Source organism: Neofelis nebulosa, chromosome 1 (assembly GCF_028018385.1).
Source record: "Neofelis nebulosa isolate mNeoNeb1 chromosome 1, mNeoNeb1.pri, whole genome shotgun sequence".
Lineage (NCBI taxonomy): Eukaryota > Metazoa > Chordata > Mammalia > Carnivora > Felidae > Neofelis > Neofelis nebulosa.
Window position 1 is genome coordinate 81771207 of NC_080782.1, and position 72089 is coordinate 81843295.

At 37.7% G+C, this 72089-nt stretch overlaps 1 protein-coding gene across 1 annotated transcript; it reads left to right on the forward strand.

Moving 5' to 3' along the window:
• The first annotated feature begins 6055 nt into the window (after positions 1 to 6055).
• Positions 6056 to 50391, forward strand: PCSK1 (proprotein convertase subtilisin/kexin type 1). Its single transcript, XM_058726649.1, has 14 exons — positions 6056 to 6599; positions 9469 to 9573; positions 13165 to 13275; positions 15234 to 15380; positions 16673 to 16749; positions 22040 to 22128; positions 25069 to 25241; positions 26297 to 26509; positions 29017 to 29117; positions 38611 to 38844; positions 41830 to 41987; positions 43311 to 43444; positions 44984 to 45145; positions 47390 to 50391. The coding sequence occupies exons 1-14, from the start codon at positions 6420 to 6422 to the stop codon at positions 47765 to 47767; spliced, it is 2262 nt and encodes a 753-aa protein (XP_058582632.1). The 5' UTR covers positions 6056 to 6419; the 3' UTR covers positions 47768 to 50391.
• Positions 50392 to 72089: the final 21698 nt, after the last annotated feature.

Sequence of the window (72089 nt, forward strand, 5' to 3'; positions counted from 1 at the left end):
GTCCTACAGTCACTAAATATCTGGACTTCAGCATGTCATGTGGCAAGGTCTTTCTGCTATCCTTTTGAACAGTCATCAGTAAGATAAATTATTAACTTTTTCTTTTTTAAAAAAATTTAATGTTTATTTATTTTTGAGAGACAGAATGTGAGCAGGGGAGGGTAAGAGAGAGAGAGGGAGACACATAATCTGAAACAAGCTCCAGGCTCCGAGCTGTCAGCACAGAGCCCGATGAGGGGCTCGAACCCACAAACCGTGAGATCATGACCTGAGCCAAAGTTGGACACTTAACCAATTGAGCCACCTAGCTGCCCCAATTAGTAACTGTTTCTAATGTATAATAATTATTAAGTCAATTAACTTGTAGGGAAGTTTCTGGTGGCTCTATCTTCTGTCCTGTCTTTGCAAATCTTTTTATTAATAGCCTGAATGAAGATACCAGTAGAAAACTGACTACATTTACGTATAGCATAAAGCTAGGAGAGAATAACTGGATAGTAAAGTCAAGATTCACAATATCTTGAGAGGCTGAAATTAGTTTTATACTTAGACCCCTGCCTCCAAACACACAGATAACAAAAACATAAAAACTGTACCAGTCTGGGGGAAAATGTGACTTAGTAGCACATGTGACAACAAATAAAGATTCTAGTGGACTATAAGTTCAATAAGAAAAAAATAAAGCTAACTCAATTTTAGGCTATTGTGGCAGAAGAATAGCTTCCAAAAAGAGGTGAAATTCTTGCCCTAATCAGCACAGGTTTAGCCAAAAACACTACATTTCATTTTACATACCATGTTTTTAAAAAGTATATGTAAAAAGATTCAGATAAGACCAACCAGGGTGCAAAATCATTAAAAAAAAAAAAAGACTGGGGATGTTTAACTGAGAGTAGAAAAATATTAGGCAAGACATAATAATCTGTCTTCAAAGTTTGAAGAGCTGTCACATATGAAAGAGATTGAGACTTATCAGTGTGGTGCTATAGGGCAAAATTAGCATGCTTGACTGGAAGTAGGTAATGCGAGAAGATTTATGTCATTATAAGGAAGGACTCTGTAACCATTTGAGCCAATCCAAACTAAAGAAAGGACTGTTTTGGGAGACCATGAATTACCTAACTCTTGACAGGAATATTCCCAAGGAATATCATGTATTTGGGGTGGGAAGGTGGTTAACTAGATCAATGCTTTTCAAACTTGAATTGCATGTGAATCACCAGGGACTTATTAAAAATTCAGATTCTCATTCAATAGTTCTGGGATGGAGGTTGAGAAACTGAATTTCTCACAAGCTCCAAAGCAATGCCTATCATGCTAATATATGGACCACACTCTGAGAACCAAGGAGCTAGATAACTTTTAAGATCACTTTTCACTACTACCATTCTCATAGAAAATGCACTTCTGGAACCTAGAAAGCAGTTCTATCTTGGGCTTTCCATATGAAAGTTTCAGTGGTTGAGAGTATAAAGGAAGCAAAAGCTTGTTTGGAAATGGAACCAGGGATATTCCAAAACTCACTCAGTAATTGCATATTTTAAAAGAACCTACTCTAAAGAAAGAAAAATTGTTAATAAACACTTATATATGACTGTATTCAATTATCTACTTTTACTATAAATGACCCATCATTTTTAAGAATTGGAATCAATAGCATTTATTTCTTCAATGTTAATAATTCAATTCTGTATTAAAGTCAAGACTTTAAGTGTTTGTCTAGTTTCTTCAACAAAAGTCCTTCATAATTATTCATCCATCTCATAGCCTTCCGGTGTACAGTCTTTGCTCCATTATTTTCTTGCCTCCATTTCTATAGATCAGAACTTTCCAAATGGTGTCATTACAGATGTCCCTCAGGATATTTGGTCTTCTCAACTTTTGGGAAGGCCAGGGAAAAGAGCTCTATCCTGGGCTTCTGAGAACAAGACCCAACTGGATTGGCATTTAGGCAATCATAATTAGCACTCATTGGTCTAGTCTCAAGGCTGTGAGCTCAACCTAGCTATGAGTCTATCACCTTAATATCTATGTTAGCAACTTGCTGCAAGCATGTCCCTTTTCATCATGAAAAAGGGATCTGTGGATTTGCTGAAGGAGTGACTAACTAGCATAGCATACCTACCAAAATTTGGCCACAGGAGGACAGATAATGAGAAAGAAAGTTAAGAGTTCTTGTTAGGTGTATCTTTAGGCATCTTCCCATACATTAAATACTTTTATCAATTTGTGGTAATGTAGGTGCATAGTAACATCTCTAAAGGACATATATTTTCTAATTTAGAACTTCAATATTAATTTTTCAATACTTGACATATAAATTAAGGTAAAATTTCAATCTATAGCACCCTCATGAAATTCCAAGGGTAAATTTGGAAAAGAAATAAATGGAAGAGTTGCTATATTTAAAATAAAGTGTTGAAAAAAATAAATAAAATGTTGAAAAAATTTTAATAGCTATAAAAGTTGCTTCAAAATTTTTATTCTCTACTTGTGCAAGTAAAATTTTTTATAGACAGCAGCTATATATAAACTTGAGAAGATCACTGTTAAAATGTTTTGATTAGAAATGATATATAAGTTTTCAAGCACAAAAACTGAAACAAAAAGTAATATCAATGGAAGTATATTTATATTTCTTTTTTTTTTTTTTCAACGTTTTTTATTTATTTCTGGGACAGAGAGAGACAGAGCATGAACGGGGGAGGGGCAGAGAGAGAGGGAGACACAGAGTCGGAAACAGGCTCCAGGCTCCGAGCCATCAGCCCAGAGCCTGACGCGGGGCTCGAACTCACGGACCGCAAGATCGTGACCTGGGCTGAAGTCGGACGCTTAACCGACTGCGCCACCCAGGCGCCCCAGTATATTTATATTTCTAAATTTAAACTTATCTACATTCAATTTTAATATCCTTCCTCAAATATTCTAATTTATTTTCTCATCAAAATTGCATCATATAAAGACAATGTAATGAATCTCTTTACTGTGTCTCATACATATGCTCCCAAATTTCTTTAGTGTACCCCAGTACTCCATATAAATGTTGCTATTTTCTATGTCGGGAAACACTGCAATAGGTAGATTTACTTCCACAATATGTTCTGTTACCAAATATTTTCTACTTTAATTGCAAACAAATTAATTGCATACTTATCTTAATATACAGTTACTGTTACTCAAAGGAAACAAGTAAGTTTGCATAACAATGGAAAAATGTTAAACCTAAGTTATTTCCTTACTCCTTCTATGCCCCTTGAAAATACTGGGATATTGTTTTGAAGAGCTAGCAATGTTCTTTTTCTTGACCTGAATGGTTACACAGTGTTCACTTTTGATAAATCATAGAGCACATTGTTTTGTGCACTTTAGTGTACATATTTTATTTCACAGTAAAAAAAAAACACATTAAAAATTTGTTCTCTAAGACTGAAGAGATATGGTGACTATGGTTCTGAGTATATTTTTACTTCCTGCTTATACTAGCCTTGCTTTTATTACTGTCCAAGAAAAGTTAATAAATGATTAACCATATCAACAGGCAGTTGGGAGCAGTCATGAAAGGCATAACACTCATTTGATAATTCATAATAGACTCACAGTTTTCTTTAGTTTCTGAATTATCCTGTTTTCTACATAAATTAATAAGATGAATCAAATGCTATTAAAACCAACTTAAGGGAAATAATTTGGTCTTTTAATTCATGGTATAAAATACAACATTGATAGGCCTGGAGGTTATTACCATGATGCACATAGCCGGATTGGGTTAGCACTTGATATGACAAAGATGAATTCTGCATCTATTTGCATGTTTAGCTTTGGCAAACATTCATTTCTTCTGCATCCCACAAATTGTGGCAAATAAGGTCCATGAGATAAAGTGACACAATTTCAAAATAAATTACTGATTTTAGCTCTCTCTCTCTCTCTCTCTCTCTCTCTCTCTCTATATATATATATATATATATATATATACACACACACACACACACAGAGAGAGAGAGAGAGAGAGAGAGAGAGAGAGAGAGAGAGAGAGAGATAGTTTGGATGGGGATATTCTGTTTTTGCTGTGAGAATTTAATTTACCGTATTAAGTATATCATCAAATGTTTACTTCAGATCTGTAGAGTGCTCCATTTAAGACAAATGCCTCATTAATTAGACACTCACTGCCAACACTCTGATTTACTAGATCAATAATAAGAAAGGGGCAAATATGTTCCTGTTCTAACCATACCTACCTTTATTGAATATGTGCCAGGGGTTTCTTTTGCCTTACTAGCACACAGTTAGCATCTGTCTGCTGTGAAAATGAAACACCCTAGAGAGCTTGAGGCCACTCAGGCTGAGATATGAAGGGGGGAAAAAAAGAAAGCTTACCCAGCCATCAACACTCACACATGTGAATTTACAGAACAGGTAGAAGAGCTATTAATCTGAGCCCATTCCACAACATCTTGTGTGAGGGTTACACATTATTATTGTACACTTAACTGGATCACATGGCTTATTAACCTTGGCATTTGGCATTTTTGTTGAGAAGCTTTATGTTTAAAGAAATTATCAACTTAGTCTACATTTTTGCAAACATGAGCAAATGAAGAATTAGCACTACTCAGTCTCATCCTCCACCAAGTCTCATTTGCTTTCTGTATAGAGTATCTCTCACTTCCTTTTTCCTCAATCTCCTATGCCTTCTTTCCAATCTTATCCCTTTTCTTCTTCTCCATAATAAGCTGCGCCCCCCGGTGGTTGGGAGCTAAAAAAAAAAAAAAAAAAAAAAAAACACGAAAGAAAGAACGGAAAAGAAAAAAATAGAAGAAAAGAGAAGAAAAACCTTTCTCAGACAAGACTTTTAATCCTCCACAATTTTACTTTTGGGTTGAGTTCAACAAGCTTCCCGGAGCTCGACACAAGTAGTCACGATCATGAACCTAACCACGCTTCCCCCCTGCAGTCAATTTCCTATTGTTCTATTTAGAAGAGGGGAAAGATACAGATGAAATGAGAAATAGCTTGATCCTGGCTAGTTGCAAAACGACAGCAGTTTTTGAAGCTCTAAAGGAAGGGGAGCACTGACCACAGACGCGTGTGGCGCTGTCCATTCCTTGGTGCTGAATACTACACACCGGGTCATTTCCAGCCAGCTCAAGCCCTCAATATCAAAATAGGCTCAGCTACGGTAGACTGAATTCATTTCCGGGGGATAGGAGGTGGGGTGGGGTGCAAGGGGGTCATTTAGACTTTTGCTTTTTCTCTTTCCAGGAAAAAAACATTCTTCCACAAAGTGACACTGTGCATTTTATGGAAAAATAATGGCACAGCTTCAGTTCAACACCAAAGTGAAGACCTCTACTGAAGGAAGAAAAAAGGAAAGTTCAGAGTTAATAAACCTGCTTTTTCTCTTCCTGAGTTAACACAACAGGTTTTGGGTTCCTAGACCCTCTTGTTGATGGATAAATGAAATAAGTTTCTGTTAAAAAATCATGTCACTAATCATTTTCAGATAAGCACAGTAAAAAAGGGGTGATGCTAGGCTTTGCAATATCTGGAATAGAATTCTAGAATTCTAGATATTGTTTTACTGAGTTGAGAAACAGAGGAGAGGAGGAAGTAAACTTGCTTTTTAAGGTGGTTTCAATGGTTAAAAAATATTTTTAAAAGTATCGCTTTAACAATGTCTTCCAGACATGCTCATTTTCTTAGGCAATTTAAATCAGAATCTGGGCAATAGGAGCTTTTCTCCTTTCTGCTCTACCAGCCTGTCCAATTTCGGATTTAAGACTGCTGTTCTTCCTACCAAGTGCTGATGTCCAGAGGGCTATTATAAGAATCCACCCCTTGCCCTCCTCCCAACCCATGAGATAATTAAGTAAATATAAAGAAAACGGACAGAAGGGAGGGAAAGTGTGCTTAACTCCCAGCCTTTGGTTCTTAGTAGTTACATTTAAATGGGGGCACTTCTTTTTGAGAAGTGAAGGTGTTTCTCATAGCTACAGAATTTACAGTCAGTCAGGGAGCCGACTTAACTGATCCCAGCAAACGGTTCCTTCCTTTTCTTAATCCTTCGCTGCTTATTTTAGCCGCTTCTCCACCCCGCCGGGAATACCATCCAGATCTTAGTCCAGGTAGATCTGACGTCAAGAGATGGCTTTCGTCGATTTGACGTGTAAACACTCATTTCCATTCCGGCTAGGAAGGGCTGGGGCTCCACTCAGCTGGGAGACCAAAGAGCGCTCGCCACCGCCCAGCCTCTACTCGCGCGCCTCCTATCTCCTAGCAGAGCAACCCCGAGCGAGAAGTGGTCTAGAGTCCGAGGGTGAAAAGGGCGAGTCTTTCTGGCTTTTCTTCTTTCTTGCTTCTTGTCTTGCTTCTTTTCCTCGTCTCCTTCGACTTGTGTGAGAGCGAGTGTGTGAACCATGGAGCGAAGAGCCTGGACTCTGCAGTGTACTGCTTTCGCTCTCTTTTGCGCTTGGTATGCATTGAACAGTGTAAAAGCTAAGAGGCAGTTTGTGAATGAATGGGCAGCGGAGATCCCCGGGGGACCGGAGGCAGCTTCAGCCATAGCCGAGGAGCTGGGCTATGACCTTTTGGGTCAGGTAAGAGTTTGCACTTTCCAGAAACTTTCTGGGGCCCAAGGGGACTGGCGGGACTGAAGCGCGATCTCCCAAGTGGGAGCCCCAAGTCGCACTCTCCTGAACCCATTGGCAAAGAGCCGGAGCTTCTGCAGCTCTCGCCCCTGGCGCGCTTGGAGAAAGAAGGCTTGCATTATTTATTGTTTGGGCTGGAAGCAGCCAGGCAGAACGAAGCCGCTGCAGCTGGGTAGAGCCTATTCTTGCTGCCGTCCGCTTTGGCATTTAAATCCATTCCCGCGTGGTTTGGGAGACAAATCCCTCCACACTTGTTCACCGAACTTGAGATGCACGCGGGCTCCTACCGACCAAGCGCCCCCGGGAGAGGCTTACTGCTCTGCCCCCTGGGACTCAGCTGGTCTCTGCGTCAGGATCCGGCTGTTTCCTTTTTTTCAATATGGCAGCATCAGATCCAAGTCCTGATGCATGGGGTCAAGCAAGCTTGGTGATATCCGCCGGCAGCCTTTCAGGCACGCTCAGGGAGTTGAGAGAGCGCCTGCGGCAGAGACTCGAGACCTAGAGGCTGGGGGCCTACGGAATAGCCTGGGGAGCCGGTGGGAGAAGAGGTAGGTGAAAGACAGGGGACCAACTCTCCGCGCCTCTACTGGGAGGTCCGAGTCTTCACTGGGAACTTGTAAAGTCCGACCTTCACAACTTTGCTGGGTCAGTCTCCCTGAAGGGTCAAGCTGCCAAAATGACTGTGGGGAAAGGTTATCTTTTTTTCTTGTTCCTCAGCCAAATGCCTAATAGCTTCCCTGAGGATTTCAGCCTGTGATAAAAACTTGCCTGTCCAAGTGAAAGCTGGTTTAATAGATAGCTGGGGGGAAGGGTAGGGCATAAAGCATTAAGAGAGTGACAGTTTAGGTGTGGGATTTCCGGGGAATCCCAGGGAGCATGATTTCTAATCTAAGCTTTCATTTTCTTTGGCTTAGAATCAAGCCCTCTCCCCTTGCCTTGGAAGTGTGCTTTCAAAGCGGGGGAGGAGGGAGTTGTAAAACATTTTGGCGCGTTTTTTTTTTTTTTTTTTTTTTTTTTTTTCTGGAGGTGGTTTTAGAGAGGCCGCTGAAGTCACGGATGAGTAATCGTAATCGGTGTAGGCGTTGGCGAATCCATAGATCAAATCTCCTGGGGAATACGACTGTCCTTGCCAGAGGCTTCATTCTCCAATTTTATGAGCTAAATTGTCTTTAAAATGCCCAGCAGAAAAGTCAATACGCAGATTGACTTCTCCATGTCCTAGTAGCAGACTAAGACTTTTTGCTTTTGCCCAGACTCTGTTCTAGGCTAGGCTCCATGTTAGGGGCTGAGGAATAATAGGAAAAGAAACTTTCAAAGAATCAAGAATCTAGAGGAGACCGTTTAGGAACAAATAATTGGAACTGCATGTAACTGATGGAGAAGTTACACCTGGATTCTTAACATTTGTTGATGGAGGGATTGAAGATGGAAGGGAATTGGGGAGGAGTGAAAAAATGACTGCCCAGTGGAGGAAACATTTTTGAACAGAGTTTAGGAAGACTCAAAAGTTGCCAGGAGAACATGTTGAGATCCGAGAGGCACTCAAGGCATAGAAACCAGATTGTGGCAAACCAAGAAGATACAAATAAAGCAGCTTAGAAGAAACTGCAGGGAATTGTTGGCATCTAAAACAGAGTGCAAGCAGTAGCTGGAATTGTACTGGTAGCTACTGTGGACATTATGGAAATCTTGTGCATCCTGTGGCGGGTAGCTGGGGACTTAATCCTATATCTTCTGGGCAGTTAAAGAGCACTGGTAACTGTGTGGAAAGAGATTGAGTAAGAGTAAAAAAAACAAAATACCTTTTTTCTTTACTCACTGTTAGCTCCACACATACATCCTAACCTGGACCATTCATTATGGGAATTGCTTTCAAAATTATAAATCCCAAAACCAAACAACAACAAATCAGCATTCTTGGTAGGATCTACAAAGAAAGGATAGAATAGTCACAAGAAGCTTTAAGAAATAGAGGGGGGAAGAAATCTACATTTACATATGATTTGCATATGCTATATTTTCTCTAGCCACTTCCAGATAAAATGGTATTACTAATAAACATTTTTAAAAAATAATTCTTTGAGAAAGACAGTGCTTTCTTGATTCTGTTTATTTCTCCCTTTGTTTACAGTAATTTAGCATCACTATCCTAAGCTCCTGAAGGCCTCAGGGTAAAGCTAAAATTAAAGAGGTGACCAGAAGCAAAACCAGTTGATAGCAGAAAAAGAGCTAAGCATTGGTGATCTTTTTTTATGGCTAATCTTCCCTCTTCCCAACTCCATATATGGAAAGCCTTGAACTAGTGTAAAGTCAAATAGTCTCCACTAGTAGCTTATAACAATTATGGCTATAGATTCAATAGCTATATTTTACAACAACAACAAATCATTTTAGCTGGATGTAACACTGACCATATATAGTACTCAAAGGGTTTACCAGATTTCCACAAATTATTCTTCTCTGACAGGATAAATTTGATAAAATGGGTATTTTTTTAAAAAAGAAATGTCTATCTACACAATATTGTCTCACACCAAAATAAGTGTAGTTCCTCTGGAATCTGTGAAAAAGAAGTATCACCAGTGCCCAAATATACCATGAGCTCAAGCGATAATATTGTGAGCTCCTCTCACTCAACACAATGACAAGAGAGGGAAGGCTTCTATCAGTGTTTTCCTCATAAAGAAAGAAAAAGTTAACTTCAAGCACAATGAATGAGCTTAATAAAAATTGCCTGTCTCTAAGTTACTTGGGTTACAAGCTAACCCATATGTACTTATTTTGGAAAGTGAATTTTTATTTTATTTTTCTTTCATAGATTGGATCACTTGAAAATCACTACTTATTCAAACATAAAAACCATCCCCGAAGGTCTCGAAGGAGTGCTTTTCATATTACTAAGAGATTATCTGATGATGATCGTGTAAGTGTTGTGCATTTGTCTTCAAACTGGTAACCTGACTTACCTGTTTTATGATTTCCGACAAGAACAAAAAGCACTTTGCAAATATGAATATTTTTTATTGTGATCACAAATATTTATCTGTAGTGCTTCTTGTTGTTTCCATAGGGTTATGATTGCACATTATTAAAACTGGATTGGGGGCGCCTGGGTGGCTCAGTCGGTTGAGCGTCCGACTTCGGCTCAGGTCACGATCTCACGGTCTGTGAGTTCGAGCCCCACATCAGGCTCCATGCTGACAGTTCAGAGCCTGGATCCTGTTTCGGATTCTGTGTCTCCCTCTCCCTCTGACCCTCCCCCGTTCATGCTCTGTCTCTCTCTGTCTCAAAAATAAATAAACGTTAAAATAAATAAATAAATAAAAAATAAAACTGGATTGGATAGACTGAGTTAAATAAAATTTATGTACTATATATATTTGATATATTAATATATTAAATTGTATTTAATTTTAATTTATTCAATTTAATTACATTTAATATATATAATATGTTTAAAACACTAACTCACAAATCTAGTCTAAGAGTATGAAAATGAATGGTGAAAATTAGATGGCAGCTCTAATAAAAATGTTTGCCAATACAATCAATTAACAACCTGTTATTATATGCCTATTATGTACCAAGCACTTTGATATCCAATGTGGGGATGCCAAAGAAATGTAATACATGATCGTTGATTTTAATAACATTTCAGAATAACTGAAAACACATTCTGTCATGTCTTTGATTTCATTATATGGAGAACTAGTCTTTATGAGGGCACTTTAAATCCATGCCTTCATGAGCCAAATGTTTCCACAAGTATTGTATTGTTTCACTGAAAGCATTTGATTTCTTTTTATCCTGGTTTGTATATATATTCAATGATTAGGCAAGAGCAAGAAATGTCTAGAATGAGTCTAAGTAAATAGTGTGAGGATGATTTGAATGTACACCTAATGTACCTAATGATTTTTGAAGTCTGTTTTCAAGGTCAGCAAATGTATCAATAGAAATGTTGACTATATCAGGAGCATTGAAATTTGCATACAGTGTTGTATTTTCTCAAGAATGTGCCATACTGGTAGAAATGTAACCTGGCTGGCCTGTTTTCTATGTTTATGATATCTGTTGTCTAGGACACTCTAGAGAATTACGGAAGCTTTGTGAGAGATAGAATACATCCTTTCAACTTGCTGGAAAGAAAATATAAGTACAGAAAGGTGATAGAGCTGTTGAAAGTACATGGAATTTATAAACCCTGTGAAATAATTTGCTATTTTATTTGTTCTGAAACTGATAGAATTTTAAAAGGAAGAATAAAAAGACAAATTATGAGGGTAAGGAATGACTGGGCCTGGGTTACCAGCAACCACACCTGGGCAAAGAATGCTGTATGAGTACATTGTATAGCGACCCACAGCTCCTATGCACCTAAGGCTAGCCTTTACTAAGGTTAATGGCTAGATGTGTGAGACCAATTCAAAGGCCCAACATTACTTGAAAAGGTTCTTGTCCAGTGAAATCTTCCTTTTGCCATCCCAGAGCAGATGACTCATTGTATGGGCTCTGTAAAGTAGGACAACTTCCAAGACTCTGGCTAAGCTTAGTCCTTGGGCATAGCAAGAAAGAGATTTCCCTGTCTGCCTAAATGCATGCCTGACATTAATGCACAAGAAGTCAAACTAACTCCCTTCTCATATTCACAGAAGAAAATTGGACAGAGTGGAGCATACCTGTTATTATTACTGCAAGTGTCTCACTAAAGTGAACAGATAGCCCAGTTCTATTCTTTAGATATTGTTTAATAGTTGATTTGGAGGGGAATATCTCAGGAATAATGAAGAAAAGCTAAGAATTTAGTCTGCAATATAACTTCATAAAAAAGGGAGTGTATATAATATTACGAAAAATTATCCACAGAATAACTTTATTTTAGGAAAAATCCTGGAACCCATAGAAGCCAGTAGTGGAAAGTTGGACTAGATGATCTTTAATGCTCTTCCCATATCAAAAGGATTATTTATAATTAAGTACATGATACCTATTATGTACATAATAGAAAGACACCACCAATTTCTTCTATTCCATTTGTGCTGTTCTTATAGAGATTAATATGGGATTTGGAGTTAATGACATTAATCATAACACTGTTTCCAACAATTGGATGTTTATCTGATCAGATGGCAGAGTACCTCTTCTTATATTCCATTTTTTAAAAATTGCTTTTGATTTTCATTTTATTGCCTTCTTTTTGATGGAGGATAATATTCTTTCAAATTAGCCCTCTGTAATGTAGCAATAGGCTATCGTTACAAGTCTTTTAATGAAATCTCCAACTGTAAGTGACTCTCTTCATCAAAGACTAGTACTTGTTCCCTAGCAGCCAGCTTCCAAAGACCAACTCAGATGACAGGCAGTATATTCCAAGCATTGAAGTATTTTAAACCAAAACAATTAAGCTTGAACATACAGACTCTTTAAAAATAAATCACAGTGACTAATTTCTAGCTTTCAAGCACCTCCCAATATTTATTATAGGTTTGCAGTAGATTTTTCTAATTACAAATTCAGGACAGTCTTAGTGGATAGTTTTATTCTTTAGCTGCAAATTATGGTTTAGTTTTTATTTTTGATTCTGACTCATGTCAGATTGTTCTCACATTAAAAACATCCCACCAGACACTGGACTATCATCACGTGTATGACAGAGAGAATGTTTTGGGTAGGAAACAGTCATGTTGCCCAGCGAAATAAGAGCATGGTATTACTTCAAAATGGATATAACCATAAGGCAGTCCCTCTCCCTCAGGGTCTCAAGTATAGCAGGATTATGCCATAAATGTGGGAAAGGTGATTTTTGTATTGTCAAATCTCTATGCATAATACATGAGACTAAATTAATGGTAAGTGTGCATGGTCAGTAGTACTCATTCATCACCCTGGATCTGTTTCTCGTATTAAATACTCTTAAGCAGGAGGCAGAAGCACAGGGGAGCCAGAGTATCAGATTTGCAAAGACAAAGCACCTTTCTTGTCATGCATAACATTTGCAACTTCTACTTTTTGCATGTAAAGAAAAGAGAAATTAAGCTGTAAGAGCACCTTAACAGCAGTCGCTGGAATCTCTTAGCCTGTTGACTCATTCCATGAAAATGGACAAATTTTTGGCTACAAAACTCTGAGACCTCAATAAGAAATGGGTATTATGGTCCATTTGCTGATGAAAGTAGTCTGAACTTTTACTTCCACTGGAATCACAGCGTAAATAATTTGAGGGAATCATCACTTCACTGACTCCTTCTGACTCCACTGACTCCACTTCACTGACCTCCCCCTAAAGGTACAGTTTACTGTAATAGAGGAAATGTTCATCTCCTACTGCCCAGTGGGCAATCCCGTCGTCTCACTGAGCTGCCAGTGTTACCTGTAGTCAAATGAAAACATTTTAGAGCTGCCTCACCTCTGATGGGGAGGGTACTGTAACTAGTTAAAGGGAAGATGGTTACACAAAGGTGGGTATCTGAGTGCTGATTTTCTTGCTATGAATATTTATTTTAACTCCTTGTAGGTGATATGGGCTGAACAACAATATGAAAAAGAGAGAACTAAGCGTTCAGTTCTAAGAGACTCAGCACTAAATCTCTTCAATGATCCGATGTGGAATCAGCAGTGGTACTTGGTAAGTACTTCCAAAAAGACTGTATAGGACCTGGGATACTTATTTTATTAAATCTGCACAATAGATTTTTTTAATGATGGAGAATTCATCAGAAGGCTATGTTACCTGGAAATTAGGGCTGATGGGAACTTCCATCATCTGGATCTCCTGTTTTACTAGGTGAAAGTGTCTGAAACACAGATATTTAGCTGCTATGAAAGCTATGATCTTTGAAAGCTGCTATGAAAGAGAAGAAAGGTTGCTACTTTCTTCTCTTAAGCTTATCTGGAGTAAATGCAGAATTGTGTCTTGCAAGTTAAGGGTTCAAAAACAATAATCATGGCAAAAATCACATTTGGTCAAAGTTACTCTTGAGAACCTTTAAATCATCCAAAAGGTAGAGTGAACATGATTCATTATATATGGTCCTGAGTGGCAATTCTTACATGCTAACAAGTGAGAATTTCTGAGCTAAGCTAAAGGAAAGAATACAAGGAGACAAAAGACATCTACATGCAGATGTATAGACTTATAAACTGTTTTGCTTTTAAGATGCCAAATCTTCATTGGTATGTGAGTGTTGAGTAGAGAAATTTTAAGTGTTCTTTCTTACCTGCAGAATGTTCTCCCTTCTGTTTTAATATTAAGACTCTATGGCAGTCATACATATTGATAGAAGTGTTCTTTTGTTGAGAGTATTATAAAATATAAGTTTTCATGACAACCATAAGCTAAGGTTACACATCCTTTTTGCATAAAAGGTGGGAGAAGGGATCAATTCTTCTTGACATTCTCTTAACCTAGGTAGTACTTGCTCATTGCATTGAAAGAAACTCATTAACATTTGTGTATTGACTATGCCAAATACTATCCTAAGTGTTTGACATGAATTAACTCCTTTAATTCTCACATTATATTGTAGATACGATGCTTATACCCATTTAGCAGATGAAGAAACAGAGACAAGGGCAAGTTGAGTAACTTGCCAAAATCATATGGTTACCAGTGGTGGGGCCATAATTCATGGCTCCAGAGGCCATACTCTTAACGACCACACCGTATGATTGTTCTTGCAATTGACACAGAGGTCTTCTTCTCTGGCTTTGTCCAAAAATCTATCTGTAGTTCCAACCTCCTGTGATTCAGCTTTGTATTGGCCTAGTAAGAGTTTTCCCCTACTTCTTTCTAAGGAGCATCAGCCAGGGCACAATTCATTCAGACATTTTTTTGACTGTCATTATTTATAAATTTTTTACTGTCCCCTTCACCAGAAACCTGGTACTTTTCTAAAACATCTCCCTTATATGCTTTCCCAAGCTCATATCTCTATTCCCTTGCTGTCCAGCTGTTCTCCCTTATAGTCCCATACACTGTAACTATCAGAAAATTTATCTGAAAAAAGAAAACTCCACATCTCCTCTCATAGATACTCACCCTCTAACTCACTCATACTTGGAAAGAGGCAATTAAATTGCAAGTCCTGGTGAGACAGCAGCCTCCTGGGCATTCCAGGTTCTGCTTTTTCTTTCCGAAAAGTTATTAAAACATCCGTGAATAACTGTCAACCAAACAATGTAAAGTAGGTTCAGTGTGGCAAGGGAAGCTCAGGATTTGGGGAGAGATGGAAATATGGGACATCACATAAAACTTTGGTAGATAAAACACCTGAGCATATCATTATAAATGAATGAAACTTAAGGATCAACTTCTTAGAAGCCATGTAGCTCAGTGAGAAGGGGCACAGGGTGATTCATCCTTTTGAATGATTTTTCCATTAGAACAATTGGGAAAAGAACAGCACTCTGATGATTCACTTTGCCCTACCATCAACTTTATTTTTTTATTTCACCTAATTGCATTCTTTCTAAAAGTAGAGTGACCCTAGGAAAAAGAAAGATGGGTCTTCGGACTACAGCTTCAGTTTTCATTTTGCAGTAAGCAAATCATGATTTTACCAATTCTGTGTTTTTCTTTACCAGCAAGATACTAGGATGACTGCAGCCCTGCCCAAGCTGGATCTCCATGTGATACCTGTTTGGCAAAAAGGCATCACAGGCAAAGGAGTTGTTATCACAGTACTGGATGATGGTTTGGAGTGGAATCACACAGACATCTATGCCAATTATGTGAGTCTGGGCCCTCCCATGACTGCAACTTAGGGAGCTGTCTACACAGACACATAGTTAAGGCTTTCCTTTCCTCAAGTGGAAGACTTCTCGGATACTGGCCCTAGGAATTATGGGCCAAGGTTTTGCTATTTCCCTCACCCTCCTGCCAGTACATATGAACTTTTTTTTGTATGAGTAGGCACTTAAAGAATTCAGTGGAGCCAAGGATTGTACAAAAGCTTGTGTGCTGGGGAAGGGGAAGGCACCTATACAAATTAAATTATTAAAAGCCATTCAGACTCTATATCACTCAGTATCTAGGGCATTAAAGCAATCAAAGAAAGAATAATGCCTTAGATCATTTTTCACAGTCTTCTTCCTCACTCACATCCTTTATAGGTGAATATCTCTAACATTGTACAATTATGTGAATGTGATTCCTTCCATGCAAATTCAAATAATGCAAAAATGGCTCTCAGAGAAGAGAAAAGTTTATCTTAAATGGAAAATAAGTAAATGAGAACTATTTACTTAATTGTTAAGTTCTAAGTGATATCTCAGGTCTTTAGATCAGTGTTTCATCTTTAAAATTGTCCCATGTGTTTCTCTCACCCTTTCCATTCATTCAAAATTCTCCAGCTAAAGAGCAAAGGAAAATTAAAGGAAAAGAAAGGAAGAAAAAGATTAGTAGAAAGTAGGAATTATTAAAAGATATGGAAAGTGTAGAGAAGAGGCTATAGTGGTAGTAGAATTCCTCTATGGGAGATGTTTAAGTGTAGCAATCTGATTGGAAAAGGAGGTGGGACCTAGAAGCATGCCTTAAATTTCAAGCACACTTTATTTAAGTTAGATGCTTAGTGTAATTGGGAAGGCTGAAGAGATCACTGTGGACCTGAGCTCCACCCCACGGTTACCTATTTGTACCTGTAATCATAAGAAAGATGAGTATCCAAGTGTTGCTAATTAGATCTATAGCTTAGTTGTCATTCAACTTCTCTGGGTCTCAGTGTCCTCACTTAAAAAATGAGGCAGTTGAAATAAGTTAACTCTGATTCCTTCCGGTTGTAATATACTATGAGCTTAATGAGCTACAGGTTTGGTGACATTCAGTGCTAACTGTATGCTTGCTCACTCTTCGGTGTATATCATCTCTGCCTAGTTTATGGGTATAATGAATGATCAGAAACTGGGTCAGAAATTCTGAAATGCAGACTTTTGAGCTATCAGCCAGGATGGAAGGGGTAGGGGTAGAAGGCTTGGGCGGTGTTAACTTTTTTTAATGATGCTACAGGATTTTTTATTCTCTTTAGGATCCAGAGGCTAGTTATGATTTTAACGATAATGACCATGATCCATTTCCCCGTTATGATCCCACAAATGAGAACAAGTGAGTAAATGTGGATTGGGGGAGTAGGGGGGGAAGTACTTTAAAATGCTTTTATCTCATTTGAGAAAATTATACAATAAATATGAACCATATTTCAGCTCTCAGAAAAGTTTTCATGCATACCAATCCATATCATAATATTTTGTTCCTTTTAAAACAGAAACCAATGCTTCTATTTTTATATTTCTTTTGGCTTACAGGACCATAGTTCAATTAAACTTTCTTCTTATGTTGCAAAATGCTCCCCTCAAATGGCACTGAATAGTTATGGCTTTAGAAAGAATGTTTGGGTCATAAAGAGTAAAATCCTCCAGCCCACCCTCCCTAACCCCATCAATGAATGCTTTACTATTTGCAACATGTTTGATGTTAGTTGTGAAAATAAAAATAGAAGACAAAGATAACAATTCCCCACGACTTCTTTTAGTGGCCACAGCCATGCTCGTCAGTTCCCTCAGAAAAGCATATCAGACAACAAAAGCCAGATATCAGACAACAGAAATACACTCTGAGGCCTGGCTCTCAAATCCAACACGTTTTCTGGGGCATTGGACTAGTCAGTAACCTTTCCCAGAGTTTCTGCTGCAGATTCTAAAGCTAAAGGGAAGAGAAAGACAATTACCTTCTGACTCCTAAAATAATTCTCTGTAGCAGTCACAATGTGATGAGGGAGTCCAAGAGCCAGACCTGCCAAAGCAAGAGGCCAGATAAAACCCAGAGCCAGGAGACTTTCTAACCTTCTTTCCTAGCTGCAAAGAAACTACACCCTCTAGCCACGTGGCCTCAAATGTCCATGCCCATGTGAGAACTCATCTTTGCACATGTTATCTTCATAACTTCAGGAAAACTTTCACACTTTCTTCTTCATTTACTCCACGGAGAAGAGACTTGCACCAAAATAGATCAAAGCCAAGGCAAAAATCAGGGCTTGTTGCTACAAATGGGATGGAAAGATGCTACATAAAGTGGTTCTTTTTTCTCTCTTTATGGCTTTCTTTCTCTCGGACTATTACCCAACTTGGGTCAATTTAGCTCTCTCTCACTTGCTCTCTTTCTCCCTCTTTCCCTCTTCCTTTAGCTCTTATTCTCACTCAGAATTCCTATGTGGCTGGTGCAGTAATGTTGATCTAAAGTTTTCTTTGGATGATCCCCTTTCCAGGAGTTCAACAAACACCAGGAAGAGAGCTGAGGCTCATGGACTTGGCCTCAACTTCTGGGTGTATATTTCCTCCTTGGAGAAAAGGGGAAACTTGGGGAAGGTTCCAAGATATTGCTTCTTTCAGTACCATTTACTTCCAGAGTTTATTTCTTAAAGATGCTAACTGCAAATAATGCTGGAAAGTTAAAATATTCCCATATCAATACAACAGGAACCACAATGGGTGCCCTCGGAAGAAAATGAGATATCTCAGGAACTTATGGCAGGGACCCCAGACAAACTTGGAGCTATATTTCTGAGCCAGGACAGTACAGGGCCAGGAGAAATAGGTGCTCTTTTGGAGCATGATCTTGTAATATTAGCCTGGCTGGTGGTCATTGCTTTGCCAATTATCAGTATAGAAAGTGACCTTTAGGAAATCACTTACCTCTCTCTGCCTGTATTTTGCACTTTTATCTCCCCAAATGGGTGATAATGCACTTGCTCTCCACTCTCCTGAAAGGAACTTCCTGAGGAAATGAACAATAGCTTCTTGGAAGAAAGGGGCACCCTTCTTAGAATGAAGTAAAAATGACAACTCTCCTTCCACCCCCTTGGTCAAGACCAAAAGAGAAATCTTCTCTCAGCCATATGGGTGCAGCTGAGGAGACTGTTAGCTGGAAGTGTCAGCCTTCTTCCTAGGCAGCATATTCTAGGTCTGGCCCCATGATCCAATATGGATGATAAATTGTGTAGTGGCTGCATGATAGCTGAATACTTGGTGAAATGATATTCTCTAGAGTTTCTCTACTCATGAGAAGAGGGACTCAGAGTTTCTAGAGCATAGCCTGCCATGGACCTCCCACACAGCATAGAGTTAGTGTGACATAGCCAAACAGTTAAGGGCATAGGCTTTGCAGCTGGATTTAGATTAAATATTAGATCTGCCACTTAATAGTTGGATGGCCTTGAACAAATTACTTAACTTCTTTTGTGCCTCAGTTTTATCATCTATTAAAAAGGGATAATAATAGTATCTACTTTGTTGGGTTATTATGGTGTTTAAATGAGTTTATATAGGTAATTGGCTTGTATAATATCTGGTACATACATCTGTTTGTTTTGATGATGATGATGATGATGATGATCAAGTTTTCTCATTTAGCAACTAAGACCTCCTTCCAGTAAGAAATCAACATGACAAGAATAATATCCAAGAGGAGCAGAAGCAGAGACAAGTCAATTTTCTGAGCCAATTCAGGATCTGCTCTTTGAAAATGACACAATAAGTAACTATCTCTCAGGGTCCTCTTGACTATCAACCAAAAAGGTAGCATCCCTATCATTTATCAAGAGGTATAATAAAAAATAGAGTTACCTTTCTAGCATGTTGTCAGAAATAAATCCCTTAGGTTTAGAAAATGAATGGCTCCATTTTGCCTTGGACTTTATAGCATTTAGAGACCTATTAGCTCCCAATTCCAAGGGCATTATCTCTCTAAACTATCTGTGTTGCTGCTCTTCTTTATTACTATGTAAATGAGATTAATAGAAGCTGCATTTGAATTCTCCTCTGCAAATCAAAAGAGGAATCACTAAATAATAAAATCCCAAAAGTACAGGTAACTCTTACTATTAAGCTGCCATGAATCTATATTCAGAATTTCAATACCAATTACAGATTATTTTTCTAGTTAAATAACATGTGTGACAAGGATGTTTTAACCAGTATAATATTAGTCTTTAAACTATCTTGTGGAATATTTTTTTAAAAATCAATTTGTTTAAACGCCAGTTACTACCATTGTTCTAAGATAATAAAGGGTTCTTTTATCTCAGAGCCTAATTTAAGGAAAGAAAAAAAGCTGCAGGTCTATAAAGAATGACATAGTACCACTTTGATAAAGCCTTCCCTTTTTCTAAAAGTGTGGAGGTGGGAAGTGAGGGCAAGAGGAGGGAAAAACATCTACACTTTTTTGTACCATGATCCTACTGGACCTTTCAAGAAAATAATGTTCAGTACACAAGGAGAGAGAAATAATAGGTGGTGTCACAGTGTATCATTTTTAGGACAGAGGTGCTGTGCTGGGAATGTTTGCCAACAATTGGATTCTATTGGCTCAGGCGAGAGACTTTGCTATCCTGGCCTTATTCCCATTCTGTGTAAATGGAAACAGGTGGTGGACTTCTAGGAACACACTTGTCAGAAGGTGACAACTCAGTTTCTCCTCCTACAAAAGCAAAGAGGGTTAATCCATCAAAGCATAAGCTTCCTTTTATATGTTCGTGTGCACACATTTCTCAGAGCATGGGTGGTTGGTCAGGGCACTTTCAGTTGCAAGTGAGAGAATCTTAACTCAAAGATTAAGTAAAATGGGCATTTAAAAAAAAATTACTCAAGGGATGGTCTAGCTTCAGGCATTCCAAGATCTGGGAGCTCAAATAATATGCTGTCAGGACTTCAATCACTGTCTCCATCTCTTAGTCTCTTGCCTCCAATTAGCTTCATTCTCAAAAAGTAAAAGAAATCTTGCCTGGCGGCAAGCTCCACATGGCTCACATGGAACTTAAAGCTGAAGAATTTAGAGAAAGACTAGAATTCTCTTCCCTGGAATGTGCAACAATCCTTGAAAGCTGTCTGGGAAGAGGAGCCTCATGAGAGAATCAAAAGGAGTGAGGGAGAGCTCCTTCCCAAAAAGGACAAAATGCTAGGAAAAAAAAAAAAGTGGCAGATATCTGCTACATTAGGAAAGACCTTGAATTAAAGACAACTACAGGGGCACCGGGGTGGCTCAGTCGGTTAAGTGTGGGACTTTGGCTCAGGTCATGATCTCACGGTTTCTGAGTTTGAGCCCCAAGTTGGGCTCTGTGCTGACAGCTCAGAGCCTAGAGCTTGCTTTATATTCAGTGTCTCCCTCTCGTCTCCCTCTCTCTGCACCTTCCCACCTCACATTCTGTCTCTCTCTGTCTCAAAAATAAATAAAAGTTAAAAAAAAAGATAATTATATTGTCCTGACTTAGGATTCCTATCCAGTATTAACATGAAGAAGCAGAAATATCATTTAGTAAAAGGAGACCAAGAAATGATCTTTGGTACTTTAGAATAAAAGATACATGAAAGAGAATTATTTTGGATAGTCAATTTCAAATTTTTATATTCCATGCTGAGCAAAATAGATGTCTACTATAATAGTGTCTAAAAGTAGCTGGTTGACAGAGATGCTCAGAGCTAACTCTTCCCCTCTTTTCTGTTAGCTCCTCCAAAGTATCAACAGCCTTTACACTGCTTCCAAAATGCAGTAACGTCGTGAAATAAATTCACATTAAAGTTCTCTTGACTTATTGACCCTCCTGAGGTTAGGGTCATGGTGGGAAAGGACGATTATTATTCCCACATTTTCAGAATTGATGTTTTAATGCTAGAATCTGCTCTGTTTTAGAGATTGACATTTCCCTCCAAGTACTCTGAAATCATGAGTTACCCTCTTTGCCTGATTACAAAACCAGTCTTCTTCAGGCTTCCAGCCCCAATCAGAGTTACAGGAGAACCCTGGTTTCCCAATTAGCCTGAAGTGTCCTATTAAAATCTGAAACTCCTCTTGGTACCAGAAAACCCTCAGTTGCTTTAGTTTGGTAGTATATGGTTAGAGGAAGGGAAGAGGGCTTAAGAGGAGAATTCTGTTCTACTTACCCTACTAGGACTGGTCAGAACAACCTAATCCAAGGAGGTCACTAGAGATGGAGTGAGGAGCTACTTCACCAAAAAGTATGGAATAGAAACCATGATTTCTAAAAGTGTCAGAATTGCTCACGATAGTATCCATAGCTAACACTTCCTGAATTCTTACATTATACCAGCCACTATTCTAAGTGCTATACATGCAATATCTCGCATGTTTGCAACAATACTTTGAGGACAAATGACTTACCTAAGGTCACACCACTTGTCAGTGGTAGAAGCTGGAATTTGAATCACATACTTCAACTCCAGTACCATTTCATCTGATACCTGCACTTCAACAAATACTGATGGGAAGTAGACCAGCAACAAAGGTTGACAAAAAAGTTAATGTGACCATGTACCATGGATTCGTGTGCAAACAACAGTTTGCCCTCACTTATGTTTTATAATATCTATTTTTTAATCTTCAGACATGGGACCAGATGTGCAGGAGAAATTGCCATGCAAGCAAATAATCACAAGTGTGGGGTCGGAGTTGCATACAATTCCAAAGTCGGAGGTAAAGCAGAGGGTTGCTCCTGCAGTTCTGCACTTCAATTTGACTCTTGCATCACTTGGTGTAAATGAGGTGGGAAGGGGGGCTTTCAACAACCAGAAGAAGAAAATAATTCCATGTAGAATGTGCTGCAGGATTTGCAAACAAATCAATGGATCTGGATTCCTAAAAAATGATAGCCGAATACAGCTTGTACATCTTTGTGGGGAGAAAAATGGAAATGTTGAAAAGCTTTTGAACCAAATCTAATTTTCTCTGTGTGCTAATTTACAAGGGTTTGTTATTGAGTACTTGCTAAGGGAACAGAAAGAGGAGGTAAATTTAGGAAAAGACTTTCCCTGCCTCTCAATTCTGTAGTTCTTCATTTCAGAGCAAATAACAGTCTTAAAAAAATAAATGAATACGTGCTTGTTATATGAAGAAGCCAAAGGTTATCTTTGACAGCACGGATTTAGAGTCCCTAGCTGTTTCAGTCAGCTGTTTCAGTTCCCCTCTATTGGGAAATATACAGTAAGTTCCATCGGGGCAGTTTAATAAAGGAATTATTTGTAAGACTTAAAGGAAGCCATTATTATATTATACACTTAATATACAATAATATATTGTATATTATAATATACGTTATATTGTATATATTATAATATACAATATAACTAATAGGAATTAAAATAAAAACTTGAAAAAAAAGAGATAAGGGAAGCCAACAAGGGCTAATAAATGAGAGCAGATGTGATGACCTTTGGGCCTAAAGGAGCATGGGAAAGGAGAGGTCAGTGGCAACTGTAGAGAGAAAGTTGTGGCCATAGGAGAGAACCACTGTACAGGAGCTGTAGCCCTGAGTTACAACAGAGCTTCTTCTAGGCAAGGAGTGTCCCAGGGAATGAGTCGCCCATTCTCCTCCCACCCCCCATTCTCCTGCCTGTTGGTTGAACCCAGTGAGAAGGCAAGAGAACTCATTGGTGAGGTCCATATCCCTGTGAAGAAGGGTGGACAGTAGACCTACACTGGCTCACATTCTCTCTCCTCTTCTCACTGTCCTTACCTTGGTCTTTCACAGGCTACAAACTTTGAGTTTAGTTTGTTTTCTAAAACTGCTATAAAAAAAAAGATCAACTGTAGAACATGCCAATGATAGTAAAACTGCTTTAAACTCGACCTAAGGATGTCTTGAATTTGATTATGATTTCCTGTTTAGAAATCAAATAAATACACATCCTGGCATGGATAATGAATCACGAATACAAAATACTATTAAATTTTGCGTCATTCCTGATTTCTTTGATACTAGCAGAGTCAAAATGCCGTGGGATTTTTTTTTCCTTTTTAAGTGCCATGTTAATTTAAAGAAAATGAAGACAGGGGCACAAATTAAGTAATCACTTAGAGAAAGAATTCATTTTTTAAGATGATGTACTATCTAGCTATAGTTTGTGAGAGAATTTTCTGATTCCTTCATTTTATTGAGGAGTAATCAGAAACAAGTTTCTCAAGGTAACAGCTATTTTTGGCAGTGTGGAACCAAAACACGACTTCCGATTGCAAGTCTACTGAGATTTTTTTTCATTATTCCACCCTTTGGTGATCTAGTCCCAAATTCATTTTTTAATAATACTTTTCATTTATTAGGGACTTACTGTATGTCCATCACTGATCCTATAATACATTGTAGGTTGTGTATTCTGTTAGTTAACAGGTTGATTTTAGGTGCCAAATTTCTGGGATTCAGGTCTCAGCTCCCCAATATCAAGTTGTATGATCCTGAGCAAGCCATTGTGCCTCTCTTACAGTCCACCTATAAAATTGGGAAAATTATAGGATCTACCTTAAATGGTTGTCAAAAGGATAGAAGAGAGTCCATATGTTCAAGGCCTGTAGAATGTTAGCTGCGTATAGTACATCCTCAATGCATGTAAACTGCTATCTGTTATCATTCCCATTTTAAAACTGAAAAAAAACCAAACTGAGGCACAAGAGGTTGAGTGGCTTGCACAAGATCACAAAGCTAGTAAGTACAGCTGGGATTTTTCTTTTTCCAAAATAAATTTTCAAATAACTTTGTTTTAATCAATGTGACTTTAGCTAATTATGTTAATTACGTATTCTTTTACCTATGCTCCATAGTGAATAATAGGGTACAAATCTAAGGCTGTGCAGTTAACTACATTATCAGCCTGAAGCCAGGAATAACCAGGTAGCTGCTCGTATTTGTCTCAATTGCTTTTGCCTTCCTGGCTCTTGAATACATGAGTCTGATAATGCATGACAGCCTGTTAGAAAGCACAAAGAACTACCATGTCTGCCTTCTCCTGATGAAAAATGATTCCCCCTTAGGAGCAAAATCCATGGCAATGATTTCATCCTTGAGATTATTTAGAAGAAAAGGAAGCATGTTCCTTGAGAATATTTCTTAGCAAACATATAAAAGAATGGCCTCTGGGTTATTTTTAATCAGTGCTTAGAAACAAGAGTTCTTTCCCTATTTGTTAGTTTCCTATTGTGGGTAGATCTTTTCAAGCTGCACAGTGTTCCATACAAAATCCTTCATACAGCACAGGATGGGCAACAGTTATTTGTGGTATAGTCATGAACAGACATGTCAAGGTAGGGCTGTTTGTTGGCTCCTTCTGAAAGCTATCCTGTCATTTTCAGGTTATTGAGGTAGTGAAGGGAGGGGAGGTATTTTGTAATCAATAACAATCAGGGCCACTGCTTAGTGCATATAGTTATTTCCAAAGGGAAGATACAAAGTTTATGGATGCTGTGACTTGTATCTTCCTTCTGTGCTCATAGTAGCCTGGTCATGGGCACCTGAGACATGCAGTGGTTACCTTCTTTTTAACTCTTTTGCAAGTCTTTTATAAAATGAATATTAAGGCCACCATGCCATTCTACATGTTCATGCTGACATCCACTTATGTGTTTTTTGTTTGACTTTCTGTTTAGGCATAAGAATGCTGGATGGCATTGTGACTGACGCTATTGAAGCCAGTTCAATTGGATTCAATCCCGGACATGTGGATATTTACAGTGCCAGTTGGGGCCCTAATGATGATGGGAAAACTGTGGAAGGGCCTGGCCGACTAGCCCAGAAGGCTTTTGAATTTGGTGTTAAGCAGGTGAGATACTTAATATAGATCTACCTGAAATGAAACCTGGCCACTTGGATATGAAGGAAAGGGAAGAACACTTAGATTATATCAAAAGAAATGGCTTTGAATTTCTTATTGTTGCTTATAATTTGAAATGCATTTAGAGAGCCAAATCATTCTTCAGAGGGATGGAACTTAAGGGTTAGGGGAGTTTTCCCTAATTGGGTCTGACATTCAATAGAGATTCATTACTCTTAGAGTATTTACTTAAAAAATACTATGGATATGTCCTTTCTCATTTTTCTGCTGCTTTTAGATTTTTATACTAGGTAAACTACTACCCAGACTTCTTTCAAATCTCTAGGGACATATCCTTAAATATAGCTACATGCTACTTCCTCTTTTGTATGTGCCTGGTACATACTTGTGCCTTGATTGTGTTGCTCCATTTACCGCATTCTTACCAGGATTCTAAGGCCTTGTTCTACACAGGATAAAACAAAAGTAGAAACTTTGGAGAGCACAAATTGAGAAGTCATAAAAAAAGAGTAGCCTTGACGAGTTTCATTCAACTGAAGAGTCCCTTTTAATGCAGCTGCAAAACAGATCTGAATAATGTCTGATTTTGTCATTCTATCAGTCAGCCAGAAGATTTAAGCAGAAAGAGAGGAAGTTCAAAGATTCAAACGCAGCAACATAAGCCAAGGAAAGAGTGAGAGAATACAAGCGAGTGCTAAAGGCCAGATTGTGAATCCTTACAATAAGGAAAAGAAAGAAAGAAAGAAAGAAAGAAAGAAAGAAAGAAAGAAAGAAAGAAAGAAAGAAAGAAAGAGAGAAAAGCACTCACTGACTCATCCCAGAGAGGGCCCAGATGAAGGAGGACTAGCAGAGCCATAAGCCAGTGGCTTGTAATATGAAGTCTTGTGAGACTTCCAGCACGGATGCTGGAGCACCTGGCATTGAAACAGACTCTGAATAAATGTCTCTGGGAACTTCATGCATGTATTTGTTGGGGATTTTATGGGGATGTGACAGTGATCCCAACAGATGATAGATGTGATATAGTCTGGCTTTTCTTTTAGGGAAGACAAGGAAAGGGCTCCATCTTCGTCTGGGCTTCTGGGAACGGGGGACGTCAGGGAGATAACTGTGATTGTGACGGCTACACAGACAGCATCTACACCATCTCCATCAGCAGCGCCTCCCAGCAAGGCCTGTCTCCCTGGTATGCTGAGAAGTGCTCCTCCACCCTGGCCACCTCATACAGCAGTGGCGATTACACCGACCAGCGAATCGTATGTTGCTTTTGTCTAACTCCTCTGCTTAGGTAGGGGAGCAGGGCTTGCATTCGACAAGATCCTTTGGTCAGTACCTTTGGTAAAATTGCTTGGCTTAAGCTTGATGACTCAGCTGGGGAGATTCACACTTTGCTCACCTGAAAGGCTGGCATCTATTGGGGAGTTTTCTCTCTCAAGGATAATGATGCCTCTGCCAAGATGATGTTGCCTCTCTGTCATCTTTAAACCCAGCCCTGGGAAGCCACTAAGTTGTCATTACATACAGCCAAGAATCAAAATATCTATTCTGCTTGTGTGATGCCTCCCTGAGAACAGCCTTAAAGGAGATTACAGGGTTGTAGGGGCTTCACCGCCCTTGTACTTATTGATCCTTTAATAGCAGGGATATGGTCTAACATGCCCTTTAGCAGATGATAAAAATACAGAACATACAATAGCTATGTTTCCTATGAATGGATAACCTGCAGGAAAATAACGGTCTAAATTTCCCCCGAGATGAACTTCTCAGCATCTGAATAAACAGCTCAGGAAGGTTATATGCTCAGAGAGCATCTCCAGCCCACACTTGGCTGTGCCTTCACTTCCATGAGTCAGACTGCCAAGGGCAATTATTGGATTTCCCTTCAAGGGCACAGTGATGAAGGGCCATTCGGGGGCTTTGCAAACAAAGGGAAGTACTTTTAATTTTAAACTGTATGGTCCCAAATTTAACTCCTGATACAGAAAGAACCATCTAGCTAAAGTATCTAAATTCTAATCCCTATGAAATAATAGGTCATGATTCAATTAGATTGTAGGTGAACCCCATAATAATTAGACACTGGAATGTGTGTAAGATTCATATTAATGGTGTCTCAAAAAAAATTGCTAGTTCTCTTTTCCATACAGGATCACTATTCTGGAACTCTGCCTGCTTCTGCAACTTACTCTAGTTTAGACAGTAAACCTCTAGCCTCAACTTGAAACATTGGCCTCCCTCTCATGCCCTTATATTCAATTACTCAAATAATAGATGGTGATATTCTACCCAGAAAATCTTTATGACAGGTATATTTTATAGCCTTTGAAAGAGGCATAGCAGACATGTATCCCACTTATATTCAGAGTCCCTGACTATTGTTGTCCCTAGGGGTATCTAAAGTTGCTTGTCAGAAAGTGGCCTGTTACACATTTCAGTCACCATTTCATAGACTGTCCCTCATCTGAGCTATTATGCTGTGAAGTAGGGGGAAGAGTTTCCATCTTTGTAAAGTTCTCTCCTTAGGTAAATCAGCCATAGGAGAGACAGCTGGTGGATTCTATTTGAGATGGTTGCAATAGCATAGCCTTTGTCTTACGCAAACCTTTTCCTCAGCATAGTCATCTCTGGGGGCTTACTTGCGTCAATAGGGAAAAAGGACAACCTTGCTTCCGCAGCTCTCTAAGGAGCAGAACCACCATAACTTGAGAAATTCAGCGACTCAAAGTGGGAAGCCAAAGGAGGTGATAATAGAACAAATTATTTTTTTACACCTCCCTCCCACACATTGAAATCTCTAGCTAAAAACGATAGTGCAGGAGCCTGGGTGGGTGTCTTGTTAGTAATCCTTTGGCCCAACTACTTGCTCAACCAGCAATGCTATGGTCCTTAAGGCAGACTGATTGGAAGTCTTTCTGGTTTCTTCCCTTCAGTCTTGGCAACCTCTTCATTAAGATAAAATTAGCCTGGGTAATTCCTTACGTGCAGTAATATTGTGTAAGAATGCTTTCACAGACAGGATCTCATTTCATCCTCAGAATATGAGTCAGGAAATGTCAACCTCATTCTACAGATGGGGAAACCACATGGGGAAACCATGTGCCCATGGGACACATCTACTGAATAGCAGTTTTACAATTTGTAACCATATCAGAGTCTGACACACCTTTCACTTATTTGAAAAACACCATTTTCATCATAGTGCAAATATGGACACTAACTCATGGCCATCAGATGATATCAACAGTGAGTGCACACTACATACATACTAAGCAAATTTGTGCAAGTAGTTCAAGTGGCCAAAATCAGAATGGCTCTACATCCTCGTGCTGAAGAGACAGTCAGATGTCAATTTGAAGGCAAATGGGAATTTTGCATGAAGCAGAATTTCTAAATATGCCAGACTAAACACAATGGACCTGATGATTAATGGGCCAGCATGATTCACAGTGATTTTGAAACTGTCCCTTCTTTACAGACAGTATTTCGTTTGGGAATCTCAGAAAATATTCATAGTGGGAGTACTTCATCCCCAGAAAAGGCATCTTGATGCCAGAATTATACACAAGTTGTATATAGAGGAGAGTGAACTAAAATATCAGCAGATGGCAAACATCCGCCTATGGTTTAACAGAGGAAGTAGGGAATCGAATCAGCTGAGTTTCCTGATCGTAGCAGATGCAGCCTTAGGTATGGTTAACCCCCAGGGATGGAGAACACTCCTCACATGCTCTCCTGCATTTCTTCCCTTCCGGATGCCACCCAGACCAGTGCCGACCTGCACAATGACTGCACAGAGACCCACACGGGCACCTCAGCCTCAGCACCCCTGGCTGCTGGCATCTTCGCTCTGGCGCTGGAAGCCAAGTAAGGCCCAGAAAACTTCTAATCACCTTTATTGCCTCTCCTTCTTTTTAATAACATATATTGCTTTCTCAATTATGCTTACAATAGGAAACTTAGAAAACTATTAAAATATAAGTCCTCTTCCTGTTAACATCTCCATGTAGATTTAACACACACACACACTTACAAAATTGGGAACTTAGTATACATGTAATTTTGTAATTTTTAAAATCTACCCTATAATATATTAAGAGCACTTTCTCATGGCTAAATCAATGTTCTTTGACCTTTAAAAATTCATGCTTTCCTCCCAATTTTTCTACCACTTAGCTGCAAGGCCTTCTCACTTCTGTTTGTTCCCACCAGGAAAGACTTTGTCCAGATAATTTCCTGTGGGCAGTATTAGGAACAATAAGCTTATAAAACATTCCTCTTTTTTCAGATTATATAAACCAATCCTAGAGCTGATCTAACATATCAGGAAACATGAAAATTAAAAACAGAATTATCTGTTTGTAGTATCCCATTATATAAATGCGAATTATATTAAAGTCATCTAATCATGTTTAGATACACACTCTTGTCCATAAATATTGGTTGTTATCTCTGATAATTTCCTCAGGATAAACACCCCTGATCGGAATTTCTGGGTCAAAGGGCGTGCATGTTTTAATGATTTCGCTACATACTGACAAGTTACTATCTAGAAAGACCATATCATTTTACATTACCGTCAATACTGTGTCCAAGTGCAAGTTTCCTTACCAAAGTTACTTTTATTATCTTTTAAAATGTTTGCTATTTTAATAGGGCAAAATGGTATCTCAACTTTATATGCTTTTATTTCACTAGTGATGAAGCTCAATATCTTATATTCTTTGGCCATTTATCACCTGTGATTGCTTGTTTATGACCTTGATTTTGTTTTATGACCTTAGTTTAGAAAAGCTATTAATGCTTGGTTAGCTTGACATTTACCTTTTAATTTTACTTATATGTAATTTTTATTGCAATGAAATGAGTATATATACACCTATATTTGTCAGTATCTTTAAGACTTTTTCCTTTGCTTTCATGCTCAGAAAAATATTTATGACCTCAAATTAGATTAACATTTATTTATATGTCTTTTATTATGATTCCTTTGCCATATCTAAATTCTAAATTCCCCTGGAATTTTACTGTATGATGTTAAAAAAGGATTTGGCATTATTTTTTTCCTCATATTGGTTACCCAATAGTACAACTCTTAATACAAAGGAAAAAATCTAACTGTTGCACACTGTGTATCTACAGCTTTTTATCTGTCCTTGTTTCTGCTTTCTGGTGGCAAGAAAACTTTCAATATCAAGTCAGGTGCTCTGGTTGCATGATAGAGGAGGTGGTTAAATTTGCAAGTTACTGTTATCCTTCCTAATAAGAAGGTTATCATTGAAGAACATCTGTATTCTCTAGAGAAAGAACAAAGCATTCCCCTCACATCATATTCAGTAGACGAGGTTCATAATAGCAGAAAAATAGAACACCTTGGCCTGTGCCATGGCTGGAAAAACTCTGAAGTTGCTAAGTATTTGTTCTGGAAAGTCCAACGTAGATCCAGGAGCCCTGGGGCCACCTGTGAAGTTGTGGTTTCGTCGTGGTATCTCAGCAATGAGATGGCCACAGTGGCTAAGCAAGACAAGCCTAGGAAGTTTTGCACAAGAATTTACCTAGTTGGAGAGACTGGGAAGATGTCTGGTAAGGGAAGAGAAAATCCAGGGGATCAGTCAGAAACAGGGAAACTTGAAGCTCTGGGGCCCAGCAGAAGAGCTGCATTGAGAATCTGAGTTCACTTGTAACAGGAGAGGAATGGACAGAAGGCAGAGTCTATGAACACAAGGTCAGACTCGCATCAGCAGATTCAACCCAAATTCAAGGAAAAATAATCTAAGCACTCAAAAGTTCAAGGAACACATGGCTTCAAGTTCTAGGCATATCCCTACCTCAGGCAAGTTAATCTCCAGTTGAGGGCTCAATTTACTACCTCTAAAAGGGAAGGGTTAGATCAGATCTTTTTTTTTTTTTTTTCCAAATTTCTTCCTTTTTGAAAATTGAAGGTGTCATCCAACACGAATTACTGAAGTTGGTGGTGGAACATCCAGAGTCGAAGAAAATAAGGTCAAATGAAAGCAAGCTGTTTCACACAGATGGTGAAATAGGCTGATGATAGTTGTGATTTGAGAATATAAGCTGTTAGTTCCAGGAAGCTGTAAAAAAATTATCCTTAAAATTTTAAGTCTTTTCTACCCAACACTTATCAGATGCATGTAAATAGAAGTATCCAGACCTAACCCATCCTTGTCTAGTGACCAGTATAGTAGAAACACCTATCTCAATGAACAGATGTAATATTAATTTCATGTAAGAACTGAAAATTAAAATTATAACCTCTGATTTCTAAAATTTCAAACTTTTTTCTGTGCAAGAAGAAAATGATCTAAGAATGATCTAGCCTCATTAACTTCAGTTAATTTTTAATAGAATATTTTTTAAAGCAGGAGCTTCATGGGTTGCTATGAAATAACATAAATAAGCTACCAGCAGTTCATGAACTTCATTGAAACTAGATGCAGAATTGCTTATAAGTATGTGTATGGCACTTTCCTGAAGGAATGGTTTGTGGGTTCCATGAGCTTCTCACACCGTTCATAATATAAGAGATACTAGGAATCCATGGTGCATATAATAAGAATTTAATTCCTTTCATTTTGATTCAATTGTCAATAAGATAGACATACTCTAGCTTACATTTTATATACATCCTGACAAAGTACATGGAAATTAGTGAGACATCTGTTCTCAAATAGACAGGTTTCTGAACTCTATTCAATTGTCTACACCAAGATGATTATTTCAGAAACTCTGAATGGCAGAATTTCTTTTTTTTAAATATGAAATTTATTGTCAAATTGGTTTCCATACAACACCCAGTGCGCATCCCAACAGGTGCCCTCCTCAATACCCATCACCCACCCACCCCTCCCACCCCCCATAAACCTTCAGTTTGTTCTCAGTTTTTAGGAGTCTCTTATGTTTTGGCTCCCTCCCTCTCTAACCATTTTTTTTCCTTCCCCTCCCCCATGGCCTTCCGCTAAGTTTCTCAGGATCCATATAGGAGTGAAAACATATGGAATCTGTCCTTCTCTGTATGACTTATTTCACTTAGCATAACACTCTCCAGTTCCATCCACGTTGCTACAAAAAGCCATATTTCATTCTTTATCATTGCCACGTAGTATTCCATTGTATATATAAACCACAATTTCTTTATCCATTCGTCAGTTGATGGACATTTAGGCTCTTTCCATAATTTAGCTATTGTTGAGAGTGCTGCTATGAACATTGGGGTACAAGTGCCCCTATGCATCAGTACTCCCGTATCCCTTGGGTAAATTCCTACCAGTGCTACTGCTGGGTTATAGGGTATGTCTATTTTTACTTTTTGAGGAACCTCCACACTGTTTTCCAGAGCAGCTGCACCAGTTTGCATTCCCACCAACAGTGCAAGAGGGTTCCCATTTCTCCACATCCTCTCCAGCATCTATAGTCTCCTGATTTGTTCATTTTGGCCACTCTGACTGGCATGATGTAGTATCTGAGTGTGGTTTTGATTTGTATTTCCCTGATGAGAAGTGACATTGAGCATCTTTTCATGTGCCTGTTGGCCATCTGGATGTCTTCTTTAGAGAAGTATCTATTCATGTTTTCTGCCCATTTCTTCACTGGATTATTTGTTTCTCGGGTGTGGAGTTTGTTGAGCTCTTTGTAGATTTTGGATACTAGCCCTTTGACTGATATGTCATTTGCAAATATCTTTTCCCATTCCATTGGTTGCCTTTTAGTTTTGTTGGTTGTTTCCTTTGCTGTGCAGAAGCTTTTTATCTTCATGAGGTCCCAATAGTTCATTTTTGCTTTTAATTCCCTTGACTTGGAAGTTGTGTCAAGTAAGAAATTGCTGCGGCTGAGGTCAGAGAGGTCTTTCCCTGCTTTCCCCTCTAGGGTTTTGATGGTTTCCTGTCTCACATTCAGGTCCTTTATCCATTTTGAGTTTGTTTTTGTGAATGCTGTAAGAAAGTGGTCTAGTTTCATCCTTCTGCATGTTGCTGTCCAGTTCTCCCAGCACCATTTGTTAAAGAGACTGTCTTTTGTCCATTGGATATTCTTTCCTGCTTTGTCAAAGATTAGTTGGCCATACTTTTGTGGCTCTAGTTCTGGGGTTTCTATTCTATTCCATTAGTCTATGTGTCTGTTTTTGTTGAATGGCAGAATTTCTAAAAGTGCCTCTAGACAATCAAGATTGGGATAAATCATTTAACCAAGGGTCACTCCTCAAGGATCAACTATGGAGAACAACTGTGGGCTAAATTTATCAAGAATAATAACCTTCAGTATTTGTCAGGTTCTTACTATGAGCTGGACACTGTGCTAACCTCTTTGTATACAATACTAATTCTAGCCCTTACAACAGCCTTCTGAAAAAGAAATTATTACTTGCATTTTATAAAAGAAGAACTTGAGGCTTAGAGAGGTTGAGAAATGTAACCAAGATCCCAAAAGCAGATTCAAAATCAGATCTGTCTGACCACAAAGCCTGTGCTATCTGCTACTACATATTACACTGCCTCCCACAGGCCTGCAAGGGAGAGGAAATGTTGGATGGCAGTCCATCAGACCCTCAAAGAAAGAGGTGTTAAGAAGATTGATGCTGATAAAGGACTGTCATAACTCATGTGCTTGTGAGTTTATCATAAAAGACTCCTTGCCACAAGAGGATTACCTATTATACTACATTAAACATTAAACATGACATAGCTGGAATGTCAGGGAATGGGAAGAGGAGAACGGAGGAGAAAGAATAGGTATTGGCTCAAATATGTGTAGAGGAATGTTTTTCTTTCCTAGAAGAGTGTTTCTTGAACAGCAGCATAATCCTTTGGGATTTATTTAATAGGCAGATTCCCAAGTCCTAATGCCAGTGCTCAGATTCAAAAATATCTGGTATTTGGCCTGGGAATCCCCATTTTTAACAAGGATCCCAGCTAGTTTTAGTGATGGGAGTACCTTAACTAAATTTCAAGAAACAACTTCTGTAAAGAGTTACTTTACAATTGCATTTTCCTACAATCTCATCTAGGTATGGTTGTAAAGATGCTCAATAGGGTACTTAATTGGCATAGCCTCAGTTATTCTGAGGAGAGAGCAGAGGAATCAGAATAATTTTTAATAAAGAACAAAAATTCTGAAGTAAAATACTGACTCCTTTTATACCTCTGGAGGTATTAAACATCCAGATGAACTAATCTGTTTTCATTAAAGGCTAGAGAAAGGGAAATAGGATTCGATTTCGATGCTGCAATGGAACTTTTGGTTAAAACACATCAAAGAAATCCTTGACTCAGTGGGTTGTGAAATGTTGGAAAGTGTCCAGGTTAGAAAATCTTTAATATCTAGGTTTGCTTACATGTGATTAGAGGCTGAACCAGGTAGCCTGTAAGATTTTTCACTTTAGAATTTTGTCTCTAGATTACTTTACCTACACTAATTAGAAGCAATGCTTAATTTCAATGTTTAATTCCATATTCCTTATTTTCTATAAACATATCCTTGATTAGCAACCTAATGGAGTTTTTAAAAATTTAATTATTGTGGATGCTGTTGAGCACTAATTAACAAAGGAAGGCTGTCAGGAATGAGATCCACTATTGTTAGCAGTTTCTTTTCATTTATGAAATGCGATCACATAAATGGAGAATAACCCTTTAGGAAAACAAGCTTAATTTTCCTAACTGCATGACAGTGAAGTTCCCCTGAATCTTTTGCAAAGATTAGGTTAAAATTTTTTTAAAAATAAAGCCTGCACCTAAATAGAAAATAAATTATCTGCTACAGAAAGTCTATGCTTTATGTTTGATTTCATAACCCTGCCTTATATCTCCTTAGTAAACTTCCTCACCCCAACCTCCATATACACACCTGCTTGCACTGATGGTCCAAATGAGAAATTGATGTGTTTCCCACTGACCACAAAGGTTAGAAGCTTTTACCTAAAACTTCCTTTCAAAAACTGGAAGGAGGTGCTTGGATGGCTCAGTCAGTTGGGCACCCAACTCTGATATCAGCTCAGGTCATGATCTCATGGTTTGTGAGATCAAGCCCTGAGTCTGGCTCTGCACTGACAATGCAGAGCCTGTTTGGGATTCTCTCCTTCTCTCTCTCTCTCTCTCTGCCCCTCCCCTGGTTTATCTGTTTCTCTGTTTCAAAATAAATATATAAGCTTAAAAAAAACTGGAAGGAAGCAAGAATTTCAATAAAATGCTTAATAGAACGGAATTAGTTCCTATACTGAGAAAATAGCCATTTCTGCTAAGATAATGAATTTTTATTAGTTAATTAGTCAATTAATATTCCTTAGTGTGGGTTGGCCAACTTGGAAACACTACCTAAATAAGGTATTTATGATACTGGGCAGATAGGAGGTATGAATAGGAAAGAATTCTGGAGATTATCATACTCAACCCTCTCATCTTACAGATGAGTCACCTCAGGCTCAGGGAAATGAGGTGACTTGCTTGAGACAGCACAGGTCTTTTTGGTATAAAATATGGTTTGATGTGCTTTCTATTACTCCCTATTCCAACCCCATGATTTGAAAAGACTTTCAATTGTCTTAATTGGTTATACGCTTGTATGCTTTCTTCCAGTTCCTATTATTTTAGCTATGACATAGAATTAACTAGACAGTTTTTTGAAATATAAATATCAAAATCATGTCCTACCCTCAGATATTTTGATTCAATAGGTTTAGGTGGAATTCAGGAATTTTCACTATTCACAAGTATAACAGGTAACTGTGATGCAAGCAGTCTGGGGCCCATAAGAATCAATGAACTGGAGTCTTTCTAAGCACTCCATCAGTCACTCACTAGAGTTAGGTGTTATGTTTGTCAGGAGCTGAAATGAGAGAGAGAACTAAGCTGCTGGGTGTCAGAATAGCAGATTAAAGCAATAAATACAAAATGAAAGAGTTAAGCCTTTAACTGCTTACTACAATGTTTTAAACAAGAGTCTAAAATCAGAAAAAAATGCTAACTCCCCCTATTCCATTTTCCTCCGTGGAAAGTGTGCCAGTTGAATGGCAGGTAAAGTAGCACAGACATGGGGAGTCATGTCACTGTTGAGGGAGCCCAAACATAAGGCCCTGCTAGTTTTATTGACTGGGGTGGGGATGGGGCAGGAATGAAGGCTGAGAGTATGGTACTGGGTACTGAGTCAGAATGGGCAGAAGTATCTTAAGGTGTCCTCCTTTCTCCCCATAAGGAGGCCTTGGGTAGAGTCCAGAGGTCTGAAGAAGACCTCTACCCTTGGCCTCAGATAAGAAGACCTAGGAATGAAGGCAAAAGGGGTGGTAAAGTAAATATACCTAACCAGGTAGGGGCCTGAGTCCTTGATGGCAACTCCTTTTAGAGACCACATCTAGGCTGGTGTGGGGAGGGAAGTTTCTCCATAAAGCCTGCCAGGTAGAGCCTTTGTCATGCCTCTAAAAAACCTGAAAATCACATGTGGAATTTTAACCAAGAACCAGACTTTTCAGTGTTTAAGGATGTGTGTTGCCTCTTTCTTGTCACCAGGGGACTGTTTAACCAGTACATTTTGGGCTCTGAGGAAAAAGATAGCAAATTAAGCCAGATTCCCCTGATGGTTGTTTAACAACCTAGTGCTAAGATATAAAACTTGAGGACAAAACTCTTCGGTATTTATTTATTAAATAATGCTTGATTGGCTTGATAGAAACAATGCAGGTCTCAAAGCTAAGGAAAAGCTTCTGATCCTAAAAGAATCTAATGACAAAATGCTACAAGTTTAAAAATTATTAGGGCTACTTAATACTTAGGCACATTCAGTCATCCAACCAACAAATATTTAACTCAGCATATCGCCTGTGCCTGGCATTCTTCTGAATGGTATACATCAGAGAACTAGATAGATAAAAATGTCAACCCTTCCTACATAGCTATAGCAGGGGAGACAGACATTAAAATATACAAAACAAATGAATTACGCAGTATGTTAGAAGAGTACTATTAAAGGTGGGGGGGGGAAGAAGGATAAAGGAGTTCAGGAGCATGTGAGGAGAATTGAAATTTTAAAAAGAAAGATCTGGGAAGGCTTTATTATAATAGATCCAAATAGATCCATCTTTATTATAATAGATCCAAAAATCCCAAGTATCTCTGATGTATCTTTATATTGCTGATAAATTAATCTTATCAAGACTTCTAATTATGCCGTTTCCTTGCTCAAAAATCCTTGATTCCCGGTTGCCCAAGGGATAAAGCATAAGCTCCTTTTCCTGGCATCCAAGGTCCTCACCATCCAGCTCAGTACCCTATCACCTCTTCCCTGTTCTAGAAAACCAACACCTCACTGTATTCTGGTCACATCCTATATTTTCACCCTTGTAGGTTTTGTTCTGTTGCCTCATCCCTTTTCTATCTCTTCACTTCTTGACATTCTACCCAAACTTCAAAGTTCAGATAAATTATTTCCTCCTAGCAAAGCTTTCCTAGATCTTCCCATCCCCAGAGCTCTTCCTTCTCTAAATTCCTATAACACATGATGCCATGAATAAAGTATTCAACAGGTACATTACAGTTATAGAAAAGCTTACTTCTTTTGCTGGATTGTGTACTTCTTAAAGATAAGAATCACCTCCTTTGATATCTCCACAGTATTCAGCATAGTGTCTTGCAAGAGTAATGTTAAGTAGCTAAGACTTTGACAATTTGTTTTAAATTTTAATTCCAGTGTAGTTAACATACAGTATTAGATGAGTTCCAGGTGTAAAATATAGTGAATCAACAAACCCACATACGACTCAGTGCTCATCAAGATAAGTGTATTCTTAACATTGATATATAAAGAAAAGAGGCAAGATATTTAAGACTATGGAGCCAAGCTATGTCTTTAAAATCTGAGTCTTCCTAAGAAGGAAGTCAAAGCCTCATCTGTGAGTGCATAATGTGGAAAGTGCCAAGGCTGTGAATAGACAGCAGAAAACAGAGACACAAAGGAAGTTTTGTCATTTAAAATTTTTGTTCCAGTAAAAATCGGGGACAAAATTACATATTTCTACAATATTGAAACCCAAATTTTACTTATAATAGGAGCTTAATTTATATGGTATGGAGAGAAACTTTCAGTACTGTATTTTAAATTCCAAATGAAAAGATACACCAAAAGAAATACAACAATAAAAGTATAGTTGCAAAAAGGACTTCATTATCTATAAATAGAAGATGCTTGTTTTTACTTTTTTTACTTGTTTTACTTACAAGTAAAACAAGAAGATACAAGTAAAACAAGTAAAACTTTACTTACTTTGCTTACAAGTAAAACAAGAAGATACTTGTTTTACTTTTTCAAGGATACATCATTTTTTGTCCCTGAAAAATATTTTGGGTCATTTCCCCTCCAGTCCAAATCTTACATGGCGAGACATGCAGCACTTGGTTGTCTGGACCTCTGAGTATGACCCACTGGCCAATAACCCTGGATGGAAAAAGAATGGAGCAGGCCTGATGGTGAATAGTCGATTTGGATTTGGGTTGCTAAATGCCAAAGCTCTGGTGGATTTAGCTGATCCCAGGACCTGGACCAGTGTGCCTGAGAAGAAAGAGTGTGTTGTAAAGGACAATGAATTTGAGCCCAGGTAAGTATCTGCAGGAATTTTAAACAAATGTGTGCCCATGGCACTATTTGATTATGATGTTTGTCACTCTGCCCAATGTTTTTTCTCACCTACCCTCTGAAGTAGATGGAGAGAGCATTTGCCATAGTTCCCTGTGGGCCCATGGGAATCATTGAAAGATCAGAAATCTGCAAGTCAACTTAGCATATTTCCATTTTCCTTTCCTAGCCTATCTATATTCATTGTTTTATATATCACTAAGAAAACTCATTGCCAATTAAACTATTACTAGCTATTAGTTTTAAGATTAATCCCAAAGTCAAAGATGTTAAAGTTTTTTTAAAAAAATGTATCATAGAATTGATTATATGTAATACTTACCAACCAATATTATCCAAAACCCATTTCCAGAAGAGCCTCTCTTCACACTATAGTCCTATGTGATTCATGATTTTTTTTTTTTTTCCATGAATGATCGTTTACCATGCTGCTTTTACATAAGAACACATCCAGCCTACCAGATCTGGCCAGAGAAGCAGAATCTGGTATAACTATTTTGTTGATTCTTTCAAGGAAACCATGATTATATTAAAGATCTGCTCATTGGGGTGGCTGGGTAGCTCAGTCAGTTAAGCATCTGACTGGAGCCCAGGTCATGATCTCACGGGCTGTGAGTTCGAGTCCCACACCAGGTGAGTTCTAGCCCCACTTCCGGGTGAGCTTGAGCCCTGCTTCAGGCTCCGTGTAGCCTGTGTGGGATTCTCTCTCTTTGCCTCTCTCTCTGCCCTTCACTCACTCGTGCTCTCTCTCTCAAAAATAAACTTTAAAAAATAAGTAAATCATACATTTCAAAACTAAAAAAAAAAAAAAAAAGACCCACTTACAGAAAAAAATCTGAGAGTGGGAGCCTTGGGGAACATTCGTTATGGAGAGAATATCATTTCTTAAGAGGGCCCATTTCAGTAATGGACCACTTTTTGATGGGTCCAAGGCAAACCTCCCTAAATTCTATTCCACAGCAAATAGCACTATATTCTTGTATCTCTGTTCCTCACCAAATGTTTTCTTTTCTTTTCTATTTTGTTTTATTGTAGTAAGAACTCTTACCATGAGACCTACCCTCTTTAACTTTTAAGTATGCAATACATTATTGTTGATTCTAAGTACAATTGTTGCACAACTGATCTCTAGAACTTATGCATCTTGTGTAACTTACATGCCCATTGATTAGCAACTCCATTTTCCCCTAGCCCCAGGCAACCACAATTCCACTTTTTGAATCTATGAATTTGACTATTTTATTTTATTTTATTTTATTTATTTTTTTTTTTTCAACGTTTTTTTTTTTTTTAATTTATTTTTGGGACAGAGAGAGACAGAGCATGAACGGGGGAGGGGCAGAGAGAGAGGGAGACACAGAATCGGAAACAGGCTCCAGGCTCCGAGCCATCGGCCCAGAGCCTGACGCGGGGCTCGAACTCACAGACCGCGAGATCGTGACCTGGCTGAAGTCGGCCGCTTAACCGACTGCGCCACCCAGGCGCCCCAGAATTTGACTATTTTAGATACTTCATTTAAGTAGAATTTTATGTAGTATTTATTTCTCTGTGACTTCTTTATTTCGCTTACCATAATATCTTCAGTGCTTATCCATATTGTTGCATATAGCAGAATATCTTTTCTTTTTAAAGATTATATGTGTTTTACCACATTTTATTTAACCCATCTGTTGATAGACATCTAGGTTGTTTCCACATCTTGGTTATTAGGAATAGTGCTAAAAAGAACATGAGATATCTTCAAGATCCTGTTTTCAGTTATTTTGGATAAATATCCAGAAGTGGGATTGCTGGATCATTTGATAGTTCTATTTTTAATGTTTTGAGAAAACTTTATGCTGTTTTCCATAGTGACTGCACTGTTTGTATTCCCACCAATTATGCAAAGGTTCACATTTCTCCACACCTTCTTCAATACTTGTTGTCTTTTGCTTTTTTGTTAACAGCCATCCTGACAGGTGTCTGGATTTGCATTTTCCTGATGATTAGCAAAGGTGAAATTTTTTTCATATGCCTGCTGGTCATTTATAGGTCTTTTTCGAAAAATATCTATATAAGTACTTGGCCCACTTTTTAATCAGGTTATTAATTATTATTATTTTTTGGTTATTGAGCTGTAGGAGTTTCCTTATATTTTTTATAGGTTAACCCTTTATCAGATATACGGTTTGCAATATTTTCTCCCATTTTTTAGGTTGTATTTTCATTTCGTTGATGGTTCCCTTTGCTATGCGGAAGATTTTTAGCTTGATGTATTCCCACTTGCTTACTTTTGTTTTGGTTGCCTGTGCTTTAGGTGTCATAACCATTAAATCACTGCCAAGACCAATGTCATGAAGTTTCTTCCTATGTTTTCTTCCAGACTTACAATTGCACATCTTATGGTGTTTACTCCATTTGGAGTTGATTTTTGTGTATGATGTTAGATATGGGTCCAATTTTATTACTTTGCCTATGGATATCCAGTTCTCCCAGCACACTTTGCTGAACAGACTGCTCTTTCCTCATTGACTATTCTTGGCATCCTTGTTGAAGATCAGTTGACCATATAATCTTGGGTTTATTTCTAAGTTCTCTATTCTGTTATACTGGTCTATATGTCTGTCTTTATGCCAGTACCATACTATTTTCATTACTATAGTTTTGAAATATATTTTGAAATGAGGAAGTGGAATGCCTTCAGCTTTGTTCTTTCTCAGGGTTACTTTAGCTATTTGTGGTCTTTTATGATGCGTAAAAATTGTAGAATTTTTTTTACATTTCTGTAAAAACCTTACCATTTTCTACACATTATTTCTAGCTACTCCTGAATTTTGTTCTACTCATAACAGGGAGAGACAACAAGCTTAGCTGAGTATCTAGTCAAGACTGATGTGTATGTATTTGCATAAAATACAAAGAAGAAGAGATGTACTTTATCCAGTGATTTTGTTCAAAATGTATTTAGAGCCCTGAAAGGTAATGGAGAAGTTATCATTGAAATTCCAACAAGAGCTTGTGAAGAACAAGAAAATGCCATCAAGTCCCTGGAACATGTGCAATTTGAAGCAACTATTGAATATTCCCGAAGAGGAGACCTTCATGTTACACTCACTTCTGCTGCTGGTAAACTTTTTAAAAACTTCAAAATTCTATTCTAAATCATTTAGTTAAATTTTAAAGAGTATATTGAATGATTTTAAATCAATGATTTTTTATAGGGCTAAGTTTCCCAATAGATGTTTTCAGGACTTAAGAAAATATGCTTATTTTTTAATTTTTTTGGCATCAGAACTCTGCCAACTCATTCCTACTGGTTCTTAGATAAGCAGAGAATGAGGTCTATTCAAATAATACCAATTAATAAAACTTTATGGAGTTACACATTTTCAAACTGTGCTCATTTTCCCAGGTCACTGATCTATCATTCATTTCTCTTAGGCAACGTATTAGTGAAAGTTACTCTGATAATTAATAAAGCTGACAAATATATCAGACACATATAAGGAATCAACCAAAAAACTAGGACTTGTGACCCATGAAAGAATATTGAGAAGACTAACAAATATTCCATGATGGCATTGCAGAGGCCATATGATAGAATATACAGGCAATTGCCCTTTCCTGAGAAAGTACTAACTCAGATGAGATCATGGATAGGGAAGAGGTTGTAAACCATAAACTTTAATCCAACCAGGAAATGCTATCCTAATACTCCTTCATTTTTTAGTAGGATTCACTAGACTAAATTCAATTTCTATAGGTGAGTTATGAGGAAAGATGAGCTCCCTCTGTCATCTCCTTCCAGGATATAAACTTCTTAGACTATAGACACTGTTGATTTGGAGTCATGCTTTCTAGCTATCTTGGAGTTGGCCTGAATATGAGTGGAATGCTTTCTCATTGATGGCCCTACAGATCACTTGACCCTTTCATCTAGATCTACAAAGAACTTGGATTTCAAATTTTAGAGTTAAATCCCACTACTAGTTTTTAGATGACAAGACATTATGAAATTAATATAGCTTTATTTTTTTATGCCTACACTAGATTATAGGCACAGGCACCAAATAAATTTTCAAGACTTCCTCTTAAATTTCAAAATGATAGTTCCACTAAAATGTATTTTAGGTCTCTGAATCCATAGTTTGTAAATGTAGTTCTATGAGTTCTCCTTATTCAAAAAAAAAAAAAAAACTTAATCAATATACTCATTATTATTTTACCAGAATATTTACTGAGAACTTATTATATGCCAGGCAATATGCTAATTTCTATGGGTAAAAACATTTTTTTTATAATGTTTCTATCCTGATCTTATACAAAAAAGGGAAAATTAGGAGGGCAACTCTCTCCCAGTTTTCATTTTCATTTATTAGTTGCTAAAGTGTATCCTACTCTCAGCACATTTAGAACATTCATTAATTTGAATTTGTCCCTTGAAAATAGGCACCAGCACTGTACTGTTGGCTGAAAGAGAACGGGATACATCTCCTAATGGTTTTAAGAATTGGGACTTCATGTCTGTTCACACATGGGGAGAGAATCCCATAGGCACCTGGACCTTGCGAATTACGGATATGGTAAGTATGAATGAAAAGATATAGAAACACAGGCTCACTTTTAAACATTTTCAAGTACTTTGAAGATTGGTATCATCATTAATCAAGGTCCTAAGGCGTTCAGGTCACTCTCTAGTAAAAGTAAGGAAAAGGTGTAATGTTTCAATCCCTGTCCACTTGGCTTTATAGACTGACTGACTAAATAAATAATTAAATAAATAAGCCATACCATAATAAAGAAAAAAAAAGATGTATTAATAATGTTACAGACTACGTGACAAATCCAAGTGTTCCAATGTCAGAATGCAGCCAGCCATATGACCTACTCAGACACCAGAATTACCTCTATTTACAAAGACAGTTAAATGCTATACCAGCCTTGCTATGACATTCTGCTGGGGTCACATGAAGAAACTCTTACCACTTCTTACTATAGTGGCTATTGACTTGTTACACAAGAAATCTTATTTAATATGACTTTTTTGTTTTGTTTTGCTTCAGTTATGAAACAAACTTAAAAGCATTTCTCACTTCTCTTTCACTCTGTTTACTAACACTCTTTGATATCTTTCTAAAATTGTAACTCATGGTAACAAAAATAGAGTAAGGAGTGTCTGAGCTAAAAGCTAAATACAGCTGAATTATCTACTTTTGCATCATTTCTCCAGCATTTTCTACAGGTTGAGCACATATACAAACAGTGTTTCAGGTCTGAGTTCTCCCAAGATAGAACTGTTCAGCAGCATCAGATTTCAAAGTCTAGATAACTCTTTTAAAAGAAATTATTTTAAATTCCTAAGGATTTCCATTAAATTAATACAAATTCTATAGTCATTGTTACATTTTTCTCTCTGAGAATAGCTTTCTCCTACAGACTGCAAAAATTATGATTTAGAACCAGAAACTGTAAAAATTCCTGCTCTCATAGGGAGAGCAAGAAAATGTTCTTAGGAAGTAGTTCTATTCTTGAACTTGTCCTCCGTTCTTTAACTCAATTTCATCTTTAAAAAACTAAGAAAAATCTGTTTACCAAGATAAGACTATTTTATATCAAGTCTGTAAAATCTGAGCCTACACTTTCATATTCTTTTTAGATATTTTTAGATTTCAGCACATTATTTTTGGCATAACTGTTGAGCCTCAGAAAATTATTACTCTTCCCATAAATCTACAGTTTTTAAGTGCTGATTAATACTGAAGTCTATTTATAATACTCCAAAGAGGCTTTTTCTCCATTGGAATGTTTCTACAAGCTGATAATTACTAAATATAATTCTATTTATGGAAAGTACAGTCAACTTTCCAAGAAAAGAATAGAAAAGAACATTCATATAAAGAGTTTTGCTTTTTTAATTAAATGAAGCAAATAATCAGTCTTTAAATCCTCGAACCTATAAACTGTCCATTTTCATGACAACAGTGAATCCAATGATTTACTTCTTTGTACATAGTGCTCTACACATGGCATGTACAGAATTTTTAATAGATTTTACAGATACTTTTAAGGAGTTTGAAATTTCTCAGAATACACCCTAAACTTATGTGTATGCTTATTCGTAGTCTGGAAGAATGCAAAATGAAGGAAGAATTGTCAACTGGAAGTTGATTTTTCATGGGACCTCTTCTCAGCCAGAACACATGAAACAGCCTCGTGTGTACACATCCTACAACACCGTTCAGAATGACAGAAGAGGGGTGGAGAAGATGGTGGATCCGGGGGAGGTCTGTGTGGCTCTGTTCTCTTGAGCATTCTTGGCACATCTTTCTTTGAACTGTAGTAGACAATGTAGTGAGTAGAGCTGTATCTAATTTTCAGACAGAGAGAAAGTCAAACGTGAGTGGGGAGAAAAGGGAGTGAGAGTGCCAAACTGTTTGCCATTAAATAAAACCCTCATATTATTTAAGTTTATTCTTTTGTCCAGAATTTAGAGATTAAAGTTGATGAATTCAAAGGTATGAAATTCTCTAACATGAGAATTTATAACATATCAACTTACATGTATCAAAATGTATGACATATCAAATTATAAAGAGAGCTATCTTTTTAAAAATTAAAAAAAAATAAAGCTTATTTATTTTTGATAGAGAGTCAGTGAGTGAGTGAGTATGAACAGGGGAGGGGCAGAGATAGAGGGAGACACAGAATCCAAAGCAGGATCCAGGCTCTGAGCTGTCAGCACAAAGCCCAACGCAGGGCTGGAACCCACGAACTGCAAGATCATGATTTGACCCAATGTTGGACGCTTAACTGACTGAGCCACCTAGGCACCCCTAAAAAAAGAGCTATCTTTATGCATGATCACATATGCCTAATGTCTGTATCACACATACTTTTCAAGTATTTTTTACATTGTCTCATTTAACCAATAATCCCTGTAGCCTAGAGAAGACAGACATTTAGCATGTCCATTTTCCAGAAAGAAAACCAAGGCTCAAGTGACCAAATCCTGTAGGCTTCTCTTTACTAATTCCTTAACTGACACTTTTTTGGCAGCTCTAAGGGAAGCCACTGAATCACAGTCTCAATTTCTCTGAGAAAATTTCATAGGATAGCTAGTCAGTCATTCCTGTTCCTACTGAGACTCAGCCTACTGAGGCTGCTGGCTTCTCTCTTACCAGACAGTGGGCATACACCACATTGTTTATCTCTTAATCCCCCAGCATCTAGCACAGTGCCTCAGATGTAGTAGGTAGGTAATCAGAATTTCCAGAATGACCTTTCATGAAGTCTGGCTCAGTGATGGGTATTTTGGGAGATATAAAGATGCAATTATTTAAGAAACTTATAAACTAGTTGTATGAAGTCCTCAGCTCAGATTCTGGTTCCATTTACATTCTGCAAAGCAGGTTACCCCCGCCCCCCTGGGGGCCCCCCACCCCAGAGGCCTTTTCTTCACAGTCCCAGAGGCAAGTTGACTTTATGGGTATTTCTCCCTCCAAGATTCCTTAAGGGGTATGAATCAGACCCTACAGTTGTTAAAAAGTTGAGTTACTTCCACACTGGTTGACAAAGAGCTGCTTCTCTGATATCTCCAGTTCCACCCCACGTGGCTTATCACCCTGGTCTCTCCCAAGACCCCTTTATAAAACTCAGGGGCTGAGGGGCACATGGGTGGCTCAGTTTGTTAACTGAGCCACCCATCCAACTCTTGCTTTCCACTCAGGTCATGATCCAAGGTTCGTAGGATAGAGCCCTGCATTGGACTCTGTGCTAACACCTTGGGACCTGCTTGGGATTCTCTCACTCCCTCTCTCTCTGTAACCACCCCCCTCAAAATAAAAAATAAAAAATGAAATAAAATGAAATGAAATAAAACAGAACAAAACAAAACAAACAGTGGCTGAAAGGGTAGCTGATGACAGAACAAGGGGCCTCCAGGAAACTTCATTCACACGAAGCATTGCTGGTGTCTTCTGTATGAGTTATTAAATATTTTAATATCAATTTCTTCCCAAAACATGGGTAGGGAGGAAAGGCAGTGGGAATGGTAAACTGTTTACTTTCCATAGGATGAAACTGTATTATTTTAAAAAATATTTTCTTTCATTAGAATTAAAATTAAAATAAAGGAATTCAAAATTATTAGATTCCCTAAAATGAATTCTACTATAGAAGGCTGACAAGTACAGCAGGCCAATAAGGTATGAATACATATACATGATCCCATTCAGTCTTCAGAACCACCAGAAATGAAGGACTCTTGTTCTCATTTTACAAGTGAAGTTCAGGGAAATTAAACAGGTGCCAGGAGAACATGAGTAAATGCAAAAATGAGGACTGAAGCCCAAGTTAGTATGTCTCTAAGCCTCATGCTGTCTCTGCTTCTCAAAGGGTTTCTTAAAAAGTGTGCAGTGAAAAAAACAAACAAACAAAAAAAAGTGTGCAGTGGACATGTGTTGCAGCTGGCTTGCCAGGTTCTAAATAATGAATCTTCTTCCTTTTGTCGGTGGCGTTCTGTGTTTTAGGAGCAGCCCACACAAGAGAACCCGAAAAAGGACCCCCTCGTGTCAAAAAGCCCTAGTGGCGACAGTACAGGGGACAGGAGGAATGAGCTGGCAGAGGCAGCCCCATCCGAGGCGATGCTGAGACTCCTTCAAAGTGCTTTCAACAAAAACTCACCCCCAAAGCAATCACCAAAGAAGCCTCCAAGTGCAAAGCTCAACATCCCTTATGAAACTTTCTATGAAGCCCTGGAAAAGTTGAACAAGCCTTCCCAGCTTAAAGAGTCCGAGGACAGTCTATATAACGACTATGTTGATGTTTTCTATAACACAAAACCTTATAAGCACAGAGATGACCGGCTGTTGCAAGCTCTGGTGGACATTCTGAGGGAAGAAAATTAAAATAAGTGTGGAGTCCTGAGTTGGAAATATTCATGCTTCTTCCTTCCCCTTAGATTTTGCCTGTGTCTGAAGTGGTTGTTTTTGCCATTGATTCTTATGCTTATGATATCCTTTGTGGTACTTTTGCTTTTGCTCGCCCGACTGGGCGTTTGAAAGGGATGAGCTCAAGTAGAAAATCCAACTTTCTGAATTGATAATGACTCTTTCAAAACACATATTCCCTGCTTGCACAAGTGAGATGCTTTGTTCTTTCTGGAGCCACAGTTCATTTCATTTGTGGTCCTCATACCACATTAGAATGCCTCCTTGAGCCACGATTTCATTTCTCAAAAGAAATGCCATCGCCTGGGTAACATATTAATTTGAAGAAGTAAATCTGCAAAGAATGAGAGGGAAGAAAACTGTTCCTACAACTTGTCCCTTGTCTTTGCCACACGGTTCTTTGAACTGTGATGCCATAGGTAGGTTTGGAAAGTTTCTAATGAAAGAGTTCCCGATTAGACCCATACCCTTGGCTTTTCTACCCCAGAGTACGACTCATTCAGGAAATGACGATTTCATCATTTGGGAGAGAAACTGAGTAATTTAGATCCAGAAACAATTCTCAAAATTTGTGTTATCTGGTTTGAGCAGTTTTAGAACATTTTTCTTTGTTTGGTGTGCTACGCAGAGGCCTCTGTGGACCTAAAGGTGACTAGGACTTAAGGTGTGTGCTCTGGCCTTTCCCTATTTCCCCTTATATTTTCATTACCTATCTCACTCCTCGGCCACAATCTGAATACTGAGAGAAGTAATTATACTACTTAGAATAAACTTATACTCGGGATTTGGCAAATCCCTTGTCATATTTTTTCACAATAATCACAGGAAACCACTCATAACACCAGGAACCAATGTAAATAGGAAAATATTTATAATGGGGAGAGCCAAAGGTAGGTTTTGTTTGTTTTTAAATTGTATTCATTAGAACAGGTTTTTCTGGATCCTTAAAACTGAGTGTTCATTCCTTGCCACTAAAGGCTCTTCCCCAGTCTTACAGCTGATAGTATCCAAAATCTTACCAAATTGCTTCCAATATTCAGCTCAAGAGGCCACAAGCTGGCAGTCCAAGGGCCACATTTGTCCCTCAGGTAGATTTCCTTTGGCACATCAAATGATTTAAACATATGAGTGGTTATTAAAAATATGAAATTTCACATAAAGCTTGATTCTCAGAAGCATTTCCCCTCCTGGCAACAGTTGGCTAGAGCTGAACAGCAGCTACCCAGAGAGTACCAGGTCCCTGAGGTGCCCTGCTCCATGTTGTTTAAAGTGGCTACCTTACTGGTCAACACCCAAAAAGCATTTGATTTTTCCCACTGCTGCATTAAACAAACTTACATAAAGTATAAATGGATTAAGGAAAAAAAAAATCCTCTACTTCTTCCAGGTAGGATCTGTGTGATAATCATAATGAGAACTTGCCATGATCTAGTTAATTTATAGGTGGGGGGAAATGATATTTTAGACCCCTGAAAGTACCTCTGAAATCCAGTTTGACATATTCATTTAATCTCACCTTCCCTGGATTCTCATTTACACTAACTCATTAATGGACAACCTCTAGATTCCCATTCTCTATGTGCTCACAAAAGCTCCAGTCACCTACGATGCAGGCATTCTCCCACTGAGTCTGCTGTTTGTAATTCTTTCTTAAAGTTTGAACTTCATAATGTCACACATGAACTGGACCAGGAGCTTAACTACATTGAACTAGACTGGGAAGAGAACACTAGAGTCTGTCACTTGCTATGGTTTGAAGTGTAGTGAATAAGACGATGTTTCACCTCCTCGTCTACAGTTTGCATTTGTGCAGAATAAAAGTATGTGCAGAGCAATCACCATGATGCTTCAAGGATGTTCTCCTAAAAGAACTCCAGTATCACACTATCCTTGGAAGTTTCACATGTTATTCAATATAGAGTATTGGACAGACTTTGAAAATTGAAGTAGATCAAAAAGTATTAAAGCCAAAAAGGACCAACGAGTTATTAGATAAGTTTTCAACTAAAAAACAAAGCTAAGGCCCAGAGAGGCCAATACATAGTCATAAACAAAACCTCATCCTTTCCCCTTTCCTACTCTCATGCTAATTGTATTAAGCTTTTTTTTTTTAATCCTTCTAATAATATCTTTTCCTGGTTGAAACCCCCAACCCACTCATTGGATTGTAGCCAAAGGTTCACTCTAGAGAAGCTTTAATATTTAAATAAAGTCATGTTTGAATGTTTCCAACCTGGAATATATTGTTCAGACATAGAATATTTTTGTCAGTCTTTCTTAGTGCCTGTGTGGATTTTTGTGAAAATGTAAAAGAGGAAACTTATATAATATTTCCCTCAGAATTTTAAACTATATTTTCTTTACAGGTATTTATAATGTACCAATGCTTTTATCAGAATTTTAAAAAGCATAATAAATTATATTAAAGAACCAAAACTTTCCTGAGAATAAGAAAGTTTCATCCAATAAAATATTTTTGAAAGGCATGTTCCTCTGTCAGTGAAAATAAACGTATAATATGTATGTGTTATGATATTAAAAGTGACATTTGTCTAATAGCCTAATACAATGTGTTTAACATGTGTGGTCTTAGCATTTTTAAGGGAACTCCCAAATCATACACTTGTATTAACCAGAATATGTAAAATATGCTTATACATCTGAAGAATAAATGATTTCTCACTAAGTTAAAAAGGAAAAAAAGCTCATGTTTCCAACAAAAACAAAATCTCCTTCTCTATGTTCCTAAAATGAACTATAAAAAAGAAAAATTGAAGATGTACATTAAGAAGATAATACCTTTTAGAAAAAAAAAGCTAATTCCTTTTGAGACAAATGGACTTTCTCAAAGTCAATTTAAGAATTTACTTCAACAGGTATGTTTCATTTTCCTTCATAGCTCAGTTTCTTACTATTTTTTCATTAAAAAATTTTTTTAACACTTATTCATTTTTGAGATACAGAGAGAGACAGAGCACGAGCATGGGAGGGGCAGAGAGGGTCACAGAATCCGAAGCAGGCTCCAGTCTCAGCTGTCAGCACAGAGCCCGTCACAGGCTCAAACCCACAAGCAGTGAGATCATGACCTAAGCCCAAGTTGGACACCCAACCGACTGAGCCACCCAGGTACCTCTCTTACTTGTTTTGACAACATCCCAAGTTATTTGACTGAGTCTTCACTGAAGTGTTGAGGAAAAAAAGCAAAGCACAAACCAAAGGGACTTACTATGTGTGAGAGAAAGGACTTCAACACTTCATCAAAAATGACTTTTTTATAAGCCAGATACAGTAGCTCCACATTAACCACCCCCCCCCCCCCCCCCGCCAGAGACCAAGGCCACTTATCAGAAGTTCCCAACTTCCAAGTTTAATCTCCCATCTTCAGGCCCACATTCCTCTCTTGCTTCAAACCTCCATCCCTGGAATAGCCACCCAGCCACTTCAGAATCTGTCTTCTTTCCAGGGGGTGGTTTTCCCCCAGATTCCATTCCTTTCTTCTGAGTTACAAATATTAACTCAAAATAAAATAATTTTTCCAGAATTCCAGAAGAACTGTTCTAACTGGCTTTTGTCCTCAAAGTCCAGCAATCTTTAAAGTCTACCCACCAGGAGGGCTGAAGATAGCTCTCTGGTTACTTTTCATTGCTCATTTGGTAACTATTAGATTAGCCATGTATAGGCTACAAATCCAAATCCAAATACACACTGAGATAAACATTAATTCTTAAATACAATTTCAATCCCTAAGAAAGAAGAGTAATGTTTTCCTAACTGCCTCATAATTTTGTAAGGCTACAGTACTAATACACATGATGATGATGATGACGACAGTTTTTGGTCCAGCATTCTCAAGGCATGTGGAGGGAAGCAGAAATCACTTTCTTGGTTTCTATGCCAAACTTCTGCCATGTGTGTTGCTCCATCTCCTTGCCCCTGTGGGGCAAGGGTAGTTTCCTGGGCCATCTATGTTAAGCTTGACCCTGTGATTTGTTTTGGCCAGTGGACATGATACAAGCAAAGACCTTCAGCATGCTTATACAATTTGGCCTGGCTTTTGCTTTTCGGTCATATAGTGCAGTGAGAAGAGTGTGCCCCAGGGAACTTACTGCCTCTTCAACCTGTTTCCAGAACAAATATATATGGAGCAGGTCTACATTCTGGATCCAAATCGAGCCAACTCACAGCATGAAACAGAGCTGACTAGATGAGGACTACCTAAAGAAGCTGAACTGTTACCATGGCAGTTAGGAGAATGAGAATAAATACTTGTAAGCAATTGAGTCCTGAGATAGTTTGTTATGCAGCCTTACGTGCAAAACTGACTAATACAATAAAAATTCCATTTATTCATTCCGCTATCAGTACCATCCCTTTCAAATTGTGCCTTCTTAAGCCTAGAGCACACACACACACACAAAGAGGCAGTATTAAATCATACACCTCTTAATGCTGATTCCATAGCTGAAAAAGGCCTTGCCCAAGCTTTGAAAGTTTCATTTTTAAAGGTAAGTCTCAGCTTAGTTCCTCCTGAAATCAGAGCTGAGATCATGAATGACTTTTGTACAGGTAATTTATTTTGCAGGTAATAGTGGAGAGCAGAAGTGATGCACACATACTTGAGAGTAGCATGGAATAATACTGATCAGCTCAGGGCTTCTCAAAGACTAGAACTGATGTTTCAGCTGATAATGGCATTGGCAGAAGATAATGCAGAACAGACACATAGGCTCCCCTTACTCCCCCATCCCTACCCAATCCAGTGCCTTGATACTTAATATTATCTTCTCTCCAAAGTTAGATGCAACCCTAGGACAAGAGAAGAAAACTTGATTGGCTTACATCAAGTTCACACTATTTATTAGGAAGGGAACTCTTAATAGAAAGTTCTGTTACAAAAAAAAAAAAAAGAAGTAATTTTTGCTCACCTGAGTTTTGGCTTGCAGTCTGTATTTATACAGTTTATATTGCCTGTCCATTGCTACACATAGATATTATGAAAGCATTACTCTATCCTCAATGTAGGACAAGGAAGTGACTATAATTTTTGTGTCTACCATTCTCAAGGCATGTAGAGAGAAGCAGAAATCACTTTCCTAGTTTCTATGCCCAACTTCTACAGTGTGTGTTATTTCCACACAATCTGCAGCCTGTAACTCCACAAAGCACTTTTACTCTCCTCTATACCCACATACCCACCACCTCCACCTAAGCCCATATTGTAAGTATCTTCATGAATATTTACCTGGGGAGGGGGCCATAAGTTCAGAAGGAGTTCTTATTCATAGAAGAAGGCAGGGGAAACATTCCCAGATTTGTTCCTGCAGTGTGGTCGTGATTGTTCCCTTCCACCTTTGGTTCCTTTATCCCTGTCCCTAGGAGTCCCCGTGACAGGCGTTCTAAACATCTAGATGATGTTTAGAAGTGAGCAAAATAACCTCTAGGCTTTGCCTTAAATCCTTTACAGTTACTTCCTGTATCATCATTTCTCCTTGTCTGGATACCACCAGGACCCAGCCCAAAACTTGTACTTGGAGAGGGTCTAGTGCTCTCCCTATTTCATGCACAATTTTCAGTTTACAGCAATGAGTGTCACTTGGATATTCCACAGTAGTGTGCCAGTTTGTTTGGAAGTTTATTTTGGAATGCTTCTTGGATAGTACAATTTTTGGGCTGAAATTTTTAAGAGGGACTTGCAGTGAAAGAGAAATTCATGGGCTTTTTCAAGTTGTCATGTCAGAGGGAACCAGAATGAAGAAAACCCACATGTAAGACATTATCTTTTCCCACAGAGTTCTCACAGGTGGGTCAAGCTCATTTTGTTTATCTGAACATTCACTCCCTGGCTCCGGTCATTCTGTATCTACTAAACATGCATGAATGGCCCCAAATATGCTGCCATTTTGTTATGATGTGATTTGCACTTACACAAAGCAAAAAGCCATAAGCCTTAAGGTTATCAATTAGTTGCTGTAAACGATGTTGTTCCAATCATTAAAGGGCAAAAAAAAAAAAAAAAAAAGTCTGACAATGTAACAACACAAAGTGGCTAGGGGTGTGGGCTCTGCAGTCAGCCACAAGTCAGGTTGAATCCTGGTTCTACCATCTCCTACGTGTGTACCTTTGAGCAGGTTATTTCACATCTTTAGGCCTGATTTCCTCATCTATAACAATGAAGTCTACCACATACAGGCTTGGTATTAGGATTAAATAAAATAATGCAGATAATTTAGTGCAGTTGCTGTACTAGTAAATGTTCAATAAATGTTCATTTTTATTATTAGTGAAACTACTGCTCTTATTAGTATTGTGGTGTCATGAAAAGAAAATGGACCTTAGAGCCAAATAGATTCAAATTTGTAGCTCTTATCTATAAATTCAATAAAGAAGACAATATTACACAAAATTAGAATGAAAAAGAGAGGAATACCATAAATTGTCACTGGTCAAGATGGTGTTGCCTGGGGAACAGCCATTCCAATGTGAACTTTCTGCTCCTAAGGTCACAATGAAAACCATTTAATTGTAGTCAATGTAGACCAGACTGCAATGACAAGGGAGTTCTCAAAGTGACAGCTGAGACTAAAAGAGTAGTCATGAGGGGCCACGGAAAGCCAAAAGTGACAAGAGAAAGGAGGTATCAGGAAAAGGAAATCATTTGTTTAATTTTGTCTTATGCCCAATCTTCTTTTGTGTATCAATTGGAGTACTAGTTTCGAATATAAAAATTTAAAAATCATTGAGAAGTATGGATATTAACAAAAATGAAAATCAATGAGTCCTTAACTATATTCACAGTACAGTGAGTGCATTTTCTAACTGCACTCTCTTAGAATTATAAAACAAATAGAAGATAAATAATTGTCCTTATTTTGTAGAGAGAAAGTTGAGGCAGTAAGAGGTGATGTAGTTTGTTCAAGATCACACAGATACTGAGGGGTGGAGTTGAAATTTTAATCTAGCAGTTATTCCAGAATCCAGGTTATATACCTAATATTAGCAAGATGAAAAGGTGACTTAACATTTTAAAAGATATTTATAGTATGAAAATCAAATGAGTACTGTGTATCTTATACTACTGACTTTTCTCTACTATTTGAAATGAGAAATAGCTTTTATTATTACTACATTATTACTACAATATATTAAATACATATATCTTATGTTTTCAGAGGCATGAGTTAATTCGTGAGAATAAGATATATTATTTCTAAAGTTTGCATTATTCTGCAAGTGAAATATTTTTACTTGAATCTCTTGAAACTGAGATTCAGAGAGGTTAAGTCACCTGCCCAAAGTCACACAACTAGGCCAGGATTTTAAAACTGATCGGTATGACCCTATATTTTCACTATGCCAAACTGTTTCACTTTTTAACTTTAAATCTAAATTGTTTAAAAATATATTTTTTTAAGTTGATGCCTTAAAAGACAATCTCATGGTTCCAGAAACAACTAGATAGATTTTATATTGCTTCTTCCCTTCAAATTTTGGAAACTCTAATAAATTTAAAAGTGATAGAAGGAGTTGTCCTTGTCAGTCATCACTCTGTGACCTATCTTGAAATAAACCAAAACTCTTCTTAGGGGAGCAATAGGCCAGCTCGACAGCTCAGACATCCTTTAAATAAAAAATCAACCTCATATGAATTTATACAGACCCAGAGCTGCCAAACCATATTGAGAATTGGGACATTATATTCTGGGCACAAAGTCTGAGTTTCTACTATGTTGAACCATTTTATTTCTCTTCCCATTCCTTGGCCTTTCTGTGCTGATTCCAATTTGCCCTTTTTTTCCCCAAAGGGGAAAACATATTGATCAATGGGGTATGCATGTGTGTATGTGTGAGTGTGTGTATTGAAAAAGGATTCCCTAGTCACGTACATTTGTAAAACACTGACTTAAAAATTGATATTTTCATATTTCTTCATTGTATTTTCCAGACGTCCTTTTAGTATACTAGTATGAATTGTGACTGTCCAAGATGTGGATGAATTTCTCCAAACAGAATCTTTTTTTCTGGGGAGGCATTATTTTCCAGCTCTCTCCAGTTAATCATTTCCCAACTTGATTCTGGGTTTTATCACAAGTTAGGCTTATGATCACCTCGTGCCTGATCTTTTCTGAAAGCTTACAGCTCATGCCTTCTCCTCCCTCAGTGCAAAGTGCTGCAGTGCCAGTCAGCTGACAGAAAACAGGTGCCAACTGTTGGCAAAGAAATGAGTCAGAGTCTATCAACCGATACAGGAGGATAGCTGGAACCCATCTTTTTGAGGGAAGACTACTGAGATGTGGGGAAAAAGAGGGAATCTACCAGTCACTCGTGTCCATAGTGATAGAGTGGCCACTGTCCCAATTAAGCTCAGTTTATCTCTGTGTCTGAGCATAAATTAGTATTTCAAAATATCTTTTAGGACAATAGTTATAACAAGTTAGTAGTTCATACATATGGCTTTCCTTCTTGACTTGCAGATGATAATGAATTTACCTAAATTGTTTTCTTGCTACCACAGAGAGTCTCTGAATTAGAAAGTAGTTATCTATTTTTGTACCTAATTTCCTACATTTGAGAGTGAGTGCTGGGGAAGATTCTAGAAGAAGTATTGCTCCTTTTTAAAAAGAGATGCAAAGAAGGAAGTCTCTCTTCTTCATCCAGACCTCATTGTCCTGGATCTAACCAGCTATCCAGACACCTTCTCTTATGTAGTAAATCACTTTCTGGAGGAGCTCCCTAGTTCCATAAGCTTCAGGTCTCATAACACCTGGATCTGCCTCCTCTTCATCTTCCTAATCTAAGTCACCAAGTATATAAACTCTAGTTTTAATCTACCCCCTTGTCTCCATCACTAATGTCACTATCCTGGTCCACACTACCATCTTCTTTCAACAAAGTTCTCACTTTCATACTGTGATGTTTCTAAATTGTGTCCTATCACATCACTCTCTTCTTTAAAAACCACTATACTCAGGAAAAGACCAAAATTAGCCTGGCTTGAAAGCCCTAGAAGTTTTAGCTCTAACCTGCTTCTGTAGCTTCATGCCATTTTGCTGCCTAATTCACTCTTTGGCTTTTTTCTTTTACTGCAATGTCCCAAATAAGTCTTGGGGACAAACTATTCTGCAAGAAATGCTCTTTCTCCATACCTTTTCTAGTTAATTCTTTTATATTTCCCATTCAGACCTCAATTTACAAATCCCTTTACTGGGGAAGCCTTCCTGACCAGTGTGCCAGATTAAGTCAGAACCTCTGCCAAATGCTCCCATATAGCATTCATCACAAGGGTGATCACATATCTAATTGTTTAGGGTCTGTCCCTGTGGATGGAATGTGATTTCCACTGACATCTCTCATGTTAACTATTATATCCTCAAATATTAAAATAATGTCTTAAAGAAGAGGTGGATACTCAATCAATACTTAGGAAATGTTATATTGAGCATTTGGTGTATCTACAGGGCAATGTTATGCTTTGAAAATTAGAAACTCGGGAGCTAGATTCACGCTTCCCAAGCAGCATGGATAGCTAGTGTTAGCGTTTCCTTCCTAGAGATGCAGCATAGGTACTGGCTCCAAGGTGAGCCAAGCCGAGGTGATTTCAATTCTGATTCTGTGACTTACTACCTGGGTGATACTGAATGACTCTTCCTTTCCAAGTCTCAGTTTATTCATCTATAAAATGGTGAGAGCAATTACACTTACTTCATAAGGTTAGTTGTTTGCTCATTGGCACATATTTATTAAACATCTACTGTATGTCAAGTGCTCTGACAGAGACCAGAAATAGAATAATCTGCTACATGGACATAGCCTCCCCCCTCATGGACATAGCCTCCCCCCTCATGGACACTGTTTTTATCCATCTCTGTATCCGAAGACCTAGCACAATGCCTGGTATATAATAGTTTAATATGAGTTTGTTGAATTCTCTGAGTTTATTTTCCCATCCATTTAATGTATATTTGAAATGAAATTGCCAAGGAGTAAAAGTAGAGAACAGTCAAGCTGATATTCATGGAGGACTCAATGGGTGGCAGGCAGAATGTCGAGCATGGCTCATGTGTTGTTTCACTTAATCTTCATTCAGTGATGTAGATAAACTTATCCTCATTTTACAGAAAGGGAAGTGGAGTACAAACAGCTCAAGTTGCTTGATCAAGGTCAAGTAAATGGTGAAGATGCATCCAAGTACAGGTAACTTCACTATATTGATTGCATCCTTAAGTTATATGAAACTCTAGGTGAGAATCCAAAGTCCCAGGGAGAGAAGAAATGGGAATAGAAATTTAAAGCTCACAAAGGGAAACACTGACATCAGAAAAGCAGCAGGAAAATATCTTTCTTTTCTTTCTCTGGCTATTTTCATCCAGCTGCTTAGTTATCAAGATCTTGTATAAACTTTTCCCTCTTCTGTTTTTAAGTTTTACATTAAGTAATAATAGACTTAACTATGTTAGACTATATTGTTTTAACCAACTTTACATAATAGGATTCAGTGCTTCAACTGATAACATAAGAATGCTGCATAATTCTAAGAATTTTAATAAGGAAATGCACTTAAAACCAAATTATAGTCAGCTGATCATTTCCCAAACTGATTCCAAAGTACCCTGATGAAAAAACATACTATAAGGTAGACAAAGAAACCAGTCATATGTCAAATGTATTAAATACAAGGAAGCCAGACAGATGATGAGTATCTGAGATTTGAAAAGCACACATGTGACATGGCAAAGCAAACAGCCTTCCTAGGAGACCAAGGGCTGCAGTCAATGTCATATGTCAGCAGCCAAATCTAGCAGTCATCTGTGCACATGAACCAAGTATTCAACAGGCTTTTAAAGTTTTGGTTTTCTTTTCGACTTCTCTTAATTATTTATTTGACTGTCATTGGTCATTACGCCCAATTTTACATTCAGATCAGAAGGTCATCCTAATCTATTGTTGAATGTATTTTTTGCTTGGTATAGCCTCATGGTATTCACATGCAAAATTCCCCAGCAATAATTTATTAGGGTAGCAGTTTTTAAGGTTTTTTGAAATTAAGTCCCCTTTACATTCAATATTATTAAGGATCCCACAGAATTTTTGTTGATGTGGGTTATACCTATTGAAAAAATTAAAATGGAAAAAATCTATTTATTAATTCAAAAATTATAATAACAAGCCCATTGAATATTAATGTAAATAACATTTACATAACATATTTTTATGAAAATAAATATTTTCAAAACAAAAAGTTACAACAATGGCATTGTTTTATATTTTTGCAAACCTCTTTAATGTCTGGCTTCATAAAAGAAAGTTTGATTGTGTTATCTACTTCAGCATTCAACCTACTACAAAATGATGTTTTCATTGAAGTTTATTAAGAAAATGTAACCTCACATAGACATAACTGGAAAAGGAAGGAGTATAGTTGTAGATATTCTTGTTTGATACTACACCAAGACTCAAAAAGCAGCTTCTTAAAATGTAAATATAATGAAGACTCTAAAATCCTATCAAGCTTTTTGCACTCTCTTAAACTAAAATCTGATGGTCTATCCTGAACTTTGAATAGAAGTTTTGCCCACGCATAATTTCATAACACTGTTCATTGTTATTTGGAAAACAGTGATTCCATGAGTAATCCAGATATTCCATGTGTTGGCACATTTCCTCACACTATGATATTTTTTAAAAAACACATTAGTTAATATCATCAACAATCTCATACAAGTCTTTAAGTATTAAGGAGTAGTCAAGCTCGCTTTATTCATTTGCCTGAAAACTTCTGTGAAATATCCAGGCCAGAGTAACCATAGTTTGTCTGTCAGTCATGTTTTTCAAGTAAAAATAGTATGCCATGAAAACAAATGAAAACAAAAACCCAGTTAGTTCAAACTGCAATTCAAACAGTTGCACAATTGCTTTTCTTCAAGACAACCATGAAAACTTGGTATACAGCAAAGTACTTTATATAGATTTCCCATTTTGTCAACTAAATTACTAAAAAGGTACATATTCAAGGGTCAGTGTTTTACTGCTTCACCAGGGTATTCTTGAGTGCCATTGTTTTTTTGTTTTTTGTTTTGTTTTTAATCTATGAGTGTGTGATAGTGAGGCAGGCAATGACTACTAGTACAGTTTGGTGCCACTGCCTTGATTCTTGCTATCTTGCTGACCATCAATGCAAATGAAAACAAAGTGAAAAAGGCAACTAGTATTATGATTACAATGAAATAGTTTTGGCTTTGCAGAAACCCTTAAAGGGTGTCAAGAGTTTGGGGACTATAAGGTGTCTATAGACTATACTTTGAGAGGACTACAGGATTTTCAGTACTATGAGATTGGGCACCCTTGTCTTGTTCCTGATCCTAAAAAAAAAACAAAAAAACTTTCAATCTTTCACTGCTGAGTATGCTGTTAGCTGCGGACTTGTTACAGTTGGTCTTTCTTATGTTGAGGTATAGTCCTTCTATATTCAATTTGGGGGCTTTTTTTTCATGAAAGGATATTGAATTTTGTTAAAAGCTTTTCCTGCATCTATTGAGATCATTTAATTTTGATCTTTTGATCTTTCAGTCTATTGGTGAGATGTACCATATTTATTGATTTGCATATGTTTAACCATCCTTGCATCCCAAGGATGAATACCACTTGATCATGGTACATCATATCTTGACAAGACAGGACTCAAAATGTGGAAACTATTAAGACCAAGAGTGTTTTCAAAAGATGTTGAGCAGCCATGGGTGCCTACTGTATTCACTGACACAAAGATTATTCAGATTAAAGTAGATAATATGGTGAGCCACAAAGAAGGCTTGGGACAGTATTCTCATTGTCTGGTATTCTCCTCACCTGAAAAGGGCAAATCAGAAATTATTTCAGTGCATGGTTCTTTCCATTATACCTTCTCTATGTCAAAAATTCCAGAATAGATTTAATATCCATAGGCATATAAAAGATTTTTCTAGGATATCCTTTTCAAAAGGACTGGCTTATTTTCTGGAAATAGATCTGTGTTATGTGGTCCTAAACATTTCCTACTGTTTTCTCACTTGTCATATCAGCAAAAATCAGATAAATATAGGGGGAGAACATTCTGAATCCAAAAAACTCTGCATTTGGATTGCAAAACATATGGCTCAGACAGACATTGCTTTGGTACCATGGAAACTCATATTTTTTCCACCAAGTACATTTGAATAGCAGGCAATTATCCAATTTTGAGTAGAGTGTAATAGGTTCTCTACACGAGGTGCCTGGTCTTACTGTTTTCACTAAAGTTTTACTGAAGTTATATATCAACTTGATTTGCTAAATTGAATAGCATATCCTACTATGCACACTCTGATTAGACAAAATATCAACTCTTTCTAGCAAAAATAACCAGTTCAAGAAGATAACACACAGAGTCGAAATTTTCTAGAATCGTGAAAGATTGAAAGTTCTCATTCAGGCTTCTTCCTACTACTAAAATAGGAAAAGAATCTCTCAAGGTACTTCCTCCAGTCACTCAAAGAATGAGAAGACTCCAACAACTCATTCCATAAATATGAAATCACATGTTCTATGTCCAGCACAACCAGCCTCACAGATGACTAAACTGCTATTGTGCTTTGAAATATTACAGTTCCTTTCTTAAATGTGAAGTTATTCACGAGTCTGTCTTCAAAAGGACTAGCTGTTCCTATTCTCTATGGAAATGTCCACAGGGCCAGAAATCTTCCAGTATATTAAACAATTTTCTGAAAGCCTTAGTAAGAGAGAAAAAAACTTTCTATACCTCAGTAAGAAAGAAAAACCTGCTGTTCCTGAAAAAGACAAATAGCTATACTCTCTATGGAATATTTTTGGCAAAAACTGAGAAGATTAAGTTGATCTACCGACATTAGAGAGTTCTACTGCCTTTGTCTACCGATTTTGGCAGAGGAAAACACACCTTGCTACAGAATCTGAGATATTTCATGTCCTACCCTGCACTTTACCTAAAGAGCCTGTTATCCATTATAAATTGTTCCTTAGTGTTCTCTGCCATCTCATTCCCATATCACAAGTAGAAATGATCCTGAAGCCTTAATTGGTTTTCATAGGTCATCATCACTGTTATCCAGTACTCTTTGAGAAGAAAAATTTTAAAAGGCAAGTAACGTAATCAGCTGACAGTGCTCGGCTTTTCCTTGTAAGACAATCCTGCCTGGCAAATGGAAAGTATTATAGTGGAAAGATATGCATGCCTGAATTCAACCAGATGTTAAGAATTTTTTTCATTAGAAAGAAAGCAAACAAAAATTGAGGATTAGCTCAAAAGAGAGAGGGTTCATGTCCCAATTATCAAACAATTTCCTTTTTAGCTATGCCTGGACATTGCACTAAATAAATTCAAAATGAAATGCCAAAGCCAATGAGCAAAGAACTACTGAAGTTCAACTTAGGAACTGATCATAAAGAACAAAGAGAAGGATGGGCTCAAAGTGGGGTTTCAGAGATGTGGGGAACTGAGAATAACTGTAAGCTTATAGGAAGCCTCATGTAGTGACTCCATTCTTGTTTCGCAAGAGCTGGGTAAAGACATAGATTGTCAGGAAATCAGTGAAGTTCTATTTTGTGGGATTGAGTATGAATTTGTGAGACATCCAGGAGTTAATTTTCCAAAAGGATGATGCAGAAGGTGCTTTCTTTAGTGTGCACTGAAATTAAAATTGAAAAAGAAACTTAAACAAGGGCAATTTCTTGAAAGGAAAAATCAGAAAGTGAGTTAGAGGAATTTATAGCAGTGATAACAAAGGCAACCAAGTATAATCCTGCTGTGTTTAAGGATTTTTTCTACTTATCTTCATTTTTATTATATTTTCAGCCCATATATCTGCTGTGTTATTAAAAGACTAATACAGATTGGCCATTTAGGCTTATGACCAAAATTCCTCCCAATGCATGTATATAATTTATTCATAATCTCAGCCAAAGGGTATTTATTGAGTACCTACTGTGTGCTAAATGCTATCATATGCAATAAAGACCCAATACTCAAAATGGTTCCTTCCTTCCTGGAAAGTATAGGTCAGTAGATGAAAGAGAGACAGCCTCTTTAAGATAATTGAAGGGACATGCTATTTCACACCCTGAGAATATGGTCACCTTATAGAATACTTTATCAGGATGTTACTGGAAAAATTGTTTCTGAAAGAAAAAAGAAGGGATAGAGAGGAGCAGTGTACCATCAGAAAAAAAATAAAAGTGAATATGCTAAGCCTCTGACTCATACCTCATTGACATTTGACAGCAATCTGAGTGGACCTACCCTCTCCCACAGGATTATTCAAGTATCTACAGGCAGTGGGGATTTTATTGAACAACCTTGTTAATGATGACCTTCCTGGAAACTTTGCCAGAATCTCAGAGGGTTTTCTCCCCCTCTACCTTTTGAAGCAATCATGTTTTATCAGCTTTTCTACATAACGACCTATGGAAATGAGCCAACCACGGAAAAATTACTCCATTTACTTAGCTCTGAGCTACAGATGGCCTGGTGAACACTATGAGCTAATGGAAAACTAACACATGCTGGTCCAGGTCAACAGCTGTTTTCATTGTACCTGCAGCCTGGGAGACACAGGTGTATTTCATGGGCCTTATGTAGATTGCCATCTGCTCAATAAATGTTTTACATTTCCTTTAAATATGAAGATAAATACCAGGAATTGGAAGTGTAAGTGACTGTATTATGAACATCAACTTTGTTTCTTTTAGTCCTACATGGGTGGAGAGCCCTCCAATTTGATTTACATTATGAACAGGTAAATCTATAACTTAGTACCTCAAGCTTTCTAATTCTTCGATGGGAGAAGTAGGGATATGTGCTTCCTTCTATCACTTTGCTTGAAGGTTTTTTTTTTGTTTTGTTTTTTTTTTTTTTTTTTTTTTCAACGTTTTTTTTTAATTTATTTTTGGGACAGAGAGAGACAGAGCATGAACGGGGGAGGGGCAGAGAGACAGGGAGACACAGAAGCGGAAACAGGCTCCAGGCTCTGAGCCATCAGCCCAGAGCCTGACGCGGGGCTCGAACTCACGGACCGCGAGATCGTGACCTGGCTGAAGTCGGACGCTCAACCGACTGCGCCACCCAGGCGCCCCTGAAGGTTTTTATTTATGTACTCAAAGTTTCACTACAACAAACCTCTCTAGAGTAACAGTTTTGCCATATAGTAGAAGCAATCTGGGTGGGCACTTATAATCCAAACTCTTTACCATATCCTCAACCCAAATATGGAGACAGCACAGACAAAGCAGCATTACCCTCTGTTCCTAGGCCTACCCATTACTGTGAATCAGTGCCCTTCTCTCTATGAATTTCAGTAGTCAGCATATATAGACTGGATGTAGTTGTAGGGGTGTGAGTTGAAGAACAAGGCTGGCCCTGGAGGGGAGGTTTGGTATTTCCAAGTTGTTCTTTTCAGTTTATGAGGGTTCATATTGCCTATTGACCCAAGTTTGTAGCCTTTAGCTGAAACTGCAAGATAATAAAAACAATTTCATTCAATGCCCTGTTATTTGTGTTTGCTTGTTTCTTCTCGCTCTTGCTTCAGAAACACCCAACAGAGACCATAGACTAAAATAGATACAGGTTTATCTTCAGATCATCAGGTTTACACAAGATTCTGGTCCTGGTTCTCTGACTGCCTAACACAGTCTGTTCTTGGGAAGTCATTTAAGCTCTCTAGGCTTGAGTTTCCTCACTATTAGGTTACTTTTATAAAATAAACTATAAGAGATACTCAATACCTCCTAAAATCACTTCCATTTCACTAGGAACATGATGATAATCCCTAGCTGTTTGGATTTTCTTTTATTTAGTTTGAACTATATGAAGTTGTATTTTGAAGGTCAAAAAACAGTTGAATAGCACAAGTTTCCTATGATTTAACCTAACTTATCACATACTTTTTTATTGATCACCTTCTATTTACAAGGCATTATCAGACACTGGGGATACGGGAGTGAACAAAAAGGGATAAAGCCATGTTTTCATTGACCTTACATTCTAACTGGAGAAGACAAAGAATAAACAAATTAACAGCTGAAAATATGATGGCGGTGCAGTAAACAGTGCTAAGAAGGAAACTAAAGCAGGGTAAAGAGACAATCACTTGACAGAAGGAGTACCAAACTGAAAAAAGGGGAATTGAGTGAAATTTACCTACTGTGTGTTGACTAGTTGAGACTCTCAGCTATCTTCCCTTACTCCCAGATTTCTGACAGTGGTGTGACTAGACATCATAAAGGAGATTAAAAGGATATCCTTCTCTGAAGAAAATGATTGCTACAAGAAAAAAGATCTGAAGAGATGCACGTTGTGTATTCATTAACAAAATAGCTCAGCCAAGTTATATTAGAATGAAGCTCAGTCCCACAGCTTCCAAAAGAGCTTTCTGGTGTCCAGTTTAAATATGAACAGGCATCCAGGACTGACACATATTTGAGGACAGCCATTAATTTCAAGGTTCATAGAGAAAACTGAAAAGCAGAAAGAGTAATTAGAAGAAACAAAGTCTTCATAAGGAGAAAAAAATGTCAACAAGTTTCAATGTTCTGGGAGAAGAAACATTTAAATGTTTAAAAAACACACAAAGCAAAGATGAAGAATCAAAAATAGAAAAAATAGGGGCACCTGGGTGGCTCAGCCAGTGAAGCATCGGACGCTTGATTTCAGCTCAGGTCATGATCTCACTGTTCGTGAGATGGAGTCCCACGTCAGCCTCTGAGCTGACAGCAAGAAGCCTGCTTGGGGTTCTCTGTCTCCCTCTCTCTCTCTGCCCCTTCCTCGCTGTTTCTCTCTTTCTCTCTCTCTCAAAATAAATAAACTTTAATGAAAAAAGAAATAGAAAAAATTATAAAATATATATGTCAAAAAAGACAACAATCCACAAGATCAATATACAAAATAATAAAAATTTAAGAAGAGAGAGAAGAGAATATGGGAGGAGAATAGGGGGAGATGAAATCAATTAAATAATTCAAAGAACTACTGACAAGTCATTGTAAAGTTTCAGAGTTTCTGGCCACAAGGAAATGAGCATTTTCAAAAAAGTGAGAAAACAGGGTTCACAGAGCAGCTATGCTGGATTTTATGGGGGGAAAATGGAACAATATTTTCTAAACATTAAGAGAAATTCTCAAGCTTGAAATTTCATACCCAGGCAACTAAATGTAGGGAAGATTAAATTGTTTTTAGACAAGCAAGTTTTCAAAACATTACTTTGAAACTTTCCCATAAAAATAACACAATGAACATTCTATACAAAGAAATAAATCAAGAAAGAATATGTAAGATCCAAGGAACAGGGGTTGTTGAGAGAGAGAACAAGAATCCAGGAAGATGGTGAAAAGAAATGCCAAGCTCACAGTTCTGAAGCATGCTTAGAGACCAGTCACTCCTGACTAGAGTGCAGCATAAGGCTTTGAAAGGAAGAACTGAATGTTTCTAAGATTTGTACATAGGGGAGTGAGTTTGAGAATAATTATATAGAAACTCAAGCAATTAAGAAAAAGATAATTAGTAACTTTAGGAAAAAAAAAACAGAAAGAAAGGGAAGAAAAGGAAGTGACAACATATACAATTAAAGAATATCATATGATCCAGCTCTGAAAATGTTTATACAGTCATACTATGAAAGCATAGGATATTAGTATAATAAAAAATGCATTATATGTGGATGAGGGGGACAGTGGGAGAGGGTGTAAAAGCATTATAAACCTTCACCTCTCATAGTGGAAGTCAATGTTTAATGCCTAAACCTAAGACTATACACACACACACACACACACTATATATATATATATATATATATATATATATATATATATATATATAGAGTTATAGTTATAGTTATAGTTATAGTTATAGTTATATATAGTTATATATATATATATACACACATATATAACTATATATATGTGTGTATATATATATATATTATATATATACACATTATATATTATATATATATATACACATATATATACACATATAACTATATATATATATAAATTTATATAAAATCATATTATTCAAAGGAATGAAAGTGCCACATTTCTTCAATTCTGAGTCACCTTATTTTTCCACATTTATTTCAACATCTCCATAATTAGGATATGTCTCAATCATTGGTGGTCTTGGTGTAACTGGCAACATTTGTTGCCTCATCTAAACATGGGCATTGTCATTTAATGAAATGTGATCATTACCAAATGAATCAGATAAAAGAGATCAAAGTGGCCACCTCTGGGAAGCTGTAAATAGGAGGAAGGGTGGTGATGTTAAGGGACTGTTGTTTTAGTAACAACCTGAAATTATTTGACCTTTAAATTGTGTATATGTTTTTTTTTAAATATTAGAAATATTTTAAAACACAAATATTAAAAATTCCTAATGGTTGCTTTTCAGAGACGCGTCTTTAAAAGAACAAGTTTGGAAGAAGGAGAGGAGTAGGGGCTCTTGCTTTATCTAGAAGGGGAATGGTGATGGCATCCACCAGATTGAGAACAATGGAGGCCATGATAAGTTGTCAGATTCTGAATACAGATTTAAAATAAAGCTGACCAAATGTACCAATGCATGGAATACAGAATATGGGAAAAAAGAGGAGAGTCAAACCTGACACCTAAGTTGTTGCCTGAGCAGCTGGAAGAATGAAATTTCAGTTTCCTGAGATGGGGCAGACTATAGGAAAGCAGGTTAAAGAAGGGGGCATATCAAGAATGCGATGGGACATATAAGTTTGTATGCCTGTTAAGATATGTGAATCGAAGTGAGGCACCTGGGTGGCTCAGTCAGTTAAGCATTTGACTTGACTTCTTTCAGGTCATGATCTCAGGGTTCATGAATTAAAGCCTTGCATTAGGCTCTTTGTTTCAGTGCAGAGCCTGCTTCAGATCCTTGGTCTCTCTCTGCCCCTCCCCTATTCATGCTCTCTCTCTTTCTCTCTCAAAAAATCAAGAAACATTAACAAAAAGATACCTGAGTGGATGTGGTTAGCAGGCAGATTACACACACACACAAATCCAGAGCTTTGCTCTAGTGAGGCTGAAGATACAATCTGGGTTTGTTTTTTCACTTCCCTTTCTAACCCTTTTAACAGTATAGTCACTTTACCTGTTTTTGTAAATAGTAATAAACTAAGTCTTAGTTTTTGTTTATGTACTTACTCAGAGAAGAGTATTCAGGCTTTTAATCAATATTTGCAAGAGTTTGCTTCTTTCTGTATTTCAGTAAATGCTGGCCACAGCCACAGTAAGGCTGCACACCTGTCTAAAAACCTAAGTACTCCTTACCTAAATTTTGGTTCTTTTAGGAAGAATTAATTCTATTCTAGGTATTGCATTAAAAAAGATGTTTTAACCTTGTTGGTGAAAACACATACTTCCTACTTGGAGAAAAGGTTTAACACCAGGTCTGCTATTGCAATGAACTTTGGAGGCCACATTTCTCATGTAACACAGTTCAATAAGCCTCATCAACCCCCTGGAAACAGTAGACTTGTACATTACTAGTCAATGACATTAGGTCTAATTCCTTGGAGCTCCTCCACACATACACATACATGCACCCAAAAGGAATTTAAGAAAAATGTATTTGAGTCACATGAAGCAACTCATGCTACTTTCTTCAAAATAACACTAAAATCAGGCCCGGATTTTAACCTCTCATCAGACTTTTTTATAAATGATATAACTGAATTCTACACCTGACTAGTATTATAGAGTATGTTAACTGAAATTTAAACAAAAAACTCGAAAGAAAAGAAAGAAGGGATCATTTAAATATATATGTGTATATTTTACAAATATATGTTTGCTTTAAGCAGAAAGAAATACAGAAGGGAAAAATTGTAAGCCAATACAATATTTTATATATGGGACAGGTAAGAAGTGGGTAGAGGCATATAGATAGGAAGGCGACTTCTCTGAGTCTACCTACTTGTATGATTTTGACTTTTGTGTTATGGGTATTTTTACATATTGAAAAGAAAAATTAAATGAATGGAGAAAAAATGAGATATAATTGTCATATAACACTGTGTAAGTTTTAGGTATACAATGTGTTGACTTGATACATTTATATATGATTATAGTGACCAGTACTGTATTATAAACTTCAAAATTGTTAAGAGAACTAGATTCTTAATTGTTCTTAACACACACACACACACAAAGGAAAGGATTGTTATGTGACATAAGAGGCATTAGTTAATGCTACAATGGTAATCATATTGCAATATATACATGTACCTCATCAAATTTTTTAATCCACATTTACACATTTCTCTTTGAAGAACACTTCAAGCGACACAGAGGAAATCCTTTCTAACCAAGAAAACATCTATCAACCTGATAAAGTCTTAAGCCCCTTAGAGAAAAAGAGACTTCTTTCTTCATTTCTACCTAGTCTTCAGGTATCACACTGTGTGTACCTCATGGGTGATGAGCAGGTCTGATAGACCCCACCAGTATTCCAAGTGTGGAAATGATCCTCTAAGATTTGAGTGGCAATGTAGGGAACACAGACAAAGGCTAATCTCAGATGACAGGTTAGGGAAGCACTCAGCCAACAGTTGTTTTGGTCTGTGGTTAGAGGCATTTCTGTTCACTCTGCTTTGATCCTTTTACGAAATCTGGAGAACTTTCCATTTCTTTATACATTTATTATTTTGAAGTTCCAATTCCTCCACCTCCTTCTTTACCCCTAAGCACTTAAAACATTTGATCAGTTTTATAGCAATATGTAGTTAAACATAAAAGAACAAGTGTGTTATTTTCACCTATTTCCAGTGACAATTTAAAGACTATTTTCTACCAATTTTTTCTTGTTACACCCACACTACCTCTGCCCCCCCCCACAGTGTTTCTTTCTTTTAAAAATGACTCCAGATACATAATACAGATGTGCAATAGAAATATACACCCTTTATCAGTCAAGATAGGTTGACTACGTTGTAGCACCAGCTCCAAACCTCATTGGCTTAAAACAAGAAGGTTTGTATCTTAGTCATAATACATTTTCCTCAAATGTCAGCTGAAGGCTCTGCTTCACATCACTTTGTCCTCACCCAGGGACCCAGCATGAGAAAGCAGCCACTGGCTACATTGCCAGTTGCCAAAGGAGAGGGTGAAAGCAGCACTGCCAAAATGCACAGGTCCTTAAACTTCTACCTGGAAAGGATACATGTGTCACTGCCTTACATTTCTTTGGCCAAAGCAAGGTGTATGACCAAACCTAACTTCAAAGGGGCAGATAAGTACAATATTTTGCAAGCGGGGCACTATTAGTAAACAGTTATACAGTCTATTATACACACTCAACTGAAGAGTGGTAACACATCTACTCTTCTCTCAAAATCCCTAGTGATGGAGGTAATTCCTATACATTTTGGCCAGATGCTGTTTAGAAAAACATCTCAATCCTGAGATTCAGTTTCAAGTCATTGTCTCAACTTCACTCTGTATGTTTGGCTAACAGCTAATGGGGTCACATTTTGTGGATAAATAAAGGTCGTCGTCTCATTAAATGAATGTGTTTCAGACCACAGGAAAATGTGTGACATGGTTACCAAGGTTCTTCACTTATAATGAAGGTCTGAAAATGTCACCAGGGGAAACCAGGAGCCAATTTCATGCTGGAAGAATTGGCTCCAATTGTGATTGTGCAACAGTAATTATGCAGTTGTTTTCCATCTCTCCTCCCTAATGTTATGCATGCCAGGAAACATGCTGTTCCTTTTGAACACAAATTCTATAGGGCTCAGAAAGCTATTTGGGGGAAGACCAGGAAAGAAGAAGTTGGAATGGGAATAGTGAAGAAAATATAAGGTCAGGAATCCTGAGCTTCCCTGTATAAAGTGACCTCAGCTTACTCAGTTGCCAATCAAGTGTGGATTTATATATCTGCAGTTTATCCATCCCCATCAGTGAAACCATGATATAATAATATGCATTTTGGTTTTTGTCCCCAGTTTCTAGCACAAAGCTTCAAAGCCATGGGAGTTTCTTTCTTTCTTTCTTTTTTTTTTTTTTTTTTACGTTTATTTATTTTAAGAGAAATAGAGAGAGTGGGGAGGGCAGAGATGGGGGGGGCTTGAACACAATGTGGGGCTCAAACCCATGAGATTGTGACCTGAGCCAAAACTGCAAGAGGGACATTTAAGTGACTGAGCCAGCCAGATGCCCCCTTAGGAAATTCCTCAGTAACAAGGGTGAGAGGAGCATCTTTCAGCCACACCTGACTTTATGCTAATAAGGTGACCGTGCCTGGTTTCCAGAGGAACCAAGGGTGAGATGAAAGGGTTGGAAATTTCATCCCCACTCCCTGACCTCCAGGGAGGTAAGAAGGGTTGGGAGTGGAGACAAACACTAATGACCAATAATCTAATCAAGTGTGTGGATGAAATGAAGCCTCCGTGAAAAGCCTCCCCAAAGGGGTTTAGAGAGCTTCGGGGTTGGTTAACACCTGGAGGTGCTGGGAAGGCATAGAAGTTCCACATCCCTTCTCCCATATCTTGCCTTGTGCACCTCTTCCATTTACCTGTTCCTCAGTTGTATGCTTTTATAATAAACCAATACTCTATGTAAGTACATTCTTTTCCTGAGTTCTGTGAGCTGTTCTTTCAAATTATCAAACCTGAGGCAGGGAATTACAGGAACCTCTGATTACAGCTGGTCAGTCAGAACCCCAGGTGACAACCTAGACTTGTGACTGGCATTCTAGGGTTGAGCAAAGGACAGTCTTGTGGGACTGAGTTCTTAAACTGTGAGGTCTGAGCTAACTCCAGGTCATTAGTGCCATAAGTGAATTATAGGACATTTAGTTGGTGTCCAGAGAAGTGAAAAATTGGTTGGTGTGGGAAAAACCCCATATATATACTTGGTACCAGAGGTGTTGAAGCTAGAGGAGAAAAGAGGAATTTTTTCGTTCACCATTTTTGTAGTCCTGGTCATGTGTGTAGATTAGACTCATGCTATTTTTCACCTAGACTATGACAGCAGTTTCCTACTTTTCTTTCCCCTCCAATCTCTCCCTTTCCACCCCACTTTCCCTGCAGCAGTGAGAATATTCTTACCAAAGCCCAGTTCTCATGGTGTCAGTCACTAAGTTTCAACAACTTAAAGCTAACCTACTTTTCTGTCTGTATTGTTTCAATCTACCTTCTCAGGTTTAATGAAGTATACAATTAAGAATTATGAAAGGAGCACCTGGGTGGCTCAGTCAGTTAACTGTGGGTATCTTGGTTTCAGCTCAGGT

Bases quoted from the DNA above. Each gene is read 5' to 3' on its own strand.
- PCSK1 (XM_058726649.1), top strand. From the start codon at position 6,420: ATGGAGCGAAGAGCCTGGACTCTGCAGTGTACTGCTTTCGCTCTCTTT. The intron at 22,129-25,068 runs GTAAAGCAGAGG...CTTTCTGTTTAG, and splicing joins ATACAATTCCAAAGTCGGAG to GCATAAGAATGCTGGATGGC. The intron at 26,510-29,016 runs GTATGTTGCTTT...GATGCCACCCAG, and splicing joins ATTACACCGACCAGCGAATC to ACCAGTGCCGACCTGCACAA.